This window comes from Glycine soja, chromosome 4, assembly GCF_004193775.1.
Source record: "Glycine soja cultivar W05 chromosome 4, ASM419377v2, whole genome shotgun sequence".
In the NCBI taxonomy this organism is placed as follows: Eukaryota; Viridiplantae; Streptophyta; class Magnoliopsida; order Fabales; family Fabaceae; genus Glycine; species Glycine soja.
This window is the reverse complement of record NC_041005.1, coordinates 37,777,961-37,850,049: the sequence shown is the minus strand read 5'-3', so window position 1 is coordinate 37,850,049 and position 72,089 is coordinate 37,777,961. Positions and strand designations below refer to the sequence as shown.

General features: G+C 36.2%; 4 protein-coding genes and 1 long non-coding RNA gene across 9 annotated transcripts; 3 read left to right on the top strand and 2 right to left on the bottom strand.

Moving 5' to 3' along the window:
* The first annotated feature begins 12,610 nt into the window (after positions 1-12,610).
* Positions 12,611-22,802, top strand: LOC114409644 (WD repeat and HMG-box DNA-binding protein 1-like). The gene is made up of 12 exons (XM_028373169.1): positions 12,611-12,995; positions 13,713-14,815; positions 19,804-19,980; positions 20,185-20,298; positions 20,523-20,627; positions 20,792-20,926; positions 21,030-21,085; positions 21,180-21,279; positions 21,366-21,485; positions 21,623-21,749; positions 21,844-21,974; positions 22,058-22,802. The coding sequence occupies exons 1-12, from the start codon at positions 12,719-12,721 to the stop codon at positions 22,595-22,597; spliced, it is 2,985 nt and encodes a 994-aa protein (XP_028228970.1). The 5' UTR covers positions 12,611-12,718; the 3' UTR covers positions 22,598-22,802.
* Positions 22,803-27,396: 4,594 nt separating this feature from the next.
* On the bottom strand, positions 27,397-29,038 carry LOC114408169 (pentatricopeptide repeat-containing protein At1g18485-like). Its single transcript, XM_028371261.1, has one exon. The coding sequence runs from the start codon at positions 28,812-28,814 to the stop codon at positions 28,023-28,025; it is 792 nt and encodes a 263-aa protein (XP_028227062.1). The 5' UTR covers positions 28,815-29,038; the 3' UTR covers positions 27,397-28,022.
* A 2,525-nt stretch (positions 29,039-31,563) lies between these two features.
* On the top strand, positions 31,564-35,443 carry LOC114409643. Of its 3 annotated transcripts, XR_003666158.1 has the most exons (4): positions 31,564-33,018; positions 33,165-33,211; positions 33,686-33,798; positions 35,079-35,443. It is a non-coding gene; the product is annotated as an uncharacterized LOC114409643 (long non-coding RNA). The 3 variants fall into 3 exon arrangements; XR_003666157.1 differs by lacking the exon at positions 35,079-35,443 and having other exon boundaries at positions 31,566-33,018; positions 33,683-33,885; XR_003666156.1 differs by lacking the exon at positions 35,079-35,443 and having other exon boundaries at positions 31,571-33,018; positions 33,686-33,885.
* Positions 35,444-37,745: 2,302 nt separating this feature from the next.
* On the top strand, positions 37,746-38,973 carry LOC114410778. Its single transcript, XM_028374707.1, has 5 exons — positions 37,746-37,780; positions 37,874-37,988; positions 38,089-38,370; positions 38,575-38,712; positions 38,797-38,973. Exons 1-5 carry the CDS (start codon positions 37,746-37,748, stop codon positions 38,971-38,973), a joined length of 747 nt encoding a protein of 248 aa, XP_028230508.1.
* Positions 38,974-43,325: 4,352 nt separating this feature from the next.
* On the bottom strand, positions 43,326-65,189 carry LOC114409642 (serine protease SPPA, chloroplastic-like). Of its 3 annotated transcripts, XR_003666155.1 has the most exons (14): positions 64,602-65,189; positions 63,780-63,963; positions 63,549-63,686; positions 62,487-62,657; positions 62,307-62,410; positions 61,696-61,763; positions 53,431-53,597; positions 52,783-52,852; positions 50,260-50,414; positions 48,098-48,207; positions 45,356-45,461; positions 44,094-44,181; positions 43,856-43,999; positions 43,326-43,768 (listed from the first exon to the last, which is right to left on the bottom strand). XR_003666155.1 is itself a non-coding variant. In XM_028373166.1 (13 exons), exons 1-13 carry the CDS (start codon positions 65,025-65,027, stop codon positions 43,538-43,540), a joined length of 2,052 nt encoding a protein of 683 aa, XP_028228967.1. In that variant the 5' UTR covers positions 65,028-65,185; the 3' UTR covers positions 43,326-43,537. The 3 variants fall into 3 exon arrangements, 2 of the variants coding, with proteins under 2 accessions (XP_028228967.1, XP_028228968.1); XM_028373166.1 differs by lacking the exon at positions 48,098-48,207 and having other exon boundaries at positions 64,602-65,185; XM_028373167.1 differs by lacking the exons at positions 43,326-43,768; positions 43,856-43,999 and having other exon boundaries at positions 44,091-44,181.
* Between the last annotated feature and the right edge of the window lie 6,900 nt (positions 65,190-72,089).

Below are 72,089 nucleotides of genomic sequence, written 5' to 3'. Positions count from 1 at the left end.
ACCATCTATCAAAAACTCATAAGAACATTCTATAGGAATGCTGAGTTTGACACCACAAAGTGATTCTATCCAAAGTTCTATAAACCAAGGTGGTGCTTTCCAATGAATCTATTGGCAAGGCCACTAGGTGCCTTCATGAGGGAAACACTTATCAAGAAGGATGGGAAAAGAACTATGACTCCCATGTGGCAAGGGCTCTGTACAAGGAATGAAAATAAAGTTAGTGATCAGAAGACTATTTTCTATAATCTGATGTGTACGAGGACAAAGATTTGGGCTAACATTCTTAACAAGAGTGTTATCCACAAAGCAAGGTCAAAGACATCTCTATCAAATCTTTACAAGTTTATGCTCTTCCACTTGATGGAGAATCTTCTATTTGACTTGCCTCACACAATTTAGATCAACATTCTTAGGAATTTGAAGGCTTTAAGTGGTCTAGACAACATCTACTATGTTGCCCTAATCAACAAGATGTTTTGGGATCAAGGAGTCTATTGTGTTTATGACTAGATGGACGATGAATCCAAGTACCCCATCATAGCCAAAGGATCTATTGTTGCTAAATGACATAAATTCAGCAAAACTAGCCTGATGGCTATGAAGGTTGCAATAGAACAAAACCTGAAGGAAGCTCCACAACTGGACTTGGATGCCATCAACACGAGGAAGCAAAAAAGGCTAGCCACGGCTACCACTGATGAAGATAGAGGTCTCAACAGTTTTGGCATTGCCAAGAAAATTCAAAAAAAAATCATGAATGAACAGTAAAAGAAGAAGATAAGGAGGAAACAGTCATAAAGGGAAAAAGAAGAGAATGAATTGATAGCAAGGGAGCACAGAACCAAGAAGAGGCATGAGTAGTCTAGTGCGTCCATCCCTGAGCGTCCAGTAAAAAAGAACTTAGTACCACCAAGGTATTAGTGAAAATGATGACGATGATGAAGGATTTGTGCAGGCTGCTCTTTAGAAGAAAAAGGTTATGGCCCAAGCTGCTATTTCCCCAAAAAGAACAAAAGTTGTCAAACCAGCTCTTGCACAAAGAATCTATCATTTCGTCCACCATTCCGAGATGCATCAAGACAAGGGATACTAAAGCCAATCCCAAGATTGGTGAGAAAGAATGGACTATCTCATTCACTGGAAACAAGGAGAACTCAGCTTCATCCTCAATAGATAGTGAGTTCACTAACGCCACTTCCATCTCTCATCTTCCTAACCGTCCATTCGACACACCCAAACCACGTCCACCTCCATCCCCTATTCACTTTGAGAAGTTTAGAATGTCAGTTCAACTGAAGGAAACCTTAACAAATGCTTAGAGATTTCCTTTAGCATTCATTGAAGGTAATCCCCTTTCTTTATTTTCATTCTTTGAAACCCTCCAAGAAGAACCCATTCCCAGAGAATGTGTAACTATACAAGCACCAGATTGGAAGCGATATGACTATGTGCACACCCTATTTAAAGCCTTCAGATTCCATAGTTCATCTACAGCTTCCTCAGTGGACATGTCCAATGCAGTCACAAGTCACCAATAGGAAACCTTCAGATTCCCTGGGGATTTGTTTGAGAAACATAAGAGGGATCCTTCATAGGAAGTGGAACCACCCAAGAGTGAGTTTCAGAAGAAAGTCAATCTTTGGATGCCCTTTACAAAGCTTCTACCCATACATCCAACATATCTTGACCTTTCCCTAGAAGATTACTCTTTTCTTGACAAAATTCATGCACAAATGTATGTTAGAGATCAAGCCACTACCTACCTACTGGGATGACACATCTCAAAGGCCACCGATATCAATATCGTTGCAGATATGGTGTGTCCTCGTCTACCCATTTGGGATGCTGCTAACAAAAAGGGTTTCAAGGTTTACTACAATGAAGAGATGCCCTCATGACTAATGAAAGTTGAAGTCATCAACTATCCAAGGAATTGCAATTCCCTATTTAGTGGGAAGAAGCTTGTTCAAGCTCCAAACACATACACGCCAAAACCTTCTAGAATTAGATTGTGTGGGCTGACACCTTGAAGGCCTCCTTGTCTGGCTATGATGGAAGTGAAAATGTTGTTCACCACGATATCATTCAAGTGTTATGACCAGTCAGGAAGTATCACTTTGATGATGCTTGCGTGTGTTTCACAAAGGATGTTGACAGTTATTCATTCATCCTACGCCTTCTGTAAATCATGAAGATTTTGATGATATCAAAAAGATCAAGCCTTGAATAATGGTTGTCATCATCAAAAAGGGGGAGAATGTAAATCATGAAGATTTTGATGATGTCAAGAAGAATTTGCTTGACAAAGGGGAGAATGTGAATCATGCATATCTTGATGATCTCGAAAAGAAATCACTTGATTGTCATCATCAAAAAGGGGGAGAATGTGAATGTATGAATACATGAATTTTGATGATGCCAAAGAATAATAAAACAAGGTCGCTTCAAAGGATAAGCATTTGCTTCAAGATTAATTCAAGATTGCTTCAACAAACAAAGCCTTGTTTCAAGATTCACTAAAGATCAAGCCTTGTCTCAAAACAAAGGGTTTCAAAGTCATGCAAGGCTCTGGTAATCGATTACTAGGAAGTGTAATCGATTACCAGAAGGGAAGAATGAAAAAGAGCTATTGAAAAGGGTTTTGAATTTGAATTTTTAACATGTAATCGATTACCATATGTTTTTAATCGATTACCAGCAACGGAACTTTGGAAATTCAAATTCAAAAGTCATAACCCTTCAAATTATAATTGTGTAATCGATTACCAATGGAGAGTTTTCAGAAAATTTGCCAACAGTCACATCTTTTGATTGGATTTGTGAATGGCCATCAAAGGCCTATAAATAGGTGACTTGGGCACGAATTTTAAAGAGAGAGTTTTGCTTGTTCAAAATGTCTTATCCTTGCCAAATGCTCTCTCAAAAGAAACTCTAGGGCAAACACTTGCAAATCCATTAAGAGTTTCTCCATGGACTTCAATTGTAATATCCTTCTCTTCAAGAGAGAATTCTTCTTTTTTTCTTCTCTTTCAAAGAGATTGATTAAGGGACTGAGGGTCTCTTAAGTTGTAAGGATTCCTGAACACAAGGGATGGGTTGTCCCTGTATGGTTCAGACTTTTTAAACGAATTTTTACAAAGGGAGTGGAAAATCTCAAGTGGGTTGCTTGAGTACTGCACGTAGGCACGGACTTTGCCGAACCAGTATAAAAATTGTGTTTGCATTCTTTCTTCCCTTATATCATTCAATTTATTGCAATCAATTTTGTCGTGCATATTTAAAGAACATTATTAAATTGATTGCTGCTTCTTCTACATTCTAAGCCTATCTCTTCTTTTAGAAGGGGGTTAAAAGTTTGTTAGTGGGAAATTAATTCACCCCTTCTTAAGATTTCTGAGGCCACATGTCTAACACCTTCTAGATCTTCCCATTATTCAATATGAAGAAACCTATAATCTTTTCAAGATAAGTGAAAAAGGGATGATAGATCATGTGAATAAGCTCCATGATGCTCAAAAAGAGAAGAAAGCTCGATAAGAAGAGTTAGTTATTGTTGCCATTGAAAAGAACAAAGTTGCTTCCATACAAGCTTAAGCTTTTGCTAAAGCTGCGGACAACAACATTGTATGTAAGGTCACTATTGATCTTATAGACATTGGTGTCATGGATGAGATCCCAGAAGCATTCGATATAACTCTAGTTGACAAGGTTGTCATCAAGGGAGAAGGGTGAACCTAATGCTGTCATTATCTACTCCACAAGCTCAGGACCTACCCCCTTGAACTATGCACCCCCCACTGTCATGACCAAAGATCAAGTGCAAGAAATGATAAGTCAAGCAATGGAATCTTTTGCTAAATGTCAAAGGCAAGAAAACAAGCAGTTCAAGCTCTCCATACAAAATTTCATTACTAATTAGTCTTCCAACCTCAAAGTTGTTCTTCTTCAAATGACCATGCTAGGAGTTGTTGTTGCACTTACACTCATGCCTACACCAAAATCCCCAACACTTGAGCCTACACCACCATCCGTTGAACCAACACTATCACCTCCACCTACCCAACCTCTACCACCACCTCAAGTTCAAGATTGACTATGATATCCATCATTATTTCTTTCTTTGAAACCATCTTCTTTTTGCTTATGACAAAAGGGGGAGAAGAATAAATTTTGGTTGTAAGCATACTTGATAAATAAAAGTTGTTTGGAGCATTTTGTGTGTGTGTGTATTGTTCCGTTGTTGCCATACATGTATGTTGGCATGCTTTAGTATCTTTCTCATATCATCATCATGCTATAAAACTTCTGAACTCAGGGGGAGTTTAAATGCTTTACATAATCATGCTTCTCTACATTCTTATAATCCTGATTATGTTTATGTTAGTAAAAATTTATACTATTTGTCACTATAAAAATAGGGAGATTGTTAGGTTTGGATGACCATTCACACCATAGATTTTGATGCTTACAAAAGTATAAATTGTTGATAACCTAAAGAGTTGATGTTAAGATGATAGGACCAACTTTATTAAAGGACTTAATCGTTATCTACATATCTCATCCATACTTAAAGTGGAAAATGCTCTTTTAAGATATAACTAGCATCCAATGTGCTGTAAAATTAATAACGTCCACTCATTATGATAGCCAATGTTATACACTAAGTGTGTTCAACACTTGTGTCCATTTGGTATAAGTCTCTTACACACTCTTATATATGACATCCATAAAAGTACAAAAAGGTTATGCTAGCCGAAAAGGGAAGTACACGTATTCTCGGTCATAAAAATTCATTTTGTCTCTCTTTATTTGAATTTCTAACATTTGAATTTAAGGAAAGGACAAAATAGAAGAGAATATAAGGTATATACAGAACATTCCTGAAGGGTCATTTTCAATGAGGACGAGGAGCACATGTTGTTGTTTGTACCTTTATTCCTTTTCTTTCCAATCAAAGCGTGCCGCGCTACCTTGCCTCCCACTATGAGACAACAATCATTTCAAAGACTCAGCGCTAATCCCATAATGGATCCTGTACTGAAGTCTATAAAATTTCATCTCTACCCCAAAAGAAAAACACAAAAATACATAAACAATAATATCTTTGAAGCAAAATTTAGTAGAAATTGCTGGATGATACATTTAATCTTTCATTGTTTATCCTTTGCTAAGAAAAGTTACTTTGTACTTGAGCTTTATTGTTTATCCACTCGTTGAGTGTTATTGAATCTTTGTATTCATTCAAACTATTGTTTGTGAAAGCCAGGAATATCTTATTGTTAAAAAATAATTGGGTTTTCTTAGATTGAGGGGAGTGTCTAAGATAGCGCCAGAAGTGGCTAGAAGAATACTTGTATAGCCAGGAGTGGCAGGACAAAATACTTGATTTGTAATCAAAGTTTTGATTAGTGAAACTCTTTATTGTTGTGTAAAGGAGAACTAGATGTAACTTTGTTTGAGTGAACTAGTATAAACCAAGTGTTTCTACATCTCTCCTTAATGGTTTTATTAGGCATTCTCTTAGCTTTTTTTGTCACATTTTTTGTACCAAGTATTGACTTGAAAAATTGTTATAAAACTTTAGTTCATATATTTACTGGACGATCAAAGTTGGCTTTATCAAAACTTATTTCGTATAAGTGGATGACTCTAGTGTGTGTGTGTGTATCCTTCCGAACCTGTGATGAACTTTTTTATTTTATAAAGTCATTATCTTTGATTAACACACTATTCAACCCCCCTTCTAGTGTGTATGTGTGTGTGTGTATCCTTTTGAACCTGTGATAAACTTTTTTTTTATAAAGTTATTATCTTTGATTAACACACTAATCAACCTCCCTTCTAGTGTGATTGTTGTTATTTCAATTTTGTTCAAGGTTAGAATGTGTAATGTCTTTCAGTATTCCATTTTGATGATCCACATAAGTTCTTCTCATGGACAACTTTGGCTTTCAACTTGATTGCATCTCTAATGAAGTTAGCTTTCCACTTATTGATGTGCCCTCAATGAGTGTGGCAAGATATGGAAAGTGAGATTCTATCTTTTGAGATGCATTTTGAACTCTATTCCAAAGTTCACTCTTTAAATTCAAGTTCTTAATCATCTTGATGTAGACTCTGATACAACTTTATTCTGATGTTGGATGCTCTGCTTGTAGCATTTTATGTATCTTCTTTGTAAGGCCTTTATGTCTTGTACATTTCCATGAACAAGTATTCAAAAAATAGCATTCTTCATCATGCAGATGGGATTTAAAGTATCTTTTGAGTTCTTTACTCTTGATAAATATTCTGAGACAACCTTTCCAAGCATTATTGTAAGAACCTCAAAATGCATGGACATATATGCTTCTTAATAAGTTTAACACTAAATTACTTGAGCAAAATGTTAGTCATCACATAAACCCATTATCCTTACAATTTTAATTGCTAACGATTTTTCATAATTAAAACCAGGGATGTGAGTTCAACAATCTCCCCCTTTTTGATGATGACAAACCCTTAGGAGCAAATTTAAAAGGTGAGAGTACCTTTCTGAACTTTTAATTGTTAACTCCCCCTAGGAGTATCCATCAGTTTTATTTCATATCAATTAGTAGGGAAGATCATCCTCAATTCATGCATTATAATAATAAGTAACAAATTAATTATCACACACCATAATGCATAGATAGAAACAAAAAACACACAAAGGTATAACCATTAATCCAAGATTAGTTTCATTAATAAATAAGATCATACAAAAGATAGTAGCAAAACAATATAAATAAGCACATGATCATGATCCTACAAAAATTGATCTCTTTCCTACACCAATCTTTCCTAATCTTCTTGACAAGAATCCTAAAACTATTCAAATACAAGAACCTATGACCAAGAGTAGGACCAAATAGTCAGTGGATACCCTCCAACAAATGGTAGCAGACATATTTAGCAAGGCCCAAGGGGAGAAGGACAAAGGCCCCAGTGGAGAAGGACGAAGGCCCAAGTGGAGAAGGACAAAGGCCCAAGTGGAGAAGGATGAAGGCCCAGAAGCAGAGACACAACTAAGCATATTAATCGTTGCTGAAGGCCAAGACTAATTTGAAGGCCCATACCAAATATGTTCTATTTTTTTATTTATAAGTTTTTGGCCCAAACTGTTTAGAAGGCTCATGTCTATTTCTATCTTTTTTTTTCAGGTACACTATATATATTGTTTTCGGTTTTCAATAAAAAAAAAACTTTTGGCATTTGATAAAATTTGGTGAGAGCTTTTCTCTGGGTTCCTTGTTGAACCAATCTCAGACTTATCAAGGTAATTCCTTGTGACGTCTACCCTGAGTTATCTTCCTCTTTGGAAGTGGAGTCATCCAAAACTTCGTAGCCTGTATCAAGTGATTCGCTCCTAGTTAGGTTCACATCATCTGGTATCAGAGCTTCGGCTCTTGATACAGGTTCTATCCTATCCAATTCTTTTTCTTTGTAATTTGTCTAGGTTCGTGTTTTGTCCTTGTTCTGTTATTTGCGTCTTATTTCATTCTTGTTTAAATCTTGTTTCGTTCTTGTTTGCATCTTGTTGCATTCTTGTTTTTTTTCCTGTTTTGTTATTTGCATTCTTGTTCTTGTTCTTGTCACATTCTTGTTTTTGTTTCTTGTTTCTTTCAGACTTTGTGTCAAAAAAAATGTTTGAAGTTCTCCTCTTCCGGCGCTTCGAAGTTCTCCTCTGTTTTTAGAGCTCGGACTTCTTCATCCTCTTCCGGAGCTTCGAAGTTCTCCTCGTTGATAATTTTCAACTTGGAGAGCCAATCTAACCCTCGTGTATGAACTTTCAGCCATTCATGATAACCGCCGATGATGCCATTACGGATGCCCCTAAGTTCTTTATCTTTCCTTAACGGGCTTTCCCATGCCTTGTGGACTCTTTGTACAATCTTGAAACTTTGCGCGCCGAAATCTCTCACAAGGAAAGGCGAGAGGCTCTCTTCCGTCGGTGCTCCCCTCATGAGGTACCCTAACTGTCTTATAGCAAGTGCGGGATTGTAGTTAATACAACCCCTCGTCCCTATCAACGGAATGTTTGGGTAGTCCCCACATGAGAAGAGAACTCCCTCCTTTCCTTCCTTCCATCAAGGAAACCATTTGATTGTTCTGCCTCCTATCCCAGCCAAGTATTGGTCCCAATCTACTCTTCTATTTTCGACACACGAGCGATAACTTTGGAGCGGACATGGGTGCCTTATGTCTTGTTGGAATAGGTGCGAAACCAACCACACACAAAGAGCGGGTAAGCAGCAGACAATCCGTGCGCTGTTCTTCTCGCACCTTCGGTCAAATGTATCAAATAAGTCCGCCAAGATAGCTACCAAAGATTAGCAAAGCTAGTACATCTGCAAACGGGACCCACTCCTCTTGATTCGCCATATCCCTTGCCTTGCCTTCCAAGTACTTCCGCGGTAGGCCCACTACGCTGTTTCGAGTTTGTTTTATACGATCCAACTCTCTCGCCGAATCCCTGACCACAGCTGCAATCTTGCTCAAGGAGGGAAGAAACCCAGAGAAAAGATACGGTTTTCTTCCCCCAAGAGGACATCCTAGAATCTCCTCAAATTCTTCAACAGTCGGTACTATTTGGAAGTCCCCAAACATGAAGCATCTCAATGGCTGGAGGGGTCCCATCAACCGTCCCAACTCCTTAAGGCTGGTGACATCTAGGCCCTTAATCTTGACTTGATAGAATCTTTTTCTGATTTGATTTGTCCGCATCATTTACCTAAAATAGGGGTGAATCAAGGCTCTGATATGAATGATGCAATGCACATGCATGAAACGAAAAGAAGAAAAACAAGTGGTAATTTACATATACGAGACCGAAAAAGATCCATCTTTTTAATACTACGCTCTAGGCATTGCGGCGCCCCAACGTATGCATTAAAAAGTGACGCGTTACTCTAAAGAGACAAGATATCACTAGATATACAGCAAAACTATAATTTATGTGCTATTCACAGAAGAATGCATGAGAACAAATGGTACAGAGCGTGCTTGCTCCATGCCCCTATTTGGGGACCTATAGGATAATATCTAGGGGTCTCTAATAACTACTCCCAACGATCCATATCTCACATGGCTGTTTTCTAGAGGTATCATCACTCAAGATAATAATATTGCGGCGGTATGGAATACCAGCGACAACACATTATAAAGAGAGAAAGCTCTAGACGAGGTTTCACTATTATCAAGTAAGTCGGAGACCTAGCATGACCATAGATCCACCTCCACTCCTTAGATTTCCATGAACCCGGGTATAGGGCTCCTTTTTTACTCAAACCCGTGGGTGCTTAGAATGCGGTGTAAAAATGTGGAAAAGACAACACTTATTATTTTTACACAGTTCAAGAAAAAACGCACACACAAAGTTTCATAATTCCACACTTTCCTAAAATAGGTCTAACTCACAAAAACAGTCCCCAGTGGAGTCGCCAACTGTCGCAACCTACCCTTTTGCGAGCGAGCGAGGCGAGGCTCACGGGTGCGTCTTCCATAGGAGGAAAATGCGCGGAGTCGCCCCCAACGTTTATTGAAAGAAAAACGTTAGAAAAACCAAAGGAAACCGGTCATGAAGAATATTCCAGATTCGGGAGTTATCTTTACGTTTGAGGAAGGTATTAGCACCTCTCACGTTTGTCCCAAATGACAACAGCCTTACATTAGAATTGTGTGAAATTATGTTTCTAAACTTTTATTTCTTTTAATTTTTTGAGGTCGACAAAAGCGGGGCTCTTGCTCCTACGTACCCTCCATCGAAGAGGAAATCAGACCTACGTAGTTCTTTCAAAAGGCAGTGATGTGTTGATTTTACGTTTTCGAACGGTTCATGTTAACCGATAAAAAGCAAAAAGGACCGTTTAAGGCGTTGGACCTTAAAACGTTTTTTCAGTGATTTTTACGGACAAGACTTGATTTTGTAAGTTGATTTTAGCCTTAGTTTCACTTTAGTTATTAGTCAATTCAATTAAGAAAGAAAAATCTCAAAGAGAAAACGTCCGATTGATTTTTTGTTTCATTTTACTAAAAGATATTTTTTGATTATTATATTATTTATTTTACCTCTTTTTTGGTTTCCAACGTGGTTACGGCATGACCGAATGGTCAGATTTCATTTTAACATAAATTAACAGATGTTACAATTCAAATGATCGGTGAAAATTTATTTTATTTTTTGATTAGGCGAGAAAATGACTTAAATAAATGACTAAAGCACGTCAAAAGGGGGTACGAAAAGTAAATGAAATGAAAATAAAAGTACGCGAAACAAGAGGGGACCACCAAGGGTACATAGAATGAATTGAAAAGTTCGATTTCGGGAACTTACCGGTTGAAGACCGAAGAACGAACAAAGGACGACGGAAAATCTTCACGAAATCACCCACGGAAACGTCTCGGACGCGTTACGGAAGCGTCTCGGCTTGAATTATCTTCACGGAAACGATTTTTCTCACTAATTTCAAGTGATCCTCAGATACCAGGAGGGTTGAACATTTTTGTTCTTCCCTCCTCCCCTTATTTATAGGGAAAAAAGGAAGAAGCTTGCCACCCAGCTCGCCCAAGCGAGCTAGGTTGCTTCCTCCATAAGGCGGCGCCTTCTGGAGGAACTTCCTGGAAGGCCCAAGTGGACTTGGTTGCTATTTGCACCCCCTATTTACTAAATACACCCCTTGCCTTTTTTTTGCTGATTCTTTTTCCGTAACGTTACGGAACTTTACGAATTCCGTAACGATACTTGTTTTCCTTCCGTAATATTACGAAATCTTACGGATTACGTAATCATCCCTTTTTTGGCTTTCGGAATGTTACGGAACCTCACGGATTGTGTAACAATGCTTTCTTTTGATTTCCAGCATGTTATGGAACTTCAGGGATCGTGGAACAATGCTTTCTTTTGACTTCTGGCACGTTATGGAACTTCACGTATTGTGCAACAATGGGTGTCAAGTACCTCGAAGCGGTCAAGCAAAGGTTGCATGTCATCAAACAATGGTCCCCGGACGAAATTAAGATATGACACAAGCCAAATCAAAATATTTTGATTTGATGAGTTTAATCAAATCTAACTCAAGTAGACTTCATTCTGCATCTTTATTACTCAATACATTAATTAATCCTATTGCAAGAACTTCTTGACAAATTCTCCAAAATTCAAAACGGGATGAGACATATGCAAAACGTATGGTCCATTTACTAATTAATTTTCTCACCATATTTCAAAACATAATATATGACTGAGATTAGTTTAAACCCATCTATGTTGAAAGTTAAAAGTTTAAAATTAATTTTATTAAAATTTGTTGTATAGACACTTAGTCCATGACATTGCAACCGACTTTCGCACACCATAAGCTGCATCACCACTGTCATCGAGTGTCACATAACTGTTAACACAACACTAACAACCATGTCTCCTTTCGTCTTTGCCTCTCACATGGGTATTTTTTTCGGGAACAATTTCAGTTCAAATGGTCATTGTTTTACAAACACAACAAACATAAAAGACTTAATATGAAACATAATTTACAATGACATAAATAATGTTCCAAACGCGTGCAACTGTCCTTGTGCTTTTTATATCCACATTGTTAAATAAAACATACATTTATCTATCGCTTTATATTTACTTGTTTTTTGACATTAAGTTATTGCATAGTGTATCTCTGGTCTATTTAATCTAAGGTGCAAAAGACTTTAAAGAATGAATGCACACACACACAAATATTTGCCTATTTAAATTGTGACAAAATTAAGTAAATGTAAACTCTAGCAATAACCATTAAATAGAAACTTAATGATTATCAATGTGTCTAATCTCTGAAAAATAAAATAAATGCACAACGGTGGGACCGGGGTTGGTTAGTATACATGAAATCATATGTCTAATCTTAGTGTCACTGTTTTTGTAGGAAATCTCAGTGTCACTATTGTAAAACCAAAAAACCCAAAATTGGAATTTGAAATTTAGATGCAAAAAATTTACTCCTTTCATCGTTTTCCTTTCTTTCTGTCACTTTCACCCTCCCCCTCTTTCTCATCATCTGCGCCCTCTCTTTTCACACACACACAAAAGAAAAAAATATACACCCTCTCCTTTCTTTCTCTCGAACTATCTTATCTTTCATTTTTTTTCTACATATTTTACGAAAACTAGTTTTTGTGATGTAAATTTTACATTTCAGAAATTAGTTTCTATGATATAAATATTTTTATAATGTAAATTTTTCCATTACTTTTTGTAATGTATGCAATAATACTAGGTCATACTTTTAAAAATACGTGTTAGAAACAAGTTTCCGAGAATGATATTTTTGTAAAGGAATTTTAAAACCTGGTAGAGAGTGGGAAGAGCAAAACCTGGACTGTGAATGGCAGCCCATTTTGTTATCTCAAAAAAACGAATCAGCCCGAATCAATTTTTATGTGGCCACAATCCATTAGAACAAGTTCCATTGCTTATCCCCGTCCAAACTCAAAAGTCTAAAACAAACATGTAAATTACCTTTCCACCCCTCCCGCCAAGTCCCTAAAACACAAAAACCCCATTTGGCGCGCAAAACAATTCACCTTCAGCTTTAGGTCTATTCTCCTCCTCCCACTCTCATTCCGCTCAAAACCAAACCTCACTCCTTCCTCGCCCTTTCCACCCAACCCGAACCGAACCGAACCCATTAACGACGACGGCGCCATGAAGGTCCGGTCGATGAAGCTGAAGGAGGCCCACGCCGCAAAGGGCGGCCCCGCGTCGTTCTGCTCCGTCCTGTGGGACCAGAAAGCGAAACACTTGGTCACCGCGTCCTCCTCCGACGTCGCCGTCTGCATCCACGACCCCCTTTTCCCCTCCTTCGCTCCAAAAACCCTCCGCCACCACCGCGATGGCGTCACTGCCCGGGCCCTCAGCCCCAATTCCACTTGCCTCGCCTCTGGATCCGTCGATCACTCCGTCAAACTCTACAAGTATCCCGGTATTCTACTCTTTTTTTCCTTATTTGGGAACTGAACCAATTGGGTTTGGCAAAAGGTTGATCAAATAACTTGAATTAGTATCTCATTGTCACATTAATTTTTGGGTCCTTAGTCCAGGTGCTTAAGTGATAATAATGTATGTTCAGGGATCAAATACAATTTGCATTTTTCTCAATTTCAAGACTAGTATGACAGCAAAAAGAATTTTAGGGACTAAATTGACCATCTACACGCAAGGGATTTGATTAATTGCATTTTGGACTAATACTATGTTAATATGTTAAGAATGTCTCTCGGTAAAAATAAAAAAACAAAAAACACGTGTATATGTCATGAGTTAATTTGATAAGTTCTTACAAGATGTTTTTATATTAACTGTGAATATGAACTGAGTTAATTTGACCAATTTCATTTTGGACTGGTACTATGCCATATGTTTGGCTAAACAAGTTAATTAAGTATTTATCGAATGAGTGATTATCATGTGAGTATTTATGCACAAGATGTTTATATAATCAAAATAGGAAGGTCATATGCTGTTTTGGAGAGTTCATTGAAATAAGTTGAAAATAGCTTCTTATATACATGGTTTATTTTCATAAGCTCTTCCCAGTGCACTTAACTTGAGTGAGTGTTCCTTTTGTCATTGTTTGAAATTTTTAGATACATATTTCAATGTTTTAATTTTAAAGGATTTTAGGATTGATGCTTGGCAGGTGGAGAGTTTGAGAGAAATATTACAAGGTTTACACTTCCAATACGTTCCCTGGCGTTTAACAAATCAGGGAGCATGCTGGCTGCGGCTGGTGATGATGAGGGTATCAAACTTATAAATACATTTGATGGTACCATTGCGAGGGTTCTCAAAGGACATAAAGGGTCTATCACTGGCTTGGCTTTTGACCCTAATGGCGAATACTTAGCCTCCCTGGATTTAACTGGAACTGTTATTTTGTGGGAGCTTCAGTCTGGGAAAATCATTCATAACCTTAAAGGCATAGCTCCTGGCACTGGGCTGGATGTTTCAACTATGAATGTTCTTTGCTGGAGTCCTGATGGTGAGACCTTAGCTGTTCCTGGGTTGAAAAATGATGTTGTAATGTATGATAGGGACACTGCCGAGAAGGTGTTTTTTTTGAGAGGTGATCACATACAGCCAATATGTTTCTTGTGTTGGTCACCCAATGGTGAGTACATTGCTACCTCTGGTTTAGACAGGCAGGTTCTGATTTGGGATGTTAGCAAGAAGCAGGACATTGACAGACAGAAGTTTGATGAGAGAGTCTGTTGCATGGCCTGGAAGCCAACTGGGAATGCATTGGCTGTCATTGATGTTATGGGGAAGTATGGTATTTGGGACAATGTTATTCCTTCGTCTATGAAGTCTCCAACCAAGGATATACCGGTGAAGAACAAAAGCAATGGGGTTGTTTATTTTGATGAGGAGGATCCTGAAAATAGTGCAAGTGGAAACTTGAGTGATATTGGTGGAAATAGTAATGAGGAGTCTGAGCCACCTAGCAGGAAAAGATCGCGTAAACACTCTCTGAGTGAGGAAAATTTAGGTGAGGATGGAGGTGAGGAAATTGTATCATATCTGAAGGTTGATACTCACAAGAAACGAAATCGATCAAGCAAGGAAAATTTGGATAGTGGGAATATGGGATTTAGAAGCACCATGGTAACATCCAAGGCAAAGATGCAGGAGGCATTTCAACCAGGATCTACTCCTGTGCAGCCTGGAAAAAGGCATTTCTTATGCTACAATATGCTAGGATGTATAACCTCTATTGAACATGATGGATACTCCCATATTGAGGTAATGTAATGCATATGAATTGCTGATAGTTATTAGAGTATATATAAATAACTGTGAAAACAGTTTGCAAGGGCTGTTAGTTTACTAACAAAATTCTGTTATTCTGTTATCCTGTTATAACAGATTTTTGTTATTCTGTTTTGAGCTTAGGCTGAAGGACTAGAGGTCTATAAATACCTCTTTTGTAACTAACTTTGTAACTAAGTTTCAGACTCAATAATATCAGTTTCATTTCTCAATATTTTTCTATTTCTCTGTTCTCTAAATCTAAAATGGTATCAGAGCCAGTTTTTCGTGAAAGCTCTTCTCTTCGATTTTTCCAGTTCCTTCTTCCACATGCATGGCTTCCACATCTCAAGGTTTTGTTTCGCACTCTTTTTAGACCTCCATCGCTGAGAAGCTAGACGATTCAAACTACCTACATTGGCGACAACATGTTGAACCAGTAATCAAATCGCACAAACTGCAATGATTTGTGGTGAATTTGATTGTTCCGCCTCTATATCACATGGAAGATGATCAAATTGCCGATCGCGTCAATCCATAGTACGAGGCCTGGGAAGTTCAGGACCAAACGCTCCTCGTTTGGCTCCAATCCACTCTTTCGAAGTCCATTCTCTCACGTGTTTTAGGCTCGAATCACTCCTATCAGGTGTGGGAGAAGACTCACGAGCATTTAAGTCTTCACACCAAATCGAGAGCGCACCAGTTGCAAATTGCGTTGCGCGCAGTTTCGCTTGAAGGAAAATCAATGGATGAATATCTCCATAAGATTAAAGGTAATGTCGATGAGTTTGCCGGTGTTGGTGTTCCGATTCGCCATGAGGAGTACGTTGATGCAATTCTGGAAGGTCTCCCTTCTGATTATGCGCCAGTTATCTTAGTGATCGAAAGCAAGAAACGAACTCCATCCATTGTTGAGATTGAAGCTCTGTTTTACGGTCACGAAACTCGTCTTGTTTGTTACAACAGAGACACTCAATTGCTCACTTCTCCATCCTTGAATTATACTCAAGGTTATTCGCATTCAAGTTCATATAAATCTGTGATTCCAGTGGCTCTAGAGGAGTGTATGGCTGAGGTAATGGTGGTTGTGGTGGTGGCAGATTTGCCAACTTCCAATGCCAAATCTGTCTCAAATATGGACATACTGCTAATGTATGTCATTTTCGAGCTGACATGAACTTTCAACCTCATGACTCACTTACCTTTCTTGATCCAACTACACTTCAACCTATTCCTTATTCATCTGGTTTGATTAGATCTTCAAACACTTGGGTTAATCCTAATCCCAAACCTGTTGCTCAGCCAACCAATCAACCTAGTGTTATGCCTACAAACTCAGCCTCTCATGGCAATGGTCAAGCTGGTTCAACTTGGATTCCAGATTCTAGAGCTAGCTTCCATGTGACTGGTGAATCACAGCATATTTGCACACTTTGATGGACTTGACCAAATCTTTATAGGAAATGGTGAAGGTTTGAGTATTTCTAGTGCTGGTTCCTCGTCTTTTGTGTCGCCTAATGACTCTCATATCACTTTCAAACTTAATAAGTTATTAATTGTTCCTTCGATTTCAAAAAATTTGTTAAGTGTGAGTCAATTTGCTAAAGATAACTATGTTTTCTTTGAGTTTCATCCTCACTTATGTCTTGTTAAATCACAGGTGACCAATAAAGTTCTCCTTTAGGGTGTTGTTGGTGTTGATGGTCTCTATTCATTCCATAACATCAGATTTCATGATCTCTCTCCTCAGCTATTATCAACTTCCACTTCTACTTCAATCACATCTCCTACTGTTAATAAAATTTCTATTGTGGCTTCTAGTTCTGTTATTTCACCTCCTAGTACTGTTAGTCTATGGCATGCTAGGTTAGGCCATCCAAATAGTCATGTACTGAAGTTAGTCCTCAACCAGTGTAAAATTTCACAATCTAATAAAATGTTTTCAGATTTTTGTGCTTCTTGTTGCATGGGAAAATCTCACAAGCTGTCGTCTCATTCTTCTACTTCTATTTACTCTCCTCTAGAACTTATCTTTACAGATTTATGGGGGCCATCTCATTTAACTTCCTATTCTGGCTTCAAGTACTATGTATCCTTTATTGATGCTTTTTCCAGGTACACTTGGGTCTTTCCTATTAAAACCAAAGCTGAAACTACATCTGCTTTTCAAGATTTCAAATCCTTAGTTGAACTGCAGCTTAACACCAAAATTAAAAGTGTTCAGTCTGATTGGGGTGGTGAGTATCGACCCTTTTTTGTTCCCCTAACCTCCTATGGTATTTCTCACGGATTAATTTGTCCTCAAACCCATCATCAAAATGGTGTGGTTTAGAGAAAACACAGGCACATAGTTGATCTAGGTCTCACTTTGTTACATCATGCAGCCTTACCTCTACAATTTTGGGACTATGCCTTTACTACTGCTGTCTACCTAATTAATAGACTGCCTACTGCATCTCTCAACTTTGCTATTCCCTTTGTCACTCTTTTCAACAAAGATCCTGACTTCCATTTTCTTAAAACCTTTGGCTGTGCCTGCTTTCCTTTGTTGAGACCTTATCATACTCATAAACTCAATTTTCGTTCTCAGTTTTCGTTCTCAGGAGTGTGTGTTTTTGGGTTACTCCTCATTTCATAAAGACTATAAATGTTTGTCTTCAACTGGCAGAATTTATATTTCTAAGGATGTTTTGTTTAATGAGCTGAGATTTCCTTATTTAGATCTATTTCCCTTATCTTCTAGCCCAGTACAGAACACTAACTCCTATTTGAGTCTTAACCTTGACTTGTCTCCTCCTTTTGTAGCTCCTACACCTCCTCTTTCCCAACTGCCTTCCTCTCACTCACCTTCTGCTCCCTCTATTCCCCCTGGCTTTTCTTCTGCCTCAAATCAACCCTCATCTGAGTCTACTTCAGCTCATCCTCGGTCATCCAATATAGGGTCTCACAGTGAATCTATACCTGCTTCAACTTCAGTTCCTACTAATACTCGTCCTATGCAAACTAGATCCAAGTCTGGAATTCATAATCCTAGACTGCATCCTTCATTGTTCCTTACTCATTCTGAACCTAAAAATGTCAAACAGGCCTTGAAAATCCAGAATGGTTTGCAGCTATGCAAGAGGAGTATAATGCTTTACTAAAAAGCAGAACTTGGGACTTAATTCCCTTACCTGCTAATAGACAAGCTATTGGGTACAAATGGGTTTTTAGAGTAAAAGAAATTGTTGATGGTTCTATTAACAAGTTCAAGGCCAGGTTGGTTGCTATGGGTTTTTATTAGGTTCATGGTTTTGATTTTCATGAGACATTTTCTTCTATGGTAAAGCCTGTTACAATTCATGTTATTCTCACTCTTGTTCTCTCTCAAGGATGGGAGTTATTTCAGCTTAATGTCAACAATGTTTTTCTTAATGGGTTGCTTGAAGAATCTATTTTTATGACTCAGCCTCCAGGCTGAGGTTGGAGATAAATCCCTGGTCTGTAAGCTTAATAGGGCTTTCTATGGCTTAAAACAAGCTCCAAGACAGTGGTTTGACAGGTTAAAATCTACATTGCTTCAGCTTGGGTTTGTGGGAAGCAAATGTGATTCTTCTTTGTTCATCTGCACACATCAAAAGCATATTGTATATCTTTTAGTTTATATGGATAACATCATCATCACAGGAAGTTTTGTCTCTCTTATTCAGCAGCTAACTTCCAAACTAAACACTGCCTTCTCTCTTAAGCAGCTGGGTCACTTGGATTATTTTTTGGGACTAGAGATCAAATATCTTCCTAACAACACTATACTAATGACTAAAAGCAAATATGTTCCTGATTTACTTCACAAAACTCAAATGGCTGAGGCACACTTTATTTCCTCTCCCATGGTTTCCAACTGTAAACTGTCCAGACATGGTGCTGATTTATTTCATGACCCTGCAATCTACAAATCAGTAGTGGGTGCTCTGCAGTATGCTACTCTCACTAGACCTGAAATCAGTTTTGCTGTTAATAAAGTTTTGTCAGTATATGGCCAATCCTCTGGACTCTCATTGGGCAGTGGTTAAAAGGATCTTGAGATATCTCAAGGTACCTTGTCTCATGGTTTACTTTTCAGCCTGCTCCCATTGTGAAACCTTTGGCTCTTTATGCTTTCTGTGATGCTGATTGGGCATCAGATGTGGATGATAGGCGTTCCACTTCAGGGGCTGCCATCTTTCTTGGTTCAAATTTGATATCTTGGTGGTCTCGCAAGCAGAAAGTCACAGCAAGGTCCAGTACTGAAGCTGAATATTGCAGCTTGGCTCAAACCTCTACTGATTTGACTTGGATTCAAGCTCTTTTAACAGAATTACATGTTTCCTTCCATACTCCTGTGCTTTATTGTGATAATCAAAATGTTGTATCCATTGCTCGTAATCCAGTGTTCTACAGTCGCATGAAACATATGAAAATTGATGTCTTCTTTGTGAGGGAAAAGGTTCTGGCTAAACAGCTTTCAGTCTTGCATATTCTAGCTTTAGATCAGTGGGCTGATGTTTTGACCAAACCCCTTTCTTCAGCAAGATTTGAAATTCTAAAAGGGACAAACTCAATGTGAAGAGTTTTTCCTCTGAAAAATCTTTCCCTTGACTTTGAGGGGGGTATTAGAGTATATGTAAATAACTGTGAAAATAGTTTGCAAGGGTTGTTAGCTTTTGCTAACAGCACTACACTTGTATCAGGATGTTAGTTTACTAACAGAATTCTGTTATTCTGTTTTGTGCTTAGGCTGAAGGACTAGAGGTCTATAAATACCTCTTTTGTAACTAACTTTGTAACCAAGTTTCAGACTCAATAATATCAGTTTCATTTCTCAAGATTTTTCTCTCTTTCTCTGTTCTCTAAATCTAAAAATAGTTTAAGCTTAGCTTTCATTTGGAGTTACCATCATCTCACATTTTAGTTAAATCATCACTTCTAGCATAAATTAAGGAGTTGACATGTCTTTGTTACAGATTGATTTTCATGATACTGGAAGCACTCCACGAGTTCCTTCAATGACTGATCATTTTGGATTTACAATGGCAGCATTGAATGAGAGTGGGAGCGTATTTGCAAATCCTTGTAAGGGGGAGAAGAACATGAGCACCCTTATGTATCGTCCATTTAGTAGCTGGGCCAATAATAGCGAGGTTAGATTATGTGTTTAACCTAGTTGAAAAATTCATCGATTTTTTATAGATGAAAACACATATGAAAGAAGATATGTAATTATACTAATTTTAGTTTTGTATGGTTATTAATATTAGGACATACAGCATTTCAGTTCTTATAAGTTACAACACTCTGCATGATGTGAAAGATTACCATATTCTCACTGATTAAAATTTTTGCAGTGGTCTATGCGCTTTGAAGGAGAAGAAGTGAAGGTTGTTGCACTTGGTTCTGCTTGGGTTGCAGCAGTAACTAGTTTTAACTATCTTCGCATCTTTTCTGAAGGTGGAATGCAGGTTTGTTGCACATTCCTATCTTACATGTTTTTTCATTTTCAATAACTGAATACTGGAGGCATGATACTTTTCCAAATGTAAAAGATCCATGGGTTTAAAGGGTAAATAAGTATATTCCTGTTAAATGTTTAACTATTTTTTTGTGATCTTAACTCTTGTAACAATCTTAGTTGGCGATAGTTGTTCTGAAGCATTTACACATTTCTGAATCTTTCTCATTGCAGAGAGACGTGTTTTCACTAGATGGGCCAGTGGTTACAGCATCCGGTTTCAAGGATAAGCTTGCAGTTGTCACTCATGCTACTGATGGCCTTCCCTCAAATGATCAGGTTGATTTGATATTGTGGTTTTATTAGTATTTAGTTTTTGACCTTTGTGAAAAAGGCTATCTTGTTTATAGAGCACAACCATCTGGTTATATTACATTACAACTTCATGAAATATGATGCTATATCTTCATGACTAAAATGATATATTTATTTTTAAAATGCAGATGTTAGAGTTTATGGCATTTAATATTCCTCGTGGGACCCAACTTCTTCAAGGTCGCTTGCCACTATCCCCTGGTTCATCCCTAAGTTGGTTTGGGTTTAGTGAAGAAGGCCAATTGTGTTCATACGATTCGAAGGTATTAATCGTGTTTGCAGTTACTGTTTCTATTTGGTATTTATTTCCCTGTGCTTATGAATGCATCTTGTTATACTAGCTGATTTGGTAATTATAATATATAGGGTGTGCTAAGATCATATACAAGCAAATTTGGGGGTAGACGGATTCCACTCTTCAGGTTCAATAATCGTTTAACCATGTGCACTGGTTTATGTGCCTATTATTCTCATGCCTGAGATTTTGTGATTTTTGTTATTTAACTTTCAATGCAGTGCTACTAAAGAGAAGTCAGATGAAAACTATTGGGTGACGGGGTTGAATGCAAGCAAGGTATTTTGCGTGGTATGCAAAAAACCTGAAGGCTTCCCTCAGGTATAAGACTGTAAAACAGTTTGATGCATTCTGGTTTTCTCATTTTTCTTGCAACTAATCATCATTTGTATTCACTTGCTTACCAGGTGATGCCTAAGCCAGTTCTCACTCCATTGAGTCTTTCGTTTCCTCTTGCTTCCTCTGATTTGGGGGGATCTGAATCCCATGAAAAGGAGTTTATGATGAATAGCTTGCATCTCTATGAGGTTTGTTTTTCTTATACCCTTTTCAAATTTAATGATCATTATTCTTTTGTAGTGAGCCTGCCTTAAGTCTTGCCTGAGTTTGAGTTGTTTTTATCACTGTTGTCCAATACCTGAATTTGTGAACATGGTACATGCAGATTCAGAGAACAATGGACGAAATGGATTCTGTTGGTCTGGACACTACTTCACTTGATGATGATGCTTTCAATTTGGAAGCTGCACAAGATAAATGCATTCTGAGGCTTATAGCAGCTTGCTGCAACAGTGAGTTCATATGCGTCTGTTTTTCTTTCCACTTTGTATAGTCTCAATTGTTAAAGTGAAAAGTAGTCATGCCTCAACCTTGTGGATATTTCAGGTGATAAGCTTGTGCGAGCTACTGAACTAGTGAAGCTTTTGACTCTGGAAAAATCAATGAGAGGTGCAATAAAACTTGTTACTGCTATGAAGCTTCCAAACCTGGCCGAAAGGTTCAGCTGCATATTAGAGGTAGTCTCTTACATCCTAACAAAATTTCAGTGTAAACAATTCATTGCCATATTTACCTTGTAATTCCTGCATGTCTAAAATAGGAAAGGCTACTTGAAGAAGCCAAAAAAGCTATGGAAACCAACATCAAAGAAAATAGTGTTGCACCCGTTACTGCTGATGCTATTCCTGGCAGAAGCAAGGCCCCAACTCACACTGAAACATTAAATGCTGTTACCATGTCATCATCTCCAAAATTATCTGCTACATCATTCGTAAGGAAAGGCATAACACTAGAGGGAGCTAAAGCTGGCACTAGTAAAGCACCAATGGTAAATGAAACTCTGAAGGTAAAGCAGACAGGGGATGAATCAAGTGAAAAGGTGGGGAAGGTGGGAGATAAACGTCAAGTGCAACAAACTTCCCATCCATATGATCCCTCTACGAAGTCCTCAAATAAGAGTGGACTTAACAAGTCAGAGACTAGTTTGGGACAATCAAATCGTTCTTCCAATCCACTTTTGAAGTCAGAGACTAGTTTGGGACAATCAAATCGTTCTTCCAATCCACTTTTGAAGTCAGAGACTAGTTTGGGACAATCAAATCGTCCATCCAATCCATTTTTGAAGGCTACTATCAAGTGAAGACTAGTTTAGTTAAAATCCATTATCGGAATGGGGAGTTTAAGTGTTTTACAGAAAAGAGGCTTTGCTTCTAATTTATAAAGCAAAAAAGAGCCCAGAGAAAATGGAAAATCCTTTGTATATAAATCTTATCGTAATTCACTTGATTTTTTTATTGTAACTAGTTTTTGAATTCAATATTAATTCTTAGGACTTCGATTGGCAAGCATGCTCTTGTTTCTTAATATAAAGTGTCCTTGTTCTCCCTTTTTATTCACCCGGTGGATTAGACCATCTCCAATTAAAGATGTTTGATAAGTTTTTTAGAATAAAAAATTGTTATTTATTTTCTTTTGTTGTTGGAGCAAATTTAGTTGGCTATGTGGATTTCTTAAGTTTTAGTCTGAGTGTCTTGTATAAGCAATTCATCTCCAAAATTTCTTAAGAATAAAAATTAATTTTCCAGGTCCAAATTAATTTAATATGCTCTAAGATTAAAAGTGGGCATATGAAGTTTTGGCCATTGGAGATGTCCTTAGAGTATGTTTGGATGGAGAAATTTAATAGGGTAATTCAATTTTTTAAAGGATTTTAATTACTTTTCAATTAAATAAGATGTTTGGATAAAAATTTGAAAAGAAATTGAAATTTGAGTATTTTGATCAGGGATTTTAGTTAACTTAAATATTAGAATTTCAAATTCTTTCATTTTATGAAAGAATTTGAATTTCTTTTGTGCTGTAGGATACCTCCACGACAACTTCTCCTGAAAACCTCCTTCATTCTCTCACTATTCTCTCTCTTGCAACAGCTTCTCCCGAAAACCACAGAAGAAACCAATGAACACCCTTTAAAAAATTGAATCACGGAGGGAGCGATCTTTCCGACGAAGGGAATCACGAAGCTCTCGAAGTGGAACGAGATCTCCATGTAGAAATCACGCATGCGACGGAGAGCCACCACTAGGCGTGGCAGGCGGCGGCACCACTTGGCCCAGGCGGCACAATGGTGGAGCTGGACGAGGACCTGCATGATGTCAGAGGCGCGCAGGCAGAGCGCCTCCTGAAGCGGGTTCCAACCAACGGCGTTGTGGAGGGAGATATCGACGCTAGCAGAGGCTTTGGCGCGCGTTGCGGCGACGTCGTTGAGGCGGACAGCGAGGTGGAGGGGCGTCTCCCGGAACGAGACGTCGCGGCGGTCCAGGACAACGGAGATTTTCTCCCTGACTCGCTCCTGACTAAGGAAGCGAAGAAATAATTTTGGAAAGCTTTGTGTGGTCGCGAATCGCCATCGCGTAGTGAATGGGGTTGTGTAAGTATTGCTTTGCCTTTATCGCCAGATACGACGTCATCGGATCTTTGCTCGATTTCGCCATCTCTATTTGCAGCGATGAAACAGATAAAGAGAAAGAGTGAGTAATGTCTTTTTCTTTTGTAATTGTAAAAATGAAGAAATCTAATTTTTTATCCAAACACAAAATTTTAGAAATGAAGGAATTTAAATTGAAGTATTTGAAATTCTCAGAATTTAAAATTCTTTAGAATTTTAAATTTCCTCATCCAAACACACTCTTAGGGTCTCTTCAGATTTTTTCTTTTAGGTTTATGTTCTCGTGTTTCTCCCAATAGACTTTTGTAATTTACACACACGGACACAGCTACACACACCTGCCTACATAGATATGTATAATTGTTAATCGAAAATCATTTAATTATTGAGGCATAGAGATCATTCAAGATATTTAAGGAACACAACCATCTACTAAGTATATTGGATCTTGTTGGTCAATTATAAACATCAAATCCAAGAGTAGTGTCAAAAGTTGTGAAAATATAATAATAATAATAATAAAATTATTTATATTTTTTAAAATTTTAAAAGTATATATTAAATGAATTAGATATCAAATAATTTTGGATAGATAAAAAAAATTATAGATATAATTGTGATAGGAACTTTTAATCTAAAGATAAATTTTGAAATAGAATTATATAATTAAAAAGATATGATTGTGATAGGAACTTTTAATCTAAAGATAAATTTTGAAATAGAATTATATAATTAAAAGTTATTCACCGGTGTAATAAGTAATATTACATATGGCATTTTACTAACCTACCCTTATATATGTTTTCATCTACACATTTGGCCTCATTTCGCTCTAGTCAGTGTAGGAGAACCACTGAATCTGGTTTTGGTGCTATCCATTATGATGCATTAAACCGCATTTGATGCAGGCTAGTCAAAAGACAGTAGAAGTGCCTTCCCAGCAACTAAAACCACTTCAACTTTCGTTTCAATATCACTGCATATCAATTATTCCCCGACCATCGTATAATGCAAAGCTTATCTAACTATTATCTGTTACTATTCTTGATCTTCACGTATTCTTAACTTTCCAAATATACACAACCAAGATTATCCTCGCCACCCAACTTAAGTAGAAAAACTAATAATAAACCGACAAACATACGTGCCAGGAAAAGAATCTCCTTTGTTTGCTATCTTTCTTTGCATTAAATAATATCTCCACTATAAAACCTTCAATCCCCATTCGTCTCTATTTATGTGTTCCATATCTTAACTTAGAGAATTAAAAACATGGAGGGCAATGATGCTAACAGGCTCCATGGACCACCAAATTATGCTACCTTAACACCGCAACATTGTACCCAGAATTTCACTCTGAACAATGAAACAATTGAAGGCCACCAGAGACACCGTGACCGCATTTTGACCCATGTGGATTCATCTCAAGTGTTTAACTCTATTTTTCCTTTATACTACTCCAAATTGCACCTTTCCAACAACACTAACAGTCCAAACACCTCATCAAACAGCAACAACAACAACACCAATGCTGACGAAGCAAATGCTCTCCTCGAAGACCGAACGCAGAAGAGGATGTTCTTCAACAGAGAATCTGCTCGTAGGTCCCGAATGCAGAGAAAGCAACAAATTGAGACCCCCTTCAGTGTCACCTCGATCATCTTCAGACTTTGGATCGCCAACTCTCCGAAAAGATCATTTACTTGCTGGAATGCAACCAACAAATCCTCGAACACAATGCACAACTCAAAGACAATGTTTCTTCTCTTCAAGTTAATTTCACTCTGATTTGTTAGGTCCTCTAGGCCATGTTGAACCGAACCACCACTTCCCTACTGGTTTTGTACCCCAGCCTTTTGCTTCTGCTTCAGCGTCCAACCAATCACTAGCTGGTTGATTGTGAGATAGAGGTGTATGCATAGAGTTTTCTAACGTTTACTTGGGAGCTTTACATATTTATATTTTCAATGATCTCTGATCATGCAATCCAAGAAACCATAGCTGTGAGAACTATATTGAACTTCAAGTATGGGATGCTTTATTTATCCACAATATAATTTCTTTTCACTTGTTTTTGTTACACTACTTTTTGTACCCTGGCCTGGACGGTTCTGCTGAGAATCAGACCACATGATTGATCGAGTAGCAGACCCTCATCAAGCCCAACCTCTTTAGTAGGCCGGTTTACACCATTTTTGGCTTCCGGATTGACCAGAATGTAAAATTGAAGTTCGGATTGGTTACACCTTTCGGCTTCCAAAATGGCAAATATGAAAGGTAAAAAAAAATCCAAAAAGACGCACAAAGCAATTTGTGGGGTGCAGGAAGTAACAGCCAGGAGCCCAGGACAGATCTACGCTTAAAGGGTGAGAGTTTGGTTTTGTAGAAGAGAATGGAAGAGAAGAGACAAAAAGAAAAATATTTCAATTAAAGTAGAGAGGTAAAGGTATGAGAATCATTAGTTTTTGAAAATTTTTGCTCGTTTTTTATCTTCTCTAACCAAACAAAGGGGAAGAGACAACTGATCAACCCTAAAGCATTAATGGTTGGGAGAAGTTCTAGATTACAAGGAGTCCTGGGCCTTGGGCCTTTCACACCCAACATAATGGATTTTAGTTCCTTTATGCAAATCTAGTTTTTTCTTATCCATAAATATTAATTGTTAGTTTATTAGTTTTTATTAGTGAAAGAAATTTTAAACTGTTTCCTTCTTTTTTCCATTATCAAACCAACCTTATAACTCCTTTATGCCAATCTAGTTAACACTAATTTTATTCACATTTGGTCACACATTATAGAATTCACTAGACTCTAAAGTTCAAACCAAACTTTAAGTGTCTTTGACGAGGGGATTCTCTACCATGAACACGCCCAAATTTTTCTATCAATGAGTATGATTTATTCAGTTAATAGACCAATAATGCATCCATTTCCATAGAGAATGAGTGAACATCCATTACTAGCTTTTACAAGGTATAATAGATTATTAATAATTTATACAAAAGTGAGTCTTTGTTTCTTATAATCAAGTATAAAAAAAAATGATCTCGTTTATGTTTTATAAAAGACTGGATGGAGTATTAAATAAAACCTTTGTCGCGAAACTTACTTTGAATGTTGAAAATAAATCCTCCTTATAGTTGAATAAAGGAAAATTTTCATTTGACACTAAGAGTGTATATATCCATAGAAATGAGAGTTATACAAAGAAAAAGCAATGAATATGCAATAGATGATATGATGGGAAAAAAAAAGTATAATGGGGTGTAAGGAAAGAGTACTGAAAAAGAAGTTTACCATCATCAGAATTCTTTAATAAATATTTGTAAGGATGAATTCTCTTGAAGTATGATTACTTCCATTGAAATCTCTCTACAGAAATATCTAAAACTGGTAACAGCCTCTAAAGAAAATATTAGAACTCTACCTCCTTCCTCAGAAATATTTATTTTCTCAGTATAAATACAAAATGTACTCCTAATCCGACTGCAATGAGCTATGCATCTGCATTTGAAATTCTTGAATTGTTCTTTTTTCTTCAATGGTAGTCCTCTTCAACATATATATCACATTATTTTTTCATAGTATGCTATGCAATCGCTTGTCATTTACAGTGAAAAATATTCACCCAAGTTCACACTGAGGGTAATTAATTAATTATTTACAAGTCAGAGACTAAGGATAAATTCTGCATGGCTCATCTTTTCTGTCAGTAACAACGCAATTGCAAAGTATAATTCGGAAAGAATTGGATTTCACATATCTATATAACGTGGAGGATAAGCAGAAGCAGTTCTCCACAACTCCATTGATCTTTAATGGAGTCCTTCACTCATTGAAAATAATCATTAAAAACTGACAGTCCCCCAACTACCAGAAATCTCCACAGGTACACAAACCGTTTTTGAAATGATGAAAGCGCTTGTTGTCCCTTACAATAATATCCCTTTTAACAACCTTTGATACAAATTTAATTGCATTGTGACAGTCTACGCATATGCGTAGATTTTTGCAAACCCTGAACGTTGTACCTTTAGGCGTATTTAATGGACCAAAAGAAATTGCAAGCTTCTCGTTATGGCTCTTCAGCATCTTAATCTTTTACTCTTCTTCCAGTTCATGAGCACACAACTTGTGTCGGGTTTATATCCAATTTTGCTTTTTTTTTCTCCAATTTAATCCAAGTCTGCTGAATCTTTTTTGATTCCGAAAGTGATCCATCACTAACAAGAAATCTATAAACCTTTCCTCCTATTTCAATCCAACTGCAGCCTGCATCTTTATATAGGCCATTCTCCTTCATTCTCTGCCGTACCTTTCTCACCTCATCCCACTTTCCTAATCCAGCATACAAGTTTGATAGCAATACATAATTTTCTGCTTTATTTGGTTCCAACTCTAATAACTTTCTGGAAACTTCCTCTCCAATTTCCAAATCCCCGTAGTTCCTACAGGAACTGAGCAATGAACTCCATATCCCTGAATCTGGCTCATCTGGCATCTCATTTACAAGCTTTAAAGCTTCATTCAGTTGCCCTGCTCGACCAAGCATATCCACCACACAAGCATAATGCTCTAACTTTGGCTTTACGCCATACAAACTCTGCATTTGACCAAGATATTTTAATCCTTCTGTTACTAAGCCAGCATGGTTACAGGCAATTAGCACTCCCAGAAATGTAAAAGAATCCGGTCTGCATCCTTTATTTTGCATTAATCCAAACAGCTCAATAGCCTTCAGCACATGTCCATGGATACCATATCCTGCAATTATAACATTCCATACTGCTTCATCCTTCTCATTTACCCTGTCAAAAATGTTCCGAGATTGTTCCAAGCATCCACATTTAGCATACATGTCTTTTAATGCACAAGTAACAAAGTTATCCTCAGAAAGACGAGGTTTCATTGCAAAGGAGTGAACTTCTTTCCCCAGCCGCAATGCATCCACATTTAATCTCGTTATTATATTGTATTATTTGAAGTTATTGAAAGGAAAATTGGAAAAAAGATAGTACCTTTGTAGTAAGAGGTTGTAGAAGCAAAAAGCATTTGAAGAGTCAGCATTGAAATGGAGACAGACTACGAGCAACGACACCAAAGCAGGAGGAGAAATCGCAGACCAAAAAGTAGAAGAGGTTTTTGGAAGAAGATAGAAAGTTTCGTAAAAAATAAAGTGGGGGGAAGAGGTATAAATATACTCATGTCACGTGGGCATACACAATTTTGAATTTCAAATTATGAGTAATTACCTCGAGCCCATCGACAATCGCCAAATAGATGAAGAGATGAAAGGACACTTTAAAAATGTGACACATGTCACACATGCAACTGATTTGGAGTAGTTTCTTAACACCATCTAGCTCAAGATTTGGGGGCAATCATGTTTTGGCATGATATCTTTATGCCTGGAAAATTCCTTGAAGTAATTCCATATGGACTACTTTCAATTTGAAACTGCAAAAGGATCATGTGTGGGATGTGGGATAAGAGCATCTCCAATGTAAGAAATTATTATGGGTTTCTTAATCATCTTTTTGTGGTCTCTGCAGTGTCATATCATTTATAAAAAAAATTATTATTAGCAAGAAATCGTAAGAAATCGCAAGAAATACAAACATTAGAGTTTCTTATATAAGAAACTATTCTTAGCAATGAAGGAACTCACTTTGCCACGTCACTATGATCTAATGTAGAAAAACTCACACGAAACCGTTTCTTAGCCTAAAAAATCATGGAAGCACCTTTCATTGAAAATGCTCTTATCTAACCCAAAGATGTTTTAATGATACATAATCATCAAAGTTCAATTTCTTGAAAGAACTAGTCAACTTGGGAGCAACTATTCTAGAGTAGCATTTTGACCTCAAAGATTCTCGGTCTACTCAAACCGAGAACCTCCAAGCCACCTGTCCCGACAAGGGGGCGCGCATAAAACACGACTTGTACCTAGGTCACTCAAGCTACGTGCTGTTACCGCCTAATTGATTTTCCCTCCTAAAATCTAGTATATAAGTCATAGTCAAGCATGAAACAGTTCTAACTTTTATTATTTGTTCTTCACCTCTCCCAAACACTGACTTGAGTGTTGGACTCATTATAATTGCACCACTGTCATTGTGTTGTCATCACCATCGTGCTTATCTGTTCAGTTCAGTCTGATGTCCATAGATTTAGATTGTTTCTCCGCCTTTGAACCAGATTTGACCCGAATCCATTGAACAACATTTTTTATCCATCTTTTTCAAGTTGCTATTGAATTTGATTATATTTTCTATTTCAACAATTACAAACCGCAAATAGTCAAAATCATATACTATGAAAAGAGATTGTTTACCGAGATTAATAACTAGAAGTGAATTTTTCTCAGATTAGAGAGATAAAATTCCTGGCAGACACGATTTCAAAATGGTTTGGTTGAGGCTATTTTGTTAAAGGGAAGGGAGCAAAATGTTAAAAAACAATTTGCAACTACGATTTCTGTCACAACGTCAAAGTTTTGGAAGTGTCCCGTGACCGCAATTGTGGCTATACCAAACTCTTTTGTCTACAATTTTCTGCAACACAAAAATGCATCAAAATTGCAATCGCAACTCCAATTTAAAGCCTGGAAGGGTAGTAAATTTATTGAAAAAACTAGATAAAAAAGAGTAGAGATCCTCTAAAGTAAAATGGTGAAGTATGTGGTAAAGTAATCATTTAGTTAATATAACACTTCAATTATGGATCTCACTACACCAAATTCATTTCTTATAATACCTATATTTATTTCATTTCATTTACCTTATTATTTGTTTTATTAAATGACCCATTTGGTCCTTTCAAGTGGTTTATTTCAGTCCTTTATGTTTTTAAAATGGTTCAGTTTGATTTTTTTGTTACAAATGCTAATTTCACCGTTAAAAAAAATTGAAGTTACCGTTTTTCTAACGTTTTATAAATTTCAATAATTGTTTTTAATTTTAAACCCGTATAAATAATTTGCTGACTGTTAAAATTGACAGAAATTGCTATACACACATTAGAACTTGCCAGGCGTTTTCAACAGCTTCACTTACCATCATCAAAGTCAGCAAGCAAATGAAACCTGGATCATAACATCACAACAAAGTTATATCTCCTAACAAGACAACTTCTCATTTCAAACTTGGCCGTTATGAAATAGCAAAACTATTAAGCATTAAGCACGAAAAGAGGGGAAAGAAAAATGATGCAAACAAAAACAAATTTGAGTCCCTTCAATGAGAAATGCCACTTGGGGCATTCACTTGTTGTGGTTTAGCAACCCCTTTTCTACTTGGAACACTCCAATTAGATTATTAGACAAGTGTTTCCCCAACATTTTACGAAAACCTAATTCCTCAAAACCTGGGTCCTCTCGGGAGTGTTGGGAGGCGAGAGTGCCTCATTGAAGACACATGATTTTCTCCAAGGACATAACTCCAAGCCCATCACATGCAACAGAACCAGGGTGGATGCAAGACAATTAGACAGAACCAAACAACAATTGTTAAGGATGGTGTTTCTATCTGGAGAGGGAAGGGAGAGGGGTTCACCACTATTCGACGATTCTACGAATAGAGAAGAGAGACATCCAAAGTGACCGAGTGACGATGGTAATCGACAAAGACACTGGAAGGTTAGTTAATTTCTTTTTTGTTCAAACATTGTTTTGTGACAATTGTAGCTGCCATTATATTAAAATTAGTAACGACTGACTATTGGATCGACCAAACTGAACCATTTTAAAATCCTAAATGACCAAAATGAAAAAAAAAAGATAAAAGACTAAAAATGTTATTTAACCGTCATTTTTTCTTCTTAGAATCTGTACCGCTAACTTGTTATTGTGGTCTTGTTAATGCTTGCTTTCTTTAATTATTATTATTATTATTATTATTTACCCTCTTCAATGAAATATGACATAAAAGTCAATGGGCCATTTTTTCCAACGTTGGTTAAATGATATAACAAGTTTTGGAGGTAAAAATTCCAGTACTTGTTGCATTGCATTACATTCAAGTCAATTGCATTGCATTCTGGTACCATGCAGATGTTCTGAAAAGTGTAGTTATTAAGGTTAGGAAGGGTTGTTTGCACTATTTGAATATCAATCGTTTTGTTAACCTATGTTACTGTTTACTGTTAAGCTTTGACTTGAGATACATGGATATATATATATGATTCGGTTGCGGGATTAATGCACTAATTTTAGGCTCAATAATAATTTATTTATGAGATGAATACGCTTAATTTTTGGGAGAAGATTCCGTGTATTTGACCTGAATTGTAAATTTGGACTGAACAAGCCCGTGATAATAGATTAATAAGATAAATGAAATGAAATAAAATATAAATACAAATATAATAAGGAATAGATTTGGTGTCGTTAGGTTTATAATTTAAGTGCTATATTAATGAATAATTTGGTTACTTTATCACATTTTGTTCTATTTTATTTTAGAGAATCTGAGTCTAAAAAGAAGACGATCTGCACGATAATGTATATCAGAAAAAAATGTATTTTAAGTTAAAAAAAATTAATAGTGCTTCTGACATTGAAGGATCTCGATTCTCAACTATATATGTTTGTCTTGGTTTGGTATAAAGAGCGGCGTGGGCTTCATTTGTTACGCCACAAAATCCGCGGATCAGTGATCAATTACTAAGCCATCGCTCCCCACAAACTTTCTTATTCAAACTTTTTCACACAACAGTGATTACCCAACAAGTGACAACACAACACAAAAATCACCAATCATACATACTCTTTAATTACCCATTCTTTCCTTCCTCCTCCAGCAAGCTGCACACAGCACTACTACCATATAACTTTTTCTAGTGGTCGCCGCATCGTTGACGCTGACTGTACGTACTTCATCTCCTTCAGAATTCGGAAGGATGCCATAAACAAGCCACATTATGGTATAGAAATTTTTGGGAGTAAGGGTACGTCCCGTCAGTGTCAAAGATGTGGCGAATACTAGAAAACCTTTTGTCATTTGAAAGCATTTGAATGGTTGTCAGTATGTCCAATCAGACCTCATTTGTCACTTTGACTGTTCATCTATTTTTTTCCACAGATATCCTCTTCAGAAACAATTTAACTTGAGGTATGATCCAACAATGAATGTGGGTGTCTTTTTTTTTTTTAGGATTTTCAGATGTTGATTTTTCATGTTGTGGAACTAACTCCTTTCATTAGACCTAACTCCATTGGTGGTTTGTTTGTGTTCATGATGAATCAACGAACTTGTAGCCTCGCCCTACTAAAAATAAGTGTGGGATTTTCTCGCCCAACCACAGGTATTCTCTTATAAGCATACTATCTCTATGATCTGCAATCTACATGATTCAGACATGGGAACAGGGGACTTAATAAAGTTCCTATTTTCTTTTCAGTTATTTCTTAGTTTTAATCCACATTTTAAGAAGGGATACTTTTCAATTATCATTTTCAGTTTATGTGTTTTCGTTTATAATTCTGAAATGCTATCTTGTTTTCATTTTAATTCTTAATTTTCACCATTTCCTTACTAAACTTGAATACAAGAAACACAACGAAAACAAGGTGACATTTTGTAGTTAATTACTGAATTTTATAATGAAAAACACAAAAAAGAACACCCCAGAAAGTTCCAAAGTAATTTTGGGATGCTGGATTTTGAATATAAATTGGCCACCATGATCCTAGAATGCAATACTTGTTCTTCAACTCACTGTAAGTACCTATATGTTTTATATCTGTGGCTAATATATTTTTTTTGTTTTGGATAGCAGGATCCTGGTTGTTGAAATCGAGGTGTTTGACCTGCTTGATCTTTGTTTAAATCTGAAACATGAAGACAGAAAGATACTGTCAGCTTTGATTTATTTCTTCTTTTGTTGATAAAGTAAGTTCTATTTGATACAATACTCAATTTTCTTGCACCTAAATGTTAAATTGAATGTGTGAAAAGAGAACACACACTTTTTGATTTGGTTCTGCCGTTTTGGACTTTTAGTGCTCCTTATGCCTTCAAATGCAAGTAGTACTCTTATTAGGAAGCACCAAACCACAAAAATGTAAAGCATTTCAAAAGCTCCAAGTGCATCATGGGTTTTGATGTAAGTTTTTTAAAGTTCAACTGAACAAACATGATCATATACAGTTTCAATTGCAGGTTCTTTGACAGAGAAACTATTACTTTTAGGCAATCTCACCCATGATTAATCTGTGTTGTTCAATCTATACCCTGGAAGTTCAACAAAAAAAATCTATACGCTGGAAAACAAACATTTTTTTTCACTCCTAGCATGATAGCCACATTTTCTGTAGGCTCCACAAAACCCATGAACTAAGCAACCATTAGAAATTGCTTGCAACAAAACATACCATTTTTCTATAACACTATTTAGACTATACACTCGGACTTTACCATCACAATCCAATTTCAACTTTCTCTGCGGCACCGTGCCATAATCAGATTTAACAAAAAGTGAAGTTATGTGATGAGTTAAAATGCCCAAGAGAATTCAAAACATCAATTCTACAACTATTGAAATAGGACCTGCCAACATCCCAACTTAGTAACTAAGGCTTTGGCCAGTAAGATCTTGAAACATCAGGACCATCATAGGACCTGCCAACATCCCAACTTAGTAACTATGAACGTTGGCATCCTCGAACAACAAATTATAGAAACCGGATGAGTGGTTACTCTAGCTTCATGAAGACACTAGTTTTGTGTATCTTATTAGAGGTTAATAAGGAAGTAGTGTCAATTGGGAAATCAAAACTTTACTAGAGAATGGTTCCTTGCAACTCACATAACACAAGATTGCCATCATCTTTGCAATGCAAGTTGCAACTCTGGTTGGGTAAATGAAGTGGTGTTTGAACTTTGAATACAGGAGCGGACCTATATGTATATGAGAGGGTAAATGTATTCCCTTATTTTAATAAAATCACGTGTATTTATCTTGAAATTTTATATGTTTGAATCTGACTTATTCTCACCTGAGGATAAATATATATACTTATTTTAATACAATTACAAGTATATATTTTAAAATTTTATATTTACACCTTTTATTTTTATGTGTTTGAACTCTTTATGTCTTTTTCCCTCTTTTATATTATTAGATTAATTTTTCTAAACAAATTGCTCCCACTGATCCTCCTGGGTCCTAGATCCGTCAGTGTTTGATGATGAGCAAGCCCTGTTGAATAGAAGCAGCATCAAGTCATCAACCAAGACTGTTACCGTTGTGTTTGTGTGTGTAAAACCTTGGAGCGCTTCCGATTCACGGGTTGGTCATGATTTGCCCTCCGTCCGTGTTTGGGCGATGGGAATGAGGCTCAGTAAACCATATTGCGGAGGAATATGCCTTTTCACCAATTCAACGAAGTCAGTAGAGAACAGGTTATTGTTCCGGTACTAAACATGAAAAATATAAAGTATAAAGCATAAATTAATAGATAACAAAAAAAGGTCATCTAACAATTAAATAATAACAGGATCCTTATCAATAAATCATATAATCTATTATATATTACTTATTGTTGTGGGATAAAAATGTAAAGTTAACAAAAATATATTTCGACCAATCTTATTTTGATAAGATCGCAAAATAATGATGACAATTTGTGCCAAGAAGGGGAATTTATTTCTTGACTATAGATTTCAAGACTACTTCAAAAAGCGTTCGGTGTAGGTGAACCAAAAAGAAAGGGAGAATATAGGATTTTGAGTGAAAGGTAATGGCTGAAAGGCTATAAATGAAACTAGCAAAGGAAAGATGGTAAAGGAAAACTTTAAAGGAAAGCAATAAATGAAAGAAATCGTAAAAAAAGTGATAAAGTAAGTACAGTCTAAAATAGACTTGGGTTTTGGATTGTGTGTGTTTCTAAAATTTGAAATACATGATCTATTTATTGGCTAAAAACTCAAATCTCTTATTGAATCATTATTTTTTTACTTAACTTCTTAGAACGTGATTTGGGAGTTATACAATTAGATTTGAGGATCATTCGACTAATTTTACACTGATCCGGCTAATTCTGGCAATCGAACTCAACAAGTAGCAGTTGATCTTGACTAATCCTGTGACAATTGATCTTCTGGCAACTGCTCCTGAAATCTAACATGTTTTCCTCTTTCCACAAGCCAATTGACGAGTTATTTGAAACATTGAAGATGACAATCGCTTCCTATTTTTTAGGGAGCACTATCATTAATTAGTTTTAACTACTACAAGCCATTTGACTATTCGACAATCGTGAAAAATATCATCTTATCTTTATTAAATTAAATATGACTTAATTCAACTAATTTTCTAACTCTTAAAGTGAGTTGAATTTTTCATTCATCTAACATTATAAGTAGCCAAAATGACCCACTAACACTAAAGTTACTCGAATCTCCTACTTAGCTAATATTGAACATAGTTGAATTGATCTTCTACTCATTCAACTAACCTTAACATTAGTTAAATTCTACCAATTCGACTAACATTGTAGGTAACCGTATTGATCTTATCCATGTTCAGCTAACATTCATGTCCAACAAACATTGAAGATTAGTCAATTGTATATTCAAATGAATTGACCTCCTTCTCATTCAACTAACATTAATATTAGTTGAATTTTGCCATTTAGCTAACACTGTAGATAGTCTATTGACCTTGTCCATGTTTTACTAATCTTCTTATTTGGATAATATTAATAAGTCATCAATTTTGTATTTAACCAAATTCTATCTTTCACCTCATTCATTTGACATAAAATTTAGCAAAATTCCACCTTAGCCGACAGTCGTTCGGCTGAATCCTCAACAGTTGAATTTTACAGCAAAATTTTGGGTGTTAACACCTATAAGGTTACAATTACAAGTTTTATTTATTATTTATCGACTTATTTGTAAAAAAAGAAAAAAGTGGTCGTATCCATTAAAATACAAAAGGCATGCTAAAATTTACTAAATTTTAATACCTTCAATTGACAAAAGAGGAAAGGAAATAAAAGAGAAGGGATGATAAAGGTTTAGATAACAATGGAGATAGAGTTATTTTTAATTTTTTTGGGGGTTCCCTATATGTCCTGGGTCATCCTCCTGTTACGAGGTCCGTGGTCGGTCTTGGTATGGATGAGATGAATCTAATAGTATTTAAAAGTTGTCCACCATAAATCATGCATAAAACTTGTCCAATAATATTAATAAGTGTGTTTAAAAGAAGATATTGATATATGATACTCCATCTTGTTTCTATAAAAGAAATGACTAATTCATCAAGATCAATAAAAGTAGATAAGTTAGTTAATTTAATAAATAATATCATGAATTTATATTTTATTTAAAAAATACTCATATAAATTAGTGGTAATATTTAATAACAGTACACATAATATAAGCGATGAATTTTTTTTCACCATTGTGCTTGTATGATTAATAGATCAATAAATGTATCCACCTACGTGGAGAATGAATGTGCATCTTTCACAATAAATTATGGACATAAAAAAATAGTAATTAATACATATTAAAGGAGATTCATATTTCTTATAACAGACCAAAACAATAGAGTGATTTGTTTCTTCTAAAAAAGATGGGAGTAACATTTTTCTTAAACAAACCACTGCGAGTCAAGATTGAAAGATCCTGCTAGCTTTCTATCTTAAAAAACTTAAATGAAAAATAAAATGAAGAACTATTTGATAGCGTGCTTTCTTATCTTTAAAATTTAGAAACTATATTTATTTGTTGTTTAAGTTTTTTACTTCGAAAATAATTGAAAACATATTTTCATTAATAATAATTTTTAATAAATAAAGAAAACGGAATCATCAATACTGCAAGCAATGTTCAATGAATTTTGGATTGTTGTAGCTCATGCGTATCTCCTACACTTGTTAGGTTGTACTCTTTTTGCTAACAAGAGTGCAACACATGTTCATGTAGTATTTTTAGACGCTTTTTGAGACTTCAGTCAGAGTGGAAGCTATGCATGGGGAGTTGTCGCCCTAGTGCATACGTATGATCATTTGAATGATGCTTGTAAAAGCAGCGGTCGACAGCTTGCTGGTTACATCACTTTATTACAGGTAAATTTTATGTTTTTAATATGTTAAATTGGATTATGATTTAAATATGTTTTAAATATGTTTATTTGGCATTTCTTTTATGTTGATGTAATGTGTGTAGTGTTGGATATATGAGCATTTTCCCACTGTTCATGAGAGCGTGATTGATCCAGAGTATGATGAGATGTCACCACGTGCCTGCTGGTGGCTTACTACGAAGGCTTATTCGAAGGGATTCCCAGCTTCGACGTACCAGACACGTATAGATGCACTGATGATCCTTGATGTATGTTGGATGCCTTATGGTGAGCATCGAGGAGTTAGGGCGTTTGACCTCATTTCATGCTTTCAGGGTGAGCTTAGATGGGACCCTGTTGTGGTCACACATCGACCAGAGAGGATGGTGTGACAATTTGGATACATTCAGACCATTCCTCCACTACTTACGGGTGCCAGTTTGTCATTTGAAGATATTGACAACAGGTGGATGCATTACTCGGACCATCTAGCAGCAGGGGGACAAATTTGTCTTATGCTTGGCCAGTATGTACCAGATTACATGGATTGGTTCTTCAGGATCTCTCATTCGTTCATCACACCGACACAGGCAGTTGATCCGCCCAGACATCCACCTATCCCACACCATGACACATATGTGGAGCCAAATATCCCTGTGGTCCCTACGACACCAGAAGCTGGACCTTCACATGCACCTTCTGATGTGGAGCAACCTAGACATGCAGTGGTAAGATGACTTGCTTTAATGTTTTATTAAATGTTATTTATTTCAGTTACTGTAATTGTATATGATTTTTTTTGAATGTGATAGGATGCGTGCCAAGCGATTGCAGAAAGGTTGGAGCGTTTACTCAACCTAAGGATAGTCACTGTAGGCACAGAGATACATGAGGTTATGGAAGACTGCATCATGATCGCTAGGGGTGTCACAACAGATGGAAGTGTTTATGTTAGGGCGCAACGAAGACGGTGCACGGATCAGTCGTAGATGATGTTTATAATTGTCTTGTATTTGAAAATATTTTTTTTCCCTAACATTTTGTATTTGTTACATTATTTTGGTTATAACTTTTATTTGATGTTTATTCTAGTTGTGTGTGTCTTCCTTTTAAGTTTAAGCTTGGTTAAATATTTTTTTTTATTATTGATCTAAAATTTATCTAACTTAACGTAATTTTTAGCACGATCATGTTTAATCGTTTATGTGAAAGAAAAGTTGTTACATGTTTGACTTCAAATTAAAAATAGAATTATTAGTATTATTATTATTATTATTATTTGGAATAGAATGGTCACATACACAACAAAAGGGTTTGTTCACTGATTCATTTCTCTTTATGTTGACCAATTTTGATATCAAGCTTCCAATGAATACCAAATTTGTTGATTTAGGTGAACCATGAACATAAAATTTTATTAGCATTGACGTTTGGGTAAATTATTATTTTTTTGACATTCAGAATTTTGCTTTCAGTCAAGTATTTTTAAAAAGTGCAAAACAATTAAAAGCTTTAAAAATAATAATCATACGGTTTCATTTGCTAATGGACACGAATTCAAACATTACATTAACTTCAACATAGTGGAAAGAAATAAAATTTGCATGAAAAACTACAATTAAGTAATACTAATTTTGCATTGAATCATGTTGCGACCGAGACACGTCGTCTTCCATTTCCATTACCTTTTTACTAAAAACAGCTAAAATTTCTATTGGCCCAAATTGTTTCCAGTAATTAGACTGTACTAAGACCTTTAGCACGTCATCGTTAGTTTTCAGCTCAATAATTTCAAATTTGATAACTTTATCTGAATACTCATAGTGGCTAGGTTGTCAAAAAAACAATCGTCTTACCGTTTGTGATTCATTAATACCATAAGGGGGAATCCCATGAGGTGCAACTTGCTTGATCAAATCCTTCAGTTCATCGATGATACATCCAAAAGGAATGTAAAACTTTTTTGAATTTTTTCCTGTGAACGAGTAACCGACAAACTCATGTTGGCGTTGCATGTTCCGTCTCCCGTTGTAATATAGCAGGGCATCATGAGTAGGAATCATAGTGGCTTCAAGTAAGTTTAATATACCATCTGGTGTTCTACCAATGATGCATAATAACTCAATCGGACCAACACACAAAAATTGATGATTACACATTAACATTGTGTTAACATCGTCATCATTTTTCAATTGCATACATTGAAAGTGAAATTGGTTACCACATGTGTACTTGTTTCAAAGGATGCTTTAATTTCAGTATGCTACAGCGTGATCATATTGTTCATGTGCATCCCAAATACTACATAGGTCTCTAAGGCTATAAAGTAATACTCTTTTTAAAGCTCAATGAGCAGATTCAACCCTACATTTCAAATACACAAAAAACAATAAACAATAAACATATACATTAATTAAATTCCATGAATTCATTAACCTTACTAGAAAAGGTTGAACATTTTAATACCTGTTTGTTGTTGTGTTTCCTAAGTGCATCATCTTATTCATCCAGGCTATAGCAAATTTTTCCTTGTGGGGGATTATCCATGTATCATTAACATTGTCAACAAACATTGGCCAAGGTGAACAAGAAATTTCAAACTTCTTAAGACATTCATGGAACTGTTGTTTGGAAGGAAAATCAACCAGACTTCCCCAAGCATCCATGACATACTCCCAAATATTTTTTTGACCAATTAGGGATTTACATTTGGCCTTGACATTCTTCTCAATGTGAAACCTGCACAACAAGTTTATACACTCAGGGAACACAATTTTCACTGCATTCATCAATGTTAGGTCTCTGGCAGTCATAATAACTATAGCGAGGCCATCACATCTTAAAAATAGACCTCGAAACCGTTCTAAAGCCCATACCACATTATTAACACGTTCACCCTTCAGATATGCAAACCCAACAAAGAATGTCATTCCCGTTGGTGTCACCCCAACAAAGTCAAGTAGTGGGAGTTTGTACCTGTTTGTTTTGTAGGTAATGTCTATGAAAAACACCAAATGACATGCATTGCATAACTTCACTGCATCAGGGTGACACCAAAATATATCATGAAACACGTCTTCATCCTTTAATTTATGCCAACGAATATATTGATCCCGTTCAAGAAGCTTCATTAGATGTTGCATTTCAGTATCACTTCCTCTAATGGAAGAATAGTATGCACTTCTTACATTGTATATTTGTTTGATTGTTGTACAACTATTGGCATTGTGCTCCTTCAACGTTAGCAGAATGTTTCTTGGTTTAACCATTGACTTGGTCATATCAGCAATAATTGTCTTCTCATCCTTAGTTAATTGCCCAGCGCATGGATGTCCATCTAATGACTTGGCCAATTCATGATTATGAAACCCACACATCAACTTCACCATCCAACCTTGCCCTCCAATCACTGGTTTTCCACGAAGCTTGAAGGGACACTCACATTTCCTACTTCCAGTATCTCTTCTAACAAATTCTTTCTTCCTACACCTATACTGACCACTCCTTTCACAACCAATTAACACAAATGAACTCCTTCCTCTACTATCAGTCTGTGTCAGACCTCATAATGATTACAACAAATCCATTTTTATGAGCAACTGATCAAGCCCACTGCAAAACATCATCTCAGGTATCAAACACCTACAACGCAATCCAGGCAATTTTAGTTTTCTACAACATATTCATTTTATGAAATCACTCACAATAACGAACATTATTACCTAAGAAGTATTAAACGCATCCGAACAATCAACATGTGGTTCATTCACACCACATTCTTGTTCATTTTGATCATCCATATCAACTTCTTTAGGCATTATACTGTCATGCATCCATTGATCTTCGTTCATCTTAACAACAAATCAAAAATTTTGACATCATACACAAGTCTACATACTCTTTTAGTGCACACCATATTATACAAACTAAAATTCATAGTGATATATATCAATAAACAAAAATCTTATATTAGTCCCTATACTTTATATTTTAATTCCATTTTAGTCCTTACCATCAAAATTTGATAAATATTATCAAAATAAATTAACTACATATATATTACCAAGTAATACAAAAAAAATTATAATTTATAACTAATTTGTAGCTAAATAATTAAATTATATACTTATACTATATATAATTTGTAATAACTAAATAATTCATAATTTGCAAAAAAGTTTACATTATAGGGACTAAAAAAACACTATCAAACTATAGGGACCGAATCATTAATTTAACATATTAATAATTAAAACTTTAAGGAATTTAAAAATAAATAAATAACTCATACGGATGAACTACATCCGTATGCTTTCAATCGTACTTACGGATCTACTTCATCCGTATACATCTTACGGATGAACTTCATCCGTATGTGAAAAAAATCAAATCTACTGGAACACCAGTTAGCCAGAAAAACCAGATAAATGTATACCTTTGACGAAATCGAACCAATAATTGCAACAATCACCAACCAGTAACAATTTCACCTCCACCGAACCGCTATCTCTCTCAATAATGGAAAACTAACACCAAAGGGAGAAACCGGAGCACAAAATCATAAAAGTGTAAAAAAAAAAAAAAACAACACAAACACCAACTTAAAAAGGAAAACCAGGTAGGGACATTTTCAGGATTAAGGAAATAGGGTGCACCTAGCAACACCCAAAATAAATTGAGAAAAGTAAAATGGATCAACCCACCAACCTATTTTTTTATTAAACAATAACTTAATATTTATTTTGATATTTTATACATATATTTATTAACTTTTAATTAATTTATTTTTTGTCTAAATAAATTATTATTAAAAATTTAAGATAATACATTCAATTTTTAAATAAATTTTATATTTATAAAAGATAAAATTAATTAAAATGTATTTATTATTTATTTTTTTCTTATATTTAAAGTTTGACATGTCAACCTGCCAATCCGACAAAAATAAAGCATACTAACACCGAGACTGGATGGGTTAACCTATTTTTTTGCTGGCTGGCAGCGGAGCAAGAGGCCAACCTGTTTTATCACCCTTACTTAACTTTCATTTCACAAATATTATCACTCAAGTTTAATTTTCCTAATGTTGGCGTCACTAAAAAAGTTAAAAAGAAAAAGCATAACACTATTTTGTTACCAATTTTTGCAAAAAGACGTTTTGATGTGCAAAAATTGGAACACGTGACCGTAGTGTGCAATTAAGCAAAAAACACACATAAAACATTACCTTTTAACGTTTGTCCAAATGCACAGTAAAAAAAAAGAAGAGTAACCTTAAATATTACGAGGATAGGAAGGGCTGTATGAGCATTATAGGAAAAATCAAAGACAAACACGCAGAGGACAAGAAATTCCGTCTGAGTTGATACGTAAAACAACGCTTTGAACTTTCCATCTTTACATCATGCATTTACAAGGGTTTTGAGGGAGACATTTGAAGAAACAGAACAAGATACAGAGGAAACCTTTCTCGTCTATTGCCCCTTGACACAACATATAGGAAAAACTATATGAATATAGTGAGACAAAATGATTAAAATGAACTATGGACAGCTATAGGGAACTGAGGATGTCTTTTATTATTGACAAAATAGGGTTGCCAAAAGGATATTCTTCCAATGTCTGAAACTTTATTCCATCCATCCGGGCTTGAACTCCATCAGAAAATGTCAAGCCCTGAAGCAGTTCCTTTGCCGTTCTGTCAGCTCCAACGAGGGAACTCCCTACGCCTAACAAAATCTCGGGTAGAGAAGGGCTGGCTCTAGAGATCTCCACAAGTGTAACCTGGCAAAACTCAAGCATAACCACCATGTTTTGTATCTATACTTGTACATGACATTCATATAACAAAAATAAAGGTTTCAAACCTACCTGTCTGTCTTGAGGTATATCAGCCTTCATTTTTGCTATGGCAATAGCTCGAGAAAGGCCACCAATAGCATCAACTAAACCACGCAAAGCTGCATCCTTACCAGTCCAAACCCTTCCCTGTGCAAACTCCTCCATCTTTTCTACCTAGTGACAGTATACTAGCTGTTAGCCTGTGAAAAAGATCTACCAGAAGGATGAACGAAAAGCATGGGATTAGCTTGTTAAATTTAAAACATACAGTCATTGATCTGGATGAAGCTGCCTTGTCTCGAAATTGTTTATAAGCATGCTGAGCAGATTTGGCAAATAGCTCTGCTTCATCTGGTCTGTACCAAAACAAGAAAATCGAAAAAAGTTTATATTTGTCTGTCTCGGAAGTGAAGCATGTAGTGTTCTCTGATATAATAGAAAAATAACAACCCTGTAATTCTGTAAAGCCCATGAATAAAAGATTTACAGGAAAGAAAAAATTGAAATCATAAATGGCAGCAGAAACTCTGCCTCCTTAGGTTATATGTTGTAGTGCCCAGATGGTAACAGATAGTGAGATTGTTCATTGTACAGTGGATTTTCCTTGCAATAATTGCTATCAAATATCAAGGAAATTTCAGGGATGCCTTGATCCTTCTTTTCAGAGATCATGGAAAGGGAACCCTACAATTGTTGCTACTGTCAAGTGTCAACTACATACATCAGTACACGGCAATCCATGCCAGATTTATCTAAAGTCTATCACAGTCAACTTCTTGGCGGAGTAAACATTCCTAATAATTGGTGACAAGAATTAAAAATATATTGAAGCCAAAATGGGGTCCAACTAATGCTACTCATGATATGGCCGTCTCCCCAACAAAAAGGGGGATTTTGGTGAATGCACAAAAAGCCAATTCAGGCTGGCTGAACTAGTTCAAAGTTTATAGAGATTTTGCACTTCCCAAGTGCAGGATTCGAATCATCCCTTCATTAGTAATCTTCCTCGGTGATCATCACTCCGAAAGGGAGATCCATAGAACCTAGAGACCTCAGTTAAGTAAGCCTCCATGCTGAAAAATCTTGAGTGAATAAGCTGGAGGCAATCCAATATGCCTTTTGGGTCCCAGGTATGTGACTGGCACACTGATTGGTAGAATTGAAGTAACCTATCCTCATTATCATTTTTTAATTCATCAAAAATAAAGGTAAGGAAGAAAAGCAAATAGCAAAACACTTGCAACTACGAACAATTGGACTACTATGAAGCCCCAGCCCATAAGTATAACTGAGTACACTGTACAGACTATTTTCAGGATATTAATGTTTTAAGATAACTTGTAGTGATTTTTTTCTTTAAATAATTTAAGATGGAAACTACTAAGAAAGTATATGTAACATCTTTGCTTCTTAATGATAGAGTGCTTAACTGTTGAGATATCAAATGGCACATTACACTCATACACTGCCTAATATTCTCTCCTTATCCACTAGAATCTCTAAACAAGGAAATGAAGAAACAATATTTACCTGAAAGGACGTTGCTCAGCAGCAAGGAGCTCAGCATATCTTCCCCTTGATATAATTTCTTTGTTAAAGCCGATCTTCTCGTACAGTTTCCCCAGGTTAAATTTTCCTACAAAAACAAATGTTACATAAATAGTATAAATAATTAACAGATTACAAAATTGAAGAACAATGTATTGAGCACTGGATGTTCATGATATTATAATTTATATCTTATCTCATTATTTCAGAGCTCAAATGAATAATTTGCTTTCAGCTACAATTTCCTTTGGTTGCATGTAATTATCATTCAAACAATAGCACAAATTGTTATATTTTTCTTCATTAAAACAGGTTCAAAATGCTATATTTTCATATGAATAATTAGTGAAATAAATGTAATTAGTATTGACATTCTAGTGTGCTTAAAGGCAAATTCATCAAACGAGTTATGTTACAAAAGCACTGAACAGAGATTTCCCTTAAAATTGTAAACAAATATTTTGTACTATGTACATTTCTAATGCTTCCTCTCCTTTTAATCAAAGTTTTTGAAGATAAATAGAGCAAAAAATTTCAATCAAAAGAAAATAGTTACAGGACCACAACAATGACTAAGACTATAACATCTAGTGATATCATATGCATTTGCCTATGGCAAGGGAGAAAAAAAGGATTAATAGTGTTTTTAGTCCCTATAAAATTATCAATTCTTGGTTTTTGCCTGACTTTTAAAACCACCACTTTTCGTTCTTGCATTTTCTAAATACCCAAACTTTCATCCTTCAGTCTAACTCTATTAGGTTACTGTATAGTTACTTAGAATAATGTTGTATATATATACAAGGATCCTATAATTCCTCATCTATTAAAGGAATGAAAACTACACAAATTACCTCAGCTGTAATAAAGCCTAAATTACAGCTAACATAATATTTGATTGCTTAATATTAGCTAATAGAATATTTGACATATCTTAAGACCCCACTCAAGTTGGTGCATGGATATCACACATTCCCAACTTGAATAGACTCATTAAACACTCTGTTTGACACTTCTGTGGTGAGAACATCAGCCAACTGCAATTCAGATCTTACAAAGGGAAAGGAAATTATTCCAGCTTCAAGCTTCTCTTTGATGAAATGTCTATCAATCTCCACATGCTTTGTTCAATCATGGACAGGATTGTGAACAATTGCTATGGCCGACATATTGTCACAGTACAAACTCATAGTTTCATTTGGTTTAAAACCCAAATCTGATAGTACATTTTTAACCCACAAAAGTTCACATACATCGAGTGTCATGCCTATGAATTCTGCTTCAGCACTAGATCTTGCTACTACGGTCTGTTTTTTATTCCTCCAAGTTACAAGATTTCCTCCTACAAAAGTAAAGTATCCAGAGGTAGATCTTCTATCATCTTTTGAACCTGCCTAATCTGCATCCGTGTACCCTTCTACCTTCAAGTTTCCATGATTTGAGAACAAAATTCCTTTTTCAGGAGTGGACTTCAAATATCTCAAAATTCTCTCGACTGCATCCATATGAAGCTTTTGTGGGTCATGCATAAATTGACTAACGACACTCACTGCATAGGTAATATATGGACGTGTATGGGACAAATAAATTAGTTTTCCTACCAGCCTTTGGTATCTCCCTCTGTCTATGCTTGCTGAATTTGAGCATTGAAAGAGTTTATGATTTTGTTCAATTGGTGTATCAACTGGTTTTCCTCCAAGCAGCCTAGTCTCCGATAGTAAGTCAAGAGTATATTTTCTTTGGCATAGAAAAATACCATGTTTTGATCTAGCTACTTCAATACCCAAAAAATATTTGAGGTTTCCAAGTTGTTCCATCCCAAATTCAGATGCAAAGTATTGTTGCAGACTAGAAATCTCATCTTGGTCATTTCCTGTAACAATCATGTCATCTACATATATAATCAAAGCTGTAATTTTTTCCTTTTCCTCTCTTCAAAAATAAGGTGTGATCAGAGTTACTTGTTCTATAGCCAAAAGCAAACCATGCTCTTGGGAATTGTTTTAATCCATATAGAACCTTCTTTAATTTGCAAACCTTCATTCCATTTGAATCTGTCATGCCGGGTGGGGAATCCATATAAATTTCTTCTAAAATTTCTCCATGTAGGAAAACATTTTTCACATCAAATTGTAGAAGAGGCCAATCTTGATTTGCCGCTAGCGACAAAAGTATTCTCACAATGTTGAGCTTGGCTACCGATGCGAACGTCTCTTGGTAATCTACACCATAAGACTGAGTGTAACCTTTAGCCACAAGTCATGCTTTATACCTCTCAATAGTTCCATCAGCTTTGTGTTTGAATGTAAATACCCATTTGCAGCCCACAGTTTTCTTCCCTCTTGATAAGGACACAAGATCCTAAGTGTTGTTTTTTTCTAAAGTTGCCATCTCATCAACCATTGCTTCGGTCCATCTAGGATCTGCCAAAGCTTCCCGTATATTACTAGGAATAGAAATTGAAGATAATTGAGATACAAATGATGCATATGATTGGGATAACTTGTGATATGACACATATTTACTAATGGGATATTTAACTTTGGCTTGGAGGTCTGGTTCATATTTAGCTGGAGGTTGACCACGATTAGAGCGGGGTGGAAGACTATATTGGACAATAGTAGACTCAGTATTTGGAATGCTAGTGGTCTCACACAGACAAGGATCAATTTCATGATCGGTTTCATCTAGATTAGTATTATCAGAGATAGGATCAAAAGGTACCTCTGAAGAGTTAAGCCGAACCTGTGGAGAAGATTGAGCCAATTGGTTATGATCAGAAGACACTGTATTATCCAAAAAAGAATTGTCCATCTTTGGGATTGGCTCACTTCCTGTAGAATGATCCTCAAATGATAATTTATTTTCACTATATAATTTTATATCTGAGATATCAAACATAATAATATCATGATTATGCACTTCACTTTCATTTCCTCCCTGAAGTGTAGAATCAACATAAAAAAAATCATGCTCATTAAATGTCACATCCATAGAGATATAAAATTTCTTTGATGGTGGATGGTAAGCACGATAACCTTTTTGAGTTGATCCATACCCAACAAAACCACATTTGATAGCTCGTTCTTCAAGATTTGTACGTTGATGTAGGTGTAAGTGAACAAATATAACACATCCAAAAACATGAGGTGGTAAATAAATCATGGAAGGAAGGATACAATGATTAGACAACACATCTAGAGGCCCTCTAAAGTTAAGCACACTAGAAGGGGTTCGATTATTCATATAAACTACATATCTCATAGTCTCACCCCATAAATGAGATGGTACATTACCATCTATCAAAAGTGATCTTGTCACCTCTAATATATGTCTATTTTTTCTCTCAGTCACTCCATTTTGTTGTGGTGAATAAGGACATGTGGTTTGATTCAAGATTCCATTAGAGTTCATGAACTCTATTAATTCAGTCTTAAAATATCCCCCTCCATTGTCTGATCTAATGACCTTAATATATGCGTTAAATTGTGTAGCTATCATCTGATGAAAGGAACGAAACGCATCACACACATCACTTTTATGTTTAAGCAAATACACCCAGGTTACCCGAGTACAATCATCAACAAAACTGATAAACCATTTTTTTTCATTATGCATAGATTGTGGGGCAGGGCCCCAAACATCTGTGTGAATTAATGAAAAAGAAATATCAGTTTTTTTATTGCTTAAAGGAAACACAGCATGATGACTTTTTGCCTTTACACAAGTTTCACAAAGAAAATCAGAAATATTACATTTATGAAATAGCGATGGAAAATTTATCTTTTTAGATAACCAAAATAGGGATGTCCCAATCATCTATGCCATAACCATATTTCCTTTTTGTTTTTATCTTGTATGTGTTCATTCGCAAGACAAGCCAATGTTCCTTTATGGGTTTGTTGTGAGAATTTTCCAGATAATACAGTCCTTCACTCTCTCTACCACTGGCAATCTTCTCCTTGGAATGGATGGTTTGAAGAAGACAATGGATTGGATAAAACGAGACAACACAAGAATGTGATTTGGTTAATTTGCTAACAGAGAGAAGATTGCAGTTTAATGTAGGAACAAATAAAACATCAGGAATCGATAAGGAGGGTGAGAGGCATACAGTACCTACACCTTCAATAGGTGATGAGACCCCATTGGCATTAATAATAAAAGTTTTAGAACATTTAGGAGAAAAACTAATAAATTTATGAGGATCACAAGTCATATGATCAGTAGCACCTGAATCAATTATCCACTCACTACTCCATGGCTCTTGGAAGTAGCGTCTACCTTGGTATTTGGAGATAGCCATGGAGTTACTCACTGTCAAGCATAAACTGATTGATTTTTATCAAAAGGAGCCATTAGAAATATTCAAAGAAATAAAGAAGCACCGATTCCTATATTGGAGAGGATGTCGGTGTTCGGTTCTGATACCATGTCAGAAAGTGGATTTTTCATGAGCTTAGTTCAATCCTACAAAACCGGCTTGTAAGATGAGGATTACTCCTCACTTATATAGTTTATCTCAGCACTATCTTTATTCGATGTGGGACTTCAACATGTCCCATCACCATACAAAATCCATGTATTCCTTGACTAGGATGCCTGTTAGAAAGATCAGCAAGCAACTATACAGCAACTTAACAAAGTTAGACTGAGGGACAAAAATTTGGGTATTTATAAATTGTAGGGACTGAAAACGGGAGTTTTAAAAGTAAGGAAAAATCAAATAATTGGCAATTTTACATGAACGGAGATGATAACTGCTGTTTCAAATATTCCATTATGTGCATAGAGTTTTTCAATAATTTTCTATTTTTAACTTCAGTTAAATAATTATATCTTTCTGCCTTTATTTCACTTACTAAAACAATAAAACACTGTTTCACCTGTTACCACTCCAATTGAACCAGTTAAGGTAAGACTTTCTGCAACAATAACATCAGCTCCCATTGCCATGTAGTACCCTCCACTTGCTGCCACATCAGACATTGAAGCAATGACTGGTTTTGAAGCAGCCAAAAGCCGGATTTCTCTCCACATCCTGCAGATCATGACACCATATAATGATTAGGATTCTTGGCATCATAATATGATCACCTAAACATGCAAATCAACAGAAAACTTAGCAAAACTATCATCATGACAACAATTGGAGATGTATTTGAAATTGAAGTAGACCATTACATAAAGGATATGATTAACTCCTACCCAATCTAAAATTGTTGTCATTGAATAAAAAATTATTTAATCAAGATTTTAAATATCTACACATACAATAGCTGAAATTGGACTGCATGGAAGAGAAAGTGCTACATAGTCTTTTTTGAAAACCAATTCTAGAGGACTGTTTAAGCTACTGCTCAGCAAGTATACTGTTGCGTTGCTTGAGCTTGCACCGCCTATTTTTATGCAAATAAATGCAAGAAATTGCTGGTGTTAGCTTTTTCCTTGGCAAAAAATTCTTGCCACCACCAGCCCTTCTTAGTCTTACGTTTGGCATTTTTAATATCATTATATTGTTAAATTTTGCTTATAAAAGGTGATCACTTGGATAGTTATTAGAATCCTATGATTCACGGTTCAAATCCTTCAATTCAATAAAATTCAGTCACCTATCGGTTCTTATCATAAGATGAATCTCAAATGACTTTGTATCTTATGATACATAAATGAATTTATACAATTTCGTATTGTCGATACGAATCACACAAATCAACAATTTCTTTTCTCTTTTCTTTCAATAATTCTCATGTGTGAAATATACATTTAGGATATGATTGATATGCTTTGATTGTGTAGCTAAAATAAGGGATTTCCTTATTTACTCTTCATTATTACGTTTCCCTTATTATGTATCCATTCTTATTATAAATAAAGGTATTGTGTGTGGTAATAACACACAATACAGTAAATCACTCTTCTTATATGGTATCAAAACCTATCCTAGACCCATTAAATGGACCACCCAACGTGTCATCCACGCACCAAGCCCAATGATGTTAGGTGTGAATGGGTGTATTGGGAAAAATCCAATTCCCACATCGGCTAGAGATAAGGTAAAAAAAAAATATATAAATAAAAAGCTAACTCATAGGATGAGGATTGTCTTTTACTTATATATTCCTTTTTGGCCTTATCTCTTAGCCGATGTGAGACTTGGGTTTTTCCCAATACACCCCGTCTAACCCAACACTATTGGGCTTGGTGCGTGGATGACATGGTGGGTGGCCCGTTTAATGGATCTAGAATAGGCTCTGATACCATATAGAGTTTGTATAGAAACTATGAGTATCTTGGATGACCACACAAAGCCTTTATTTATAATGAGCTATTAGAATCAACATTGATTACATAGGATCAATCTAACAATGAGAGTAATAAGGAATAAATTCCTAATTGGTATCTAATAATAAATAAGAGAATATTATGTAATCTAACATCATGAAAGAAATTGAAAAGTCATATATGTTTAAAACTTTAAACTGTAAAATGAAATGGGATTAAAGGAGCACTTTTGAGCTTATCCTATTTGATTATTCTACTACTTTATTTTTCATACACTCTATTTGGCAGTTTTGCTATTTCATTTCTATTCTACTAAAGTAGAGGCTTCACAAACTCAAATATAACCAGTAATTTTGTATTGAGATGTATGGTTAAGTTGTTTTATCCATTTCTAGGCTAAAATTATCACATTGAATGCTATATATCATCTATATATGATACATTTGAAGTTTTTCGTTGTCTCCAAATCTTACAATTCAATACAAATAATGGTTCATGATTCAAAATTTAGCTTGGTGATTAATGATTTGAATCTCATTTTGATAACCATATTGTATCAATTTTGCTTATGAAAGGCCATCACCTGTACGAGTGTAAGTTAAGTGAATAAAAATAATCAGTATTATTATGATCCAACAGATATATGCTACAATTATCATCAACAACAACAAAAAAAATCAATTAAGAATACAGGAGTATACTTACTCGGTCGACTTTTCTTTTTGCTTAAACTGATCTGTAAAGGCTAAACTCGAGTTAATAGTTAGTTAGTTATCTGTTAGGACAGCTGTTTGACAGCTGTCACTAACTAACTCAGGCTAGTTAACTGTTACAGTTGTTTAACTGTCTATATATACTGAGGTGTAATCATCTTTCTGTTGGGTTGAATACAATCAACAATTTCACCTCACTATAGTTTTCTGAAATTCTCTCAGATTCTTTCAAAGAATAAATCAATGCAGTACAGGTCTCACACTGTATTATGCCATGGTACAAATCAAATCTAGATCAATACAATCAATAATTTCAAACCAATGCAAAGAAAATCAACAATTTCTAATTAAATAACTAAATAACAGTTTTGAACATATAATTAACAAAGGGGAAATTTTACCAGAACTTACAAATCAGAAGCAAGAGCATCACCTCCAGGACTGTCAATTCTGATGATAGCAGCCTTAAATTTTTTTGATTCTGAGGGGAAAGAACACTGATGAGGGAATTAAAATAATGAATAATAACACTGTCAAAGGTTGCATTTTTTTGGCAAACAGCATAATTGATGGACACTAAAAACCACAAGTATGCTTATGTTTATGCTCCTAAAAGTAAATAGGTTAGTTATGTTGCTGTCGCATATGCAAGTTACTAAACTGAACAGAACTAACCCCTCTACTTCCTGGAACACATGAACAAAGGTTCAGCAAGTCATATGTTTCTTGCAACTTGGTTTCCATAATCTATTTATTCTTAGTTCTTACATTTGTCAACTTATACTATAGTATTGGGAAGAAAAACCAAACTTCTAAAGCCATTTTTGGAAGTGAAAGTTTCAAAAGACGTGTAATTTCTTGGTTTCCTTCTTATTGATTATAGGGACATCAGTGATTAATATTTACTCAACTAAAACAAAGTTATATATGAAGTATTAACAACTGTTTCCATAATCAATATGTATAGCTTGATAATATTCCGTTGAATAAGTGTCAATTTTAATCAGCCTCCTCCATTGAAATTTAAAAGGGAAACTTGTAACTTGTAAGGTTGAGTACCTCTGACAGTGCGAATCTTCTCAATGAACTTCTCTGCAATGATCCCTGAGCTAGAGACACTGAATTGACTCTCTACACGACTAATACTCCCCGATGCTCGGATAATGGCTATAAGTTCTTTACCACCTGGTATTCCAACAGTCCATTTCCTAACTCTAGAGTATTTCCTGTATTTAATTGATGCAAGAAAATATTTTTATATCATCAATATGAATTATTTGGTATATTTTATTTATCTAAAGGAGCATCCGCTTGCAACAAAAGTAGGTAAGAAAAAGGAAGCAACAGTATGTCACATGAAAACTGAACTTTACATACATGCATGTTTGGGAAAGATTAATTCTGGGGAAATAATAACTTTTTTTTTTTTTTTTGCTTTTAAAAGCTCCCTCCAGAAACTACAAATAATGAATTGACTATTTCTCCAAAATAAGTTATTCCAAAAAAGCATAAGCCACAGAAAGATCCAGGAACAAACACATGTTTGGGAAGGGTTAATTCTGGAAAATAATCACTTTTTTTTGGAGAAGCTACAAATAATAAAATGACTATTTCTCCCAAATAAGTTAATCCATAAAAGCATAAGCCAAAGAAAGATCCAGGACCAAACAAGCAGGGACTGAATAAAAATAGATATTTCAAATGAAAATTTTTAAAATATTATACGTTTATTAAAGTTGTCTCCAACTTTTATAAAATTAATTCTAGATTTTGTTTCTGAAGTTTAATACTAAAGGCATGTTTGGGTAAACAACTTAATAAGCACATGAGAGCTTACAACATGAGAGTTTATTAACATTTTTTATTGTGAAGATTACAAAACTAAGCTAAAAAGATCTTATTTTGATATACTTCTTTGTGTAGCTGGTAACAAAAAGCTAAAAAGAGCTTATAGAAAGATCACGAGTTACTTTTATAGGACCAATTTTTCTTTTATAGAGACAGTTTATTACAGATTAAAAAACAAAAGTAATTTTGATGTAAAACAATCTAGTGGTTATACTTTATAGAGATTTTAAAAAAGCATGAGCTAGTTTATGTTTGTTTACAATCATAACAATAACTTTTCTTAAAAGAAGCAGCTAATTTTATGAGAAGCAATTCAAAATGGTTTCTGAATTTAATTAGATTTTATATTCTTTTCAGCTTTTGATTATTTTGAAAAGCTGAAACAAACACATCAAAAACTAACAAAGTGATTATTTTACGAAAAAAATTTGTAACAAATGGACCCATAATCTCATAGAATCTCTTCCAAATGCCCCCCTAAAACTAATCAATATACTATTACAGTGTATTTATATCAAACTCTGTTTTAAAACTATACACGTGTATTGGATGTGCTAGTAATCAACAGGAAAACTGTGTTACATTTGACATAGTTTATTATAGAATAAAATCTTGCATGAAAATTCCAAAATAGAAATAGCCAGTGAACTAAGCATCATTACATATTAGAACACTATAGAGTTGCAACAACATAATTCGAAAGACGGTATAATGAATAGCGCTGGCACCATGCCAAACATATATTTACTGAACCAAGAAAGTCAAATACATGACACCAACTTATCATCAATTAATAACTTTTTTTTTTTTGAACGGCCAAAATTATAATATATTAATTTGAAAATAAAAGATACATAGTACCAGAGGTACTACAACAAATCACAGGAGGTAGTGTCTCCTGAGTCAAACAGCAATAAACAGTATCTAACATCCCAACAAAAACAATACAACCCATCCCAACATGACAAACATTACTTAAAAGCTACAGTCATGGCTGAGGACCATTGGTGAAAAGGAACAGTAAAATCCTTTTCCCACCCCCTCATCCAGGACCAAGAGAGGAAAATTGTATTATCCACCAGCTTGGAGATGACAAAAGGCTGATTGTTGAAGATAATGTCGTTTCTAAGCTTCCATATTGATGTTGTAGCTGCTATCCACCCGATTTTCCACCTTCTGTTAGTGTCTTTCAATCCTGACATGGAATAGTGCTGGATGAAATTATCCATAGGCCTCCAATGGAGCACTCTAGGTTCCTTTACCCATGAGCTGAATTCCCACCATAGAGGCATAACTTTATGACACAGGAAGAATAAGTGGGAGGCAGATTCAGCTTTGCTCTGACAAAAAGGGCACAAATCATTTTCAATGGTAACATGCCTCCTAATTAAATTATCCTTAGTGGGCAATCTGTCCCATAGAAGTCTCCAAGCAAAGACTAAGGCTCTAGGAGGGATTTTGATGTTCCATAGGTGATGGAAACCAAGACATTGATCTTCATGAAGGTGATCAGCTTTAATATAAAGATAGGCAGAATTAGTAGAGAAAATTCCTTTAGGGTCAGCTCCCCACAACCATGAGTCTTTCAAAACTGCAGACGGCCTAATTGCAGCAGTTTGATCAATAAACTCTGAGGCTCTTCCCATTTCATTATCAAACAGATTTCGCCTCCAAGAAAAGCTCCATTCCCACCCAGATTCTCAGAAGGATCCCATGGTTGCCACTGTCTGAAATTTCTGAGATGAGAGTTGGTATAATTCCGGGAACTTATCTTTTAGCTTTATCCCTCTTTCCACCCAAGAATCCTCCCAAAAAAGAATTTGATCACCCCTACCCAGCTTCCAAATGAATTGTCTGGACACATCTGCCATACTGCTGTGATTAATTGTAGACCTCAAATCAGACCACCAGAATGAGAAGTGCTTCCTTGTGGGCCCCTCATCTAATCCTCTCCATCCCCTGTATTTTGAAATTAAAATTCTATTCCACAATTGGTCTGGATGGTGAAACTTCATCCATTTCCATTTGATTAAGAGAGCTTTGTTAAAAGCTGTAATGTCTTTAACTCCCAATCCTCCCCTTTCTTTAGCTGCACACACTTGACTCCAAGCCACCCAAGCTATCTTCTTCCCTTCTTGGTTACCACCCCAAAGAAACTTTCTTTGGATGGAGATGAGCTTGTTAGTCACTGCTGAAGGAGCCCTGAAAAAAGACATGTAAAACAATGGCAGAGCTGTTAAGACAGCATTAATTAGGGTGATTCTACCAGCCATGGATATGCTCCTCTGCCTCCATTTGTTCAGTCTAGCCTCAAATTTGTTGATAATAGGTTCCCACACCACCTTCCTTCTCGGGTTGACACCTATAGGCAGCCCTAGGTAGCAGAAAGGAAGCTGCAGTGGACCACAATTCAAGAGATCAGCAGCACATCTGATCCACTGATCAGATTGACCAATTGCTCCCAGTTGACTCTTGGCAAAATTGATTCTCAGGCCAGAAGCTATTTCAAAGCTTCTAAGGATAGCCTTGATAACACTAACATTATCCATAGAAGCTTCCCCAAAAAAGATGGTGTCATCCGCAAACTGGAGCATATTCACTGGGACCTTATTCTTCCCTACCAAAAAGCTCTGAAATAAGTTTCTAGAGACTGCTTCCCTCATCAAACCTGTTAACCCTTCAGCAGCCAAGACAAATAATAAAGGGGCTAAGGGATCCCCTTGTCTCAAACCTCTTTGAGGCTTAAATTCCTCAGTCGGACTTCCATTTACAAGGATGGATATTGAAGCTGATGAAAGGCAGCCTTTAACCCAACCAATCCACCTTTCATGGAACCCCATTCTCCTCATCATATAAAATAGGAATTGCCAGGACACAGAGTCATAAGCTTTTTCAAAGTCCACTTTAAACACTAAACAAGATTTCTTTTGCCTCCTAGCCTCCTCAACAACCTCACTAGCAATCAAGACTCCATGTAGCAGCTGTCGACCCTTAACAAATGCTGACTGTCTTTCATCAACAAGATGATCCAGAACCTTACTTAGCCTATTAGATAGGATTTTGGCAATAATCTTGTAAACACATCCTATGAGAGATATAGGTCTGAAGTGACTAATAGTTTGAGGATCCTTGATCTTAGGAATAAGAGCAATGAATGAAGAATTGAGGCCCTTAGGAAAAGCAGCATTCACATGAAATTCTGCTAGAAATCTTAAGAAATCAGGTTTCAGCTCTTTCCAAAACTGCTTGATAAATCTAAAATTCAGCCCATCAGGCCCTGGGCTTTTGTCATTGCCACAAGCCCACACAGCAGAATATATCTCCTCCTCTTTAAATGGCTCCACCATCAAATCCCTCTGAATTGGGTCCAGGACATTAAAAGCAACTCCATTTAAGTTGGGTCTAAGCAAATGAGGCTCAGAAAATCTGCTCTGAAAATGATGCATTACTTCAGCCTTAATCCTGCTAGGGTTTTCTACCCAAGAACCTTCAATCAGCAGACCCCTCATAGCATTTTTCCTTCTGCTGTAATTAATGGTTCTGTGAAAAAATGCTGTATTGTTGTCTCCCTCTTTAATCCACTTGCTTCTAGATTTCTGTCTTACAAAAGACTCATGAATAGTTGCCTTCTCCCAAAGCTCAGCTTGAGTCTTCTTGAGTTCCTGGATTTGCTGATCAGTGGGTTGTGCTGATAGAGAATTTTCCAGATCATTTAGCTTTTGCTGAAACTGCTTAACTTTATTACCCATGTCTCCAAAGTTATCTTTGCTCCAGTTTTTCAGCCTTTGCTTGAGGTTCTGCAGTTTACATTTCAGCACATATCCACCCCACCCAGTAGGCTGAGCTTCAGACCAGCAATCCCTCACAACCTTGTAAAATTCGTTGTTCATTAACCAACCATCATACACCTTAAAAGGCTTAGGGCCCCAATCAATGCATTTAGATTGCATAAATATAGGACAGTGATCAGAATAATTTCTTTGAAGGATAAATTGAGAAGTGTCATGCCACTTAGCTAACCAAGCATCAGAGACCAGCACCCTATCCAATTTGCTTCTACAGGTTCCATTTGGCCTAAACCATGTAAACTGCTTGCCCACACAGGGGATATCATCAACCTCCATGTCATGTAGCCAATCATTGAATTCAGTTATCAGATTAGAGTCTGAATTACTATGATTGCTACCCATTCTCTCAGAGGGATGTCTAATACAATTAAAATCCCCTACAAGACACCAATACTCCACCTGAGATTGAAGCTTCCTTGTGCTCAAAGACTGCCATAGCTGTCTCTTACCTTCTAAATCACATGGGGCATAAATATTAGCCACAACCACTCTCTGCATCTCAGCCATCCAAACCCCTTCCAGCAGAATCAAACCCTTTTCTGATAGTCTAAAATCAACCTTGAAATTGTTATTATTCCAAATGCATAACATCCCCCCAACAGTGTTCACAGCTGGATACCATTCCCAAGCAAAATCTGGGTGTCCCCACAAGGCTTGAACAGCTGCCTTATCAAGAGAATCCCTCTTAGTTTCCTGCAAACAAAGAAGATCCACCTTATGCTTCCCAACCAAGTTCCTGATAGAGGCCCATTTAATACCTCTACCCAACCCTCTAATGTTATAGGATAGGATATTCATCTATGAGTTTTCCTATTGCCCAACTCCATAGCTTCCTTTCGATCTCTGGATTCCATGTTAGCATAGTGTTTAATGAATTCAGAGTGGTCTGTTTCAGCCTCCATGCCTAATCTTTTTCCAACATCCCATAGTTGGTGGGCCTCCTCCATCACCTCTGTGCTACTTTTGATCTTGCTTTTTAACTTGTTATTTGGCTCAAGCTGGCTCGGGTTGTGTGTTTTAACGCAATTATGAATGATAGTCTCCCTGTCGTCGTCTGCTTTTTGTAGTTGGGGTTACTTTTCCACAAATTGCATGTTGCTGGGTTTATTCAGGGGGTATTTTTGTCTAACATAGACTCTAGAGTATTTATCTGGTGTCTGTAGAGGGGGTTGGGCTGTAGGGCAATCTATTTTCTTATTGCACCTCCCAGGCAACAGTAATGGGCCCAAGCTATGACTGGGCCCAACACCTGTAGTTAACTGTTTGGGACACAATTCCGATTGGGGTTGAAGGCACCTTATTTCTCCCTCTGCTTCCCCATTATAATTACCTTCAGAGCTCACTTTATCACCTTCATTCAAATTTTTTCCTTCTTTAATGTTTTCTTTTAGAGCAGCAGTCTGAGCCATATTGCAGGCTACCATTTTCGTGAAGTCCTTCTGGGTATCCGTTACTGCCCTGCTAGGTTCAAGGTCAACCTTTGCCAAATCAGGGTCAAAACTCTGTTTATCGGTGCTTTCTGCCTCGTCCCGATGGGTATCACGATATTGGGTATTGCCCATTGGGCCACGGCAATACCCATCAGCCTCTTCCCCTGACCAACGGTTAATGCCAAAACCCGTCTTAGTGGATAACTCCGGCGAGAAGGAAAAGTTAGTCTCCTTATCATCGTCGTCGGCACCGCCAAAGTCTCCTCCGTCGTCCGAGGTTATCTCCTCCGACCACTCGTCGGACGGAGACAATCCGTTCCGCTTCATCCCTCCGTGTGTCCCTATCTCCTCCACGAGCCACACCCGGTATTCGAACTCACCCACTCGAACAGCAACCTCGCTCCTTATGGATGGCGGGAGAGGTGCCCTCACCAGCATCCAAGCAGTCAAGCCTTCTTCGGTCCTCTGTGTCGTCATCCAGCTCGATGACGTCGCCAATGAAGGAGACAGCTTTCTTGAAGTGTTCGACTTCCCAAACCTCTAACGGAAAGCCCCATGCTTGAAGCCAAGCCACCCTGTTGTTAGACCGACACCCCGGTTTCCATTTCTCCAACGCGTAGAAGAGTGAGTTGCCATCCTCTTTCTCCGTTTGGATGATGAGTTGGGCTTTGTCATCCGATAACCCCGAGAGGAGAATCATGTCATCTCCAAGAAATCTGGTACGAACATTGTACCCCAATTCCCAGGCGACACGATCCTCTATGGTGTCTACTGCCATAACCTCCTTTAGCTTCCCCACCCATGCATCCTTACACCAGAGTCCCGTTCCTGCAGACGGGGTAAGCGTTATAGTAGGTACGACAGCTGCGTTGCTCGTCGTATGTCCTGAAAGCTTCCCATTAGACACCACTTCCACGTACGATCTCCGGTAGGGATCGATAGGGGCATCGCAGAGTTTAGAAGTGGTGCTAGTGCTGTTTCTTCCCATAACAGTATTTTGCTGCGTCCCATCAGTCCGAGCTGTCCTCGTGAACCTAGGTAAGTTGACAAACAGTTTGTGTTCATTGATGAAAGTATTGTCCAACTTCACCTCCAACCCTCTTGCATCCAAGACTCCCTTGAAACGCACAAAACCATATCTTCTACCTTCCCTATTGCGCCTTTTTGCTATATAGACTTCCCTCACATCACCCCATTTTTTAAAATGCTTCCACAGTATCTCTTCATCAGCTTCCTCAGGAAAATGGGTAAAGTATGACGTAATGTCATCCTTGTCCCTCCAGTTCATATAGTAACGTGTATGTTGCCCCCTTACCACTTGGTTCTGCGTCTGATTGTCAACCTTCAGGATCTTCTTCATATCTTTCGCGGTCTTTTTACTAACCACCTTTGTCCATGCTCCTTCTTCATCACCAGCATTGTCCCGCCTGCAGTTGTTGAAGTGCATCCCGATAACTGGCTTTTCCTTTCGACCCATGCTTTGCCACCTTCTTGTCCATCTTCTATTTGGTGTAGGAGAGGCTCTGCCTCTGGTCCTATCACCATCGCTCTCCCTCGTTCTCTCAATTTCGCAACCTCTCCCTCTCCCTCTTACATGCTCTGTGTGTCTACCTCACTCTGTATCTCCCTCTCTCTCGAGAACTCTCTCTCTCACTCACATTCTGTCTCCCTCTCTCACGAGACCTCTCTCTCTCTCTCTTTCTCTCTCTCCATCCCTCATCTCGCCTAACTTTCTGGATGTGATTATGGTGGAGGGGAGAAGGAGCAGAAGGAACTGGGTGCCTGCCGAGTGTGTTGTTATCAATTAGTAACTTAGTAACTTAATGTCTGGTAGCATCCCCTTTGAAGCAAAGATGTGCAGGGAAACCTAGGGTTCTAGAATAATCCTCAAATTAGGGTGAAAAAGAAAAGAAATGGCCATTGATATGAATGATTCTATTAATGGGAAATTTGATTTGAACTTATTTGATCATAGAAAATATTACAGCCCTTGAATAGTCTAAATTTCTAATGTTGAAAGTAAAGTGATGATTGGGAATGAAACTTGTAAGAGGCAGAAGGTGTTCTTTATGAGACCATGGAATGGAATGAGAAATTCCCTAGTAAGATATTTCTAAAGCTAACTTCGAGCCAGTTCAAATAAATAGTATAAACCACGGTACATTCTCAAAAGCATAATAGCATATAGAAATTGCTACCTGTAATCCACCATACGCAGATCTTTATCTGATTTCACTCCAAGTCTCTCCTTCAACATGGCAGTAATCTGCAAAACATTTAATGTTTCTTATCCTTTTAACCGTCTTTGCTTGAGATGTATTCACATCCTTCAAAACATTTATTAACCAGTGTTAATTATCAATATATATGAATACAACCAACAGTGAATACAATATAATCCACAATTCTGACACGAAGAAGCAATAAAACCAACAAACTTTTAGTGAAAAGAACAAAAACTCTTTATATTCAGGATTTTTTCCATTAAAAAATACCCACCACAAATCATTAGATGAGATTCCATCTAAATATTATTCTATTGATAATTATAAAGATGACAAACTACATGCACAAATAGTCTTTCATATAACCTGATGGTTGGTCACAGTTGAAATAGATAGTGATCCTAGGTGAACTTTACCAACAACATTAAATTACAAGTTCTAATCCATAAGTCTGCCACTATGAGGGGGGCTTTAACTAAACACCACCCCTAGCCAAGGCTTAGACTCACACCTATGCCTATGAGTTTAGCAATCAAAGATCAAATTGGTTGTTCATGTAACGGCACTGGGGAATAACTATGTACCTCATCATCATAGTTTATATTTGATATGAGTCCCTCTTCTTTCAGCTTGTCTACTTGATAAACACCTTCATTTATGAAGTTCTCAATATCTTCTCTTGTTTTTCCTGTATTAAACTTGCAGAAGTTCAGAAGTTAATATAATGGTTCAAGATTCAATGAAAACATCAAATGCCAATGTACCTTTGGCAGAAGAGACTTTATCCAGCCAATTTGTATAGATATTATCAAGTAACGTGGTCAGCATCTCACAATTTTCTTCAGACATGGTTCTTCGAGCTAGTTGATCTCCTGCACTTTTGTATTTTCCAATCCTTTCCACTTGTGGTTCAATTCCTATGTTATCTAAAACGCCTGAAAACAAGTAATAAAATGATGTCAAACACAAGTTTAGGCTTATTTATAGCCATCATAGAATTTAAATATTTAAAATGATTTATTAATATTCAATAATTTCCTGACATGCATCTGCAGCATGTGCATGACAGTACAGAACATTTTTCCAGAACCAAAAAAAGTTTAGAGACATTGAGCATTATAATAGTATGTGGGAAATTAACATAGCACGACTTTCATACTTCTATTAATGTAATACAAAGCATATCCATACCTGACTATAATTCAGGTTATCATAGTAAGACTTATTGTACCAAATTCTGTACGAACTTCATAGAAAAGGAAATATACCTAGTAAGTCCCTTTCTAGAATCTATGCGCATAATACACACAAAAATGGTTTTCTAAGGGAACTGCTAATAGGAGGACCTTTTAGGAGGTTTGAAATCTCCCCCACCTCCAACTATGCCCATCTCTCACTTGCCCAAAAAGTAAATATCCAATTGGCCCTCCAAACATATATCTGAATTGTTCTCCTTTTATCAGACACATATTAAATAGCATCAATTTTGTCCTTTAAAGGATCAATTAGATTTCAGTGAAATGACCAATTTAATGGCAAAGATATTACAAAAGGATGAAACTAGTGACATTAATCAGGATTGAAGAAACAATATGATGTCACTAATAAATGCAGAACCAGTATTATGTTGCATGATCTTTGAAGGACGAAATTGGAGTCTTGTGCAGTTATACACACACATACATACACACCCATGGCTATACATATACACACACGCACACATGTAGGGCATGCTGTAAGGAAACAGAAAAAATAAATCAAGGACAATCACTATAAGTCAAATTTGTAAAAATGCAAGGAAAAGAAAACTAGAAAAATCATCTTACCTTTGAGGAATGAGGCTTGAACAGTCAATCCAAACAAAGAAAAGTAAGCACTGGGTGGGGCATATATCTCTTCACATGCAGATGCAAGATAATACTCTTTCTCTTGGCATAAAGGAACATAAGCCAAAACAAATTTTCCTACAAGCATAATCAACTATCAAAGAATGCCATTCAAAATCCCGATTCCTCTTCGTTCCATACAAAAGTTGCAACACAAGTCCAGAGCATTACCTGATTTTTTGAAATCCAATATATGCCTTCGAATTTCTTCTACTTTACCCCACCCGCAATTTAAACTATCAATATGAAGATAGATCCCAGAAATACGAGGATCATACGCTGCTTTCAAAAAATTCTCACAAATTTGAGGCAGAGAAAGTCCTGGAGAGAACCTACTCTTCACTTGATCAGATATCTGAACATGGGAAACAACACAACATTTAGAATTCAAACATATCACTTTAGAAAAATGTGTGAATATATTCGCTACTGTCAGAACTAATTTAGTTTTTCTGCATAAATAATTACAAAATTATTACCTTACCTTTTTTTATTTCTGCTCCATCTCCCAAACTTTTGTGTATAAAAAAAATTCGAATAAACCATCAATTTAGTCTCGAATTGTCAATTTATATAGGTAGTCCCTAAAATATTAGAAACCACGCTGCATAGTTCCTTCAGTATTGAAGATTTCTTCAAATTAGTCACGTTGGTAAAATATATCAACTTAGCAACTAAATTGGTGGATTCAATAACTACTAATATAATTTCATTAGTTTAAGAACTATAAGGTGATACTTCGAAGACTAAATTGATGGTTTACTCAAAAAAAAAAAAAAAAAAGAGTTCAATGCCTTTGCAGTTTTATACCATCATCCAATCACAAATTGTCGTTTGAAAACTTTCTACAAATGCGAAGACTGTGTTACACTGTGAGTGCATAACCTTTTTCTAAAAAAATTAAAATAATCCAAAGACTAATACAATTGCTTGGTTATTTTTTCTTCCTATGGGATGAAAAAGGAGGGTGAGAAAGAAGAGAGAGAAAGTAACCTGGCCACGAAGCTTCATTGTGAGGACGCTGCCCTTTTGGACACGCTCCCAAGGGAACGCGACTAGCATCTTGAGCTTGACGAGGAAGCTTCTCCATCCGGTAACCGGTTCGAAGTCAAACTGGCCGCTCGGATAATCCTCGTCGGCAATCCTACTTCCACTCCGGTTGTCAACGCCCTCTTCATTTTCCTTTACTTCTTCTTTTTCTTCGCTATTGGCATCGGAGGAGGAATCGAAAGCGCGAAGGGGAAGGTCTCTTGTTCTACGCACGAGGGAGCGGAAGGAAGTGGGAGAGTGGTGGAGACGAGAGAGAAGAGAAAGGGAGAATCGGCATTGGAATTGAAGGGCAGAAGCCGAAGATGAAGTGTTGAAGCGGTGAATGGAGGTGGTGAGGGGAGGAGTGGGTAGAAGCAGCAGCTTCGACATTTCTCAGGGAGGATGAATGAGTGTGGCAGGAAAGGAATGAAATGGGAAGGAAAGGGAAGTGGAGGAAGTGGAGGAAGCGGATGATACGACGAGGTTCACCTTCCTCCACGTCGTCGTTTACTGTCAGCCTGCCATTTCATTTCATTTATTATCTATCTCATCCGGAACGGGGATTCTTTAAGCCTTCGGGGAAATTTTGGTATGGAACAAATTTTTAGTTAAGTTTACAAAAAGAAAAAAAAAAAAAAACAAGAAGTTTCATGAACTAAAATAAGTTTTATATAGAAATGTTCAGAATTTATTATTGGAAAATTTTTAATATATTTTTCGTTTTCACAAAATTGTCACTTTTTTCTAGGGTATAATTTGGATAAATTTGAATTTACGATGATGATTTTTTTACATCAATCATACGTATAATTGATGTAAAAAACATTACACCGCGATTTTAATATTCAAACTTTATCTCTGACCTAAAAATGACACATTTCAATTTTATAAGGATAAAAAAACATACTAAAAATTCTACATGAATGAATTATGAACATTTTCATATTTATGAGAAAACAAACATATTTTAGCCTTTCTTATAGTCATAGGTAAAAATCTAATAAGTAAAATAGTCAAATTTGTCTCCAAAACTGTGATGCAATGACAAATTGTCTTTGAAAGGTGAAAAATATAAATTTAGTCTCTAAACGTGCAAAAAACATGACAAATTAATTCTGTCATTAAATTTTGAGATCATTTTATCATTAAGTTGTAATGTTCAACAACTAATTTAACAATAAGTTGTATTTTTTGAGGACCAATTTAACATTAAGTTGCAAAGTTTAGGAATCAATTTGTCATTAAATTATTTTTGGAACTAAGTTGTTGCACTTTTTGTATATTCAATGACTAAATTTGAGTTTTTAATATTTCAGGAACAAATTTTTTATTGCCTCATACCTTCAACAATGAATTTGATTATTTATCCAAATTTAACTTTTTTGAGTTAATTTTGTTTACTAGGGGAAAAATATCACATTACTTTTATTGTATTATTTAATGTGATAAATAATTAAAATAACTGTTAAAAATAATCCCTAAATCTTTGATTCTAAAAAACTTATATATAAATATTAAATATTTTCAAGAATATTTATGACTAACTGAATAAATGTTATTCATACTTAAGAATCATGATTAACATGATTCCATGATTTCCAACAATCATGATTCTTGGGAATGAAAAAATATTCCCTCTAGTAAACACTCCCTTAGGTTAGTTTTTTAATTCATAGGAATCAAAGATATGTACCGAAATTTATAATAATTCACACATTCTACTTAATCAAATGAACTAGATCAAAGTTATTGTTTTAGAGCATATGTGATATGTGTCTTATTTTAGTTATTTTTGGGATTAGAATATTAGCACTTATCTTTTGATTTTAATAATTTTCTTATAAACTTCCCTTAATTCTAGTTATTTTATATATTGTACATTTATAAATATTTTTGTTTAAATATGGAAGATTCATCCATACATTTCTTATGCTTTGATGGTTGTTTGTTGAATTCAGAAATCAAGTCAACATGAAGAGCAAAAGGGTCATTTTTGAAGAATTTCATAGTGTCACTCTCCCAGGCTAGCAATCGCCTTGCTTAGGCTAATAAGGTTACTTCACCTTGAAGGAACCAACTCTCACCTGGGTGAGTATAACTCGCTTGAGTGAGTTGGTTTGGCACCTCTTGGACCATTTTATTTAAAAGTCATGCAAAAGAAGAAGAACAAAATGTGGAGTGCAAAAACCAAAGGAAGAAACACAAACAAAGAGAGAAGAGAGAGAAAAGTGGAGCTAGAGCTATAGAGAAGTGACTGTGAATTGCATCCTTCATCATTTCTTCTGTTGATTTTGTGCTCTACACAATGATCGATCGGCTAATTTCTCTAAAAGATTGGATGTAATTTTCATACCCTTATGTATCTTTTTTTATATTATATATATATATATATATATGAATCTTTTCTACTCATTATTGGTGATTTCATTATGTTTGTAATGCTTGATTCTATTTAATTACTAGTTTCATGAAATTGGATTTTAAGTTTGACTGGAAAGTACTCTTAGAATTTGAATTGAATGAATTTTCTCTTTACATTACATTGCTAGGAATAAAACATAACGTTTTGATTGCAAATAACACGAGATTATGATTGCAATGTTAGGATATTTATTTCATATGCAAGGAATCAATATTCAGTAAATATTCTTAGGATTCTCGAATGCGATGGATCGGTTTGGAGTGATTTAATGTGTGCATCAGTTATGTTAGAAAATGATTCATATTTATTAATATTATTTGGATACTAGGATATGAATGATGAAATCCAATCCTACGTTTTTCTTGAATTGATTAAGTTCATTTTACTTGTTTTGGTAATTTTATGTATTTCCGACGCACTAATTTTGTTATTTCCATTAAACGCATCAGATTTCAATTAAATTTGTTGTACATAACTATTGAACTGTTTACTTTTATCTGGAGAAGCTGAGTAACTCAAGTCCTTATGGAGACGATCTCTTTTATAAAATTTGTCACCTACGACGACATTGGTACGCTTGTCAATAGTCTAACAAGTTTATGTTGTTGTTGTCGGGGACTTTAATCGCTCACTCAGTTCTTTCGAATTTAATTTTTTAGTTTAATAGGCCATTTTCTTTACTTTAGTTATTTTATTTTGATTTTGTATAAATTTTCTCGTTATATTTTATTTTCGCTAACCTAGGTGTTTACAGATTATTGTAGTTTGTTCTTTTTCCTTTATGCAAGGTAAAAGTTTATGCAAATAAATTTCTATTTGACCTGGAAATTGCCAAGGTAGAAGAAGAACAGAAAGAAAGAGAAACAAGCAACCATTAAGCCACCGGGTGAATCTTCTTCTATTGATTCTCCTTCACTAGAAAAGCCACTTGTAATTGACATTATGGCTGATAGAGGAGAAGGAAATAGACCACCAAGGAGGACTCATGTTGACTATGCTTATCAACAAGGACCAAAGCATTACAACAACATAGTCATTCCTTCTTTCAGCAACAAGGTTGTGGAGTTGAAGCCAACATTGCTCAATCTGATTGGTTCACACCTTTTTGCTGGAATGGATCATGAGGATCCATACACACATTTGTCTACCTTCATGGAGCTATGCAGTACAATGGGAGCTTCTGACGAAGATGTTGAAGTTGTCTACCTCAGAGCTTTCCCATTCTCCTTGGCAGGTAAAGCGAAGACATGGCTCCAATCACATCCAAACAAAAGTCTCAACACTTGGGAAGAAGTGGAGAAAAAAATTCATTGTGAGATTCTTTCCTTCATTTAGATTCATTAGTGCAAAATCAACCATTGCTTCTTTACTGCGGAGGTGCCCAAACCATAGTTTTGATATTGTTGCACAACTACATATTTTCTATAGTGGTTTGAGACCTCAAACAAAGATGATTCTCGATGCCTCAACTGGGGGTACTTTGATGTCCAAGATCCCTGAGGAAGCAATTGTAATCATTGACTCCATAGCAACTAATGATTATCATAGTCACCATGATTGGGCTCTAGTTCAAAGGAAAGGCATAATGGAGCTAGATACTTAGAATGCAATTCTAGCTTAGAATAAACTCTTGACTCAGCAAATAGAAGCATTAACAAAACAGATAGGCCAACTTCTTCAACAATTTCAGCAAAGTGGATCACAAAAAATGCACCAAGCTAATTAAGTTCAACAAGTTCTAAGATGTGATTTCTATAGTGGTGACCATCAGAATGACCACTGTTCAGCACCTGGTGATTGCCAATAGGAAGAGGAGGCCCATTATTTGCAGAATCAAAAGTAGACCTCAATAGAACTTTCAAGGAAATTACCAAGGCTACGGAGGTGGCTCAGGTTCAAATCATCCTTATGGTTAGAGGCAGCAAAATAATAATGCACATTCTGGCCCACTAACTCTTTTGCAAGTCCTTCTAACAAATTTTATGCAGATCCTTCAACTAGGGGTCCACCACCACAACAACAACAAGCTTAGCCTAATAAAATGTCAAAAATAGAAGATACTTTAACTCAATTTATGAAAATGTCCATCACAAACTAGAAGAACACTGATGCTTCCATTAAAAATCTTGAAGTTCAGGTTGGACAGCTTGCAAAACATTTGCCTGAGCATGGAAGTGGATCTTTTTCAACAAACACACCGGTTAACCTAAAGGAACAATGCAAAGCAATTACAACAAGGAGGGGGACTGTGGTTGGTTTGAAGGATGGTGTTGAGAAAAAGAAAAATGAAGGAGTTGTAGAAAAAATGATGAAAAGGAAGAAGTTGAAAAAGAAAAAAATGAAGTGGTGACTAATGAAGAACTAAAGAGAAAGTGGTAAGTGAAGAGGAAAAACAGAAATCAAGAAACAAGTAACTAACAAAGTGATGGAAGCTTGCTTGTGGAGCTTCTATGGAGGCTGGATCTTTGAGCTTCAATGAGGTCCTTCAATGGTGATTTTACACCATGGAGATGCAGCGGAAGACAGGAATAGAGGTGAGAGGAGGCGCCATCCATTAAGGAATAAGCCATGGAAGAAGGAGCTTCACCACCAAGATGACCCTTGGATAAGAAGCTAGGAGATGATGCTTCAATGGAGGAAAAGAAAGAGAGAAGGGGAGAGCACGAAATTGAAGGAATAAAAGAGGGAGAGAAGTGGAACTTTGAAGTGTGTCTCATAAGACTTTCATTCATCAAAGTTACAACAAGTGTTACACATGCTTCTATTTATAGACTAGGTAGCTTCCTTGAGAAGCTTTCTTGAGAAAACTTCCTTGAGAAGCTTCTTTGAGAAAACTTCCTTGAGAAGCTAGAGCTTAGCTACACACACCCCTCTAATAACTAAGTTCACCTCCTTGAGAAGCTTTCTTGAGAAGATTCCTAAAGAAGCTAGAGCTTAGCTACACACACCCTTTATAATAGCTAAGCTCACCCCCATGCCAAAATACATGAAAATATATAAAAAAAAGTCCCTATTACAAAGACTACTCAAAATGCCCTGAAATACAAGGCTAAAACCCTATACTACTAGAATGGCCAAAATACAAGGCCCAAAAGAAGGAAAAACCAATTCTAACATTTACAAAGAAGAATGGATCCAACCTTGACCCATGGGCTAAAAAATCTACCCTAAGGTTCATGAGAACCCTAGGGCCTTCTTTAGTAGCTCTAGTTGAAGCCTCTTGGAGTCTTCTATCCAATACCCTTTGGGGGGTAGGATTGCATCATCCCCTCCACCTTGGAAAGGATTTGACCTCAAATCCCGAGGTTCTTCATACTCTAGGCTCCTTCCCTCGAAACCTGTAAAAAAAACATATGTATTAGTGGTGTTGGGTATGTTAGAGTAGGGTAAGGTGTGAAAACCTCTTTCATGGACATCTTCCCATGAGGAAACATGGTTCCTCACCAACTCAATGAGTGGTGCTACAAGTATAGAAAAATATGGGACAAACCTTTTGTAAAAGTTTGTTAAGTCATGGAAGCCCCAGATTTCCCTTATACTTGGTGGAGGGGGCCAATCAGGAATGACCTTTATTCTCTTTGGGTCTGTGGGAACCCCATGATCACTATTTAAAAAATTAAGGAAAGTAATGCAATAAAGTGTACGTTTTTTTGTATTTTTATGTTGATTATTCCTACAAAAAAATACGACAAACCTAAGGTGTCCCATATGAGCACCTAAGTTTGTAATAAAACCAAAAATAAGAACAAACCTACCTAATGAGTCCCTATGTACATCAATCATGAAGACGTTGGGTGCATGACTGATTTTACAAAAGAGGGTTGCAACACTCAACACATTCATCATATCACTTATTGTAGGGATTTGGTGCCTAATAATATCTATTTTGGGCACCAACAAAGCACAAGGATTTAAGCTCTTATGAACCAAACCCTCATCCAACAACTCCTTTACTTGAGAAATAACCTCAAGCCCAAGAGGTGTGGTAGTGCTAACAAGTGTCTTTTTACAAAAGAGAAAATGTGGAGGTTGTCTAAGAGGGAAAGTTTCTTTAATGTTTGTCTTTATTGTAAAATGAGTTTCCTTCTTAGCTAACCTCTTGGAGGAGACACTTACCTCCTTACACTTCTCTTTAACCACTAATGGTTGTCCATCTTCTTGGGGGTAGATTTCTTCACTAGATTCTTCCCCTTTTGCTTCTTCACTTTCACTAGAGGAAGGTGAAGTAGTAGCCTTATCTTGGCTACTATAAATGTCTTGGCCCCTCATAATCATGGTTTTTGTGGTGGGGCATTGAGAAGTAATGTGTCCTCTTCCAAGACATTTAAAGCACTTTATAGAGCTAGTTTTCTCTTGCATACTAGCCTTAGGGGCTTACTTTTCTATTTTCTTCCCCTTATCATCTTTGGGCTTAGAAGGTGTCACCCCTAAGATGCCTTGACCTTGGTCTTTCTTTGGATAAGAGTGAGAGCCATAAGATTTTGAAGTAGACTTCTTTTTAAGTTGTTGCTCTACCCTTATTTCCCAATCTAAGTTAGCCTCTACATTGTCCTTCCCATGGAAGTATGAGAGGTTAATGTTAGCCTCTTGAGGCTTTCTTTCCTTTTCTCTTCTATGGGAGTGAGGTCTAAGATATGACCTATGCCTTCCTTCGTAATAGTCACGAAGTTCTTCACTTAGGCTCTTGCAAGAGTTATGACTACTATAGGAGGCATGTTTTTCTATTTTCATTTCTTTCATTATTTTTCTTCTTTCTTCCTCTCTTATTTTCTTTCTTTCATCTTGACTTATTTCTTCCACTCTTTTTTTTCCTTTCTCTTTTCTCTCTTGTTTTTCTTTCCATAACTTGAGGGAACTCAACTCATCTAAGATTCTAGATAAAGGGTCTTTGTGACTAGTACCCTTGCCATTAACACTAGATGAATGATGACTCATGTTGGTTCCTAAGTTGTGGTTCTTTCTTGTTGGAGGTTTGAAAACAAAAGGTAAAAGAAACTATGGTTGAAACTAGCCAAAATAAACACTAAAAG

What these genes read in the sequence shown, in the direction of transcription:
- LOC114408169 (XM_028371261.1), bottom strand. Translation starts at nt 28,814, where the DNA reads ATGAAACCTCGTCTTTCTGAGGATAACTTTGTTACTTGTGCATTAAAA.
- LOC114409644 (XM_028373169.1), top strand. Translation starts at nt 12,719, where the DNA reads ATGAAGGTCCGGTCGATGAAGCTGAAGGAGGCCCACGCCGCAAAGGGC. An exon ending in GCTGGGCCAATAATAGCGAG is followed by an intron (nt 19,981 to 20,184) that starts GTTAGATTATGT and finishes AAATTTTTGCAG; the next exon opens with TGGTCTATGCGCTTTGAAGG. An exon ending in GCCTTCCCTCAAATGATCAG is followed by an intron (nt 20,628 to 20,791) that starts GTTGATTTGATA and finishes TTTAAAATGCAG; the next exon opens with ATGTTAGAGTTTATGGCATT.
- LOC114410778 (XM_028374707.1), top strand. Translation starts at nt 37,746, where the DNA reads ATGTTCAATGAATTTTGGATTGTTGTAGCTCATGC. An exon ending in GTTACATCACTTTATTACAG is followed by an intron (nt 37,989 to 38,088) that starts GTAAATTTTATG and finishes TAATGTGTGTAG; the next exon opens with TGTTGGATATATGAGCATTT. An exon ending in CACATCGACCAGAGAGGATG is followed by an intron (nt 38,371 to 38,574) that starts GTGTGACAATTT and finishes ACACCGACACAG; the next exon opens with GCAGTTGATCCGCCCAGACA.
- LOC114409642 (XM_028373166.1), bottom strand. Translation starts at nt 65,027, where the DNA reads ATGTCGAAGCTGCTGCTTCTACCCACTCCTCCCCTCACCACCTCCATT. An exon ending in TAAAGTCTCTTCTGCCAAAG is followed by an intron (nt 62,411 to 62,486) that starts GTACATTGGCAT and finishes AGTTTAATACAG; the next exon opens with GAAAAACAAGAGAAGATATT. An exon ending in CTGCGTATGGTGGATTACAG is followed by an intron (nt 53,598 to 61,695) that starts GTAGCAATTTCT and finishes AATTAAATACAG; the next exon opens with GAAATACTCTAGAGTTAGGA.